Here is a 71613-nt window from a genome sequence, read left to right as displayed (position 1 = left end):
TCGAATGTCACCCTCAAGTCGTCTACTAGAGTTTCGACGTGTTTGGTCTTGACGACCACATCGTCTACGTAAGCCTCTACCGTCTTGCCTATCTGGGTAGCCAGACATGTCTGAATCATGCGCTGATATGTTGCGCCAGCGTTTTTTAGTCCGAAGGGCATTGTGTTGAAGCAGAATGTCCCATATGGAGTAATGAATGTTGTTGCGGCCTTGTCTTTTTCCGCCATCTTGATTTGATGGTATCCGGAGTATGCGTCGAGGAAGCACAATGAATCGTGCCCTGCGGTAGCATCGATGATTTGGTCGATGCGAGGGAGAGGGAAAGGGTCCTTTGGACAGGCCTTGTTAAGGTCTTTGAAATCGACGCAAAGGCGCCAGGATTTGTCCTTTTTTGGTACCATTACCAGGTTGGCTAGCCAGTCTGGATGTTTTATAAATCTGATGAATCCGGCTTCTAAGAGTTTGGCTAGCTCCTCTCCCATTGCCTATCTTTTGGGTTCAGAAAATCGCCGAAGAGCTTGTTTGACTGGCTTGACTCCTTTTAGGATGTTTAGGCTGTGCTCTGCCAGCCTGCGTGGGATTCCTGGCATGTCTGAAGGGTGCCAGGCAAAAATGTCCCAATTTTCCCGAAGGAATTCTCGTAGTGCGGCTTCTACATCAGGATTTAATTGTGCCCCAATGGAGGCCGTCTTCGTGGGGTCCGTTGGATGGACCTGGAATTTGACTATTTCGTCTGCTGGTTTGAAAGAGGTGGACTTGGACCTCTTATCGAGTATCACATCGTCCCTATCCACCGTGGAGCGCAGCGCAGTGAGTTTCTCTGCCGCTAGGGCTTCCGATAATGCCTCTAGGGCCAGTGCGGCTGTCTTATTTTCAGCGCGGAGTGCTATATCTGGATCACTGGCGAGAGTGATTATTCCATTGGGCCCGGGCATTTTGAGCTTCATGTACCCGTAATGGGGTATAGCTTGGAAGATTGTGAATGCCTCTCGCCCTAACAAGGCGTGATATCCGCTGCCGAATGGGGCCACTTGAAATGTGACCTCTTCGGACCTGTAATTGTCCGGCGAGCCGAACACTACATCTAGTGTGATTTTTCCTGTGCAGCGTACTTCTCGACTAGGGATTATTCCCCTGAAGGTTGTGCTGCTTCGCTCAATGCGGCTCCAGTCAATTTCCATTTTTGAAGGGTTTCCTCATAGATGAGGTTTAATCCGCTGCCGCCATCCATGAGTACCTTGGTAAGACGAAAGTCGTCCACTATCAGACTGAGGACCAATGCGGCTGGTGCTCGAGCTGTTCGGAATTTAGGTGCATCGCCGGCATTGAAGGTGATAGCTGTGTCGCTCCATGGATTCGTTGTTGCTACTTGGTAGACTTCGGCGAGGCTGCGATTGTTCGCTTCCGCATGTTATTTGATGCAAAAGTCTCGAAGACTGTTAATACCGTACTGGTACTGTTGGTCTGGTTGTCCGGGGCTAGAAAGCCTTCGCCACTTTTGGCCACCTGTCGTAGTATCCAACATGCTCGAAGGCTATGTGTTGGAGTGGCGCCCTCCGTACTGTGGATTTTGCAGGGTCCGTTGAGCCATCCCTCTAGTACGGTTCCCTGCCCTTTAGGGGGTTTTTGCTTTTTGGTTTTTAATCCAGGTGCTTGAGTACGCACCCTTTTATTTCGGACTTGGGTTGTATTCAGGGCCGGATTGTCCCAAAACTTGGTTTCGGTTTTCCAGACACTCTCCATCGCACAGTATTTTTGTACAATGGTCGCTAGGTCGGCGAAGCGTGTAACTTCGCGATGACTTATGGCGTTTATGATTCCCTTGTCTGTGCAATTGTTGCAAAAAATTGAAATCGCGCTTTCTTCACGGCAGTCCTTTATCATGTTCATAACCAAGAGGAATCTGGCCCAGTAATGATGTACTGTTTCATTGGGCTCTTGCCGTATTTGAGATAGATCGCTTATGTTTGGGTGGGCGGGTGGAATTAAGTTCGGAACCCCGCCCGATCTGAGGCTCAAAGACCAAGAAGTTTCCAAATTTGGAAGCTTGGTTTGTTGGATGCCTTCCAACAAATCTGGTCCGATGCCTGACTTTAGGTTCAGTATTTGATTGACGTCCGTCTCTCCGCGGGAATCCGGCATGGACGGATCGGGAATCCGGACATAGCCGGTTTTTAACATAGAAGAAGAGTCGCCGTATTGTTCCTCTACCACAACAACGTGGTGGGTAGCCTGGGGAGAGTTAATTTCTCTCAGATCGGTTTTAAGACCAATCTGATCGTAGTCTGTAGCGACTCCCGGGGCGGCGATACGATCCAAGAGCTCGTTTACGGAGGAGAGCTCAATCGGATCTAGTTGCTCGGTGAATTCCGAGCTGACGTGAAGATCGCTTTTGATGACCTGAGAGGTCATCGTCGGAGCGGTGTCCGAACAGGCGGTCATAAGAAAACCACCTAGCCAGATAGTTTGGCCGGCGGCCAAAGCTCCCTTGACGACGTGCCGTCTTTAAAGACGGGAAAAGGCATCCTTCCTGATTGCGACGGCACAGAGGAACTCTCAATGAAAGCACCAATGTCGGTGTCAAAACCGGCGGATCTCGGGTAGGGGGTCCCGAACTGTGCGTCTAGGCGGATGGTAACAGGAGACAAGGGACACGATGTTTTACCCAGGTTCGGGCCCTCTTGATGGAGGTAAAACCCTACGTCCTGCTTGATTAATATTGATGATGTGTGTTACAAGAGTAGATCTACCACGAGATCAAGGAGGCTAAACCCTAGAAGCTAGCCTATGGTATGATTGTTGTTCGTCCTACGGACTAAAGCCATCCGGTTTATATAGACACCGGAGAGGGCTAGGATTACACAGAGTCGGTTACAATGGTAGGAGATCTACATATCCATATCGCCAAGCTTGCCTTCCATGCCAAGGAAAGTCCCATCCGGACACGGGACGAAGTCTTCAATCTTGTATCTTCATAGTCTTGGAGTCCGGCCCATGATGATAGTTCGGCTATCCGGACACCCCCTAGTCCAGGACTCCCTCACTCCCACTTGCACTAGAGTCAATAATCTAGTTCACATCGCCATGTGATTTAACACCAATATTCACATCTGCATGTGATTAATACCCATAGTTCACATCATCATGTGATCAACACCCAAAGGGCTTACTAGAGTCAATAATCTAGTTCACATCGCTATGTGATTAACACCCAAAGAGTACTAAGGTATGATCATGTTTTGCTTGTGAGAGAAGTTTCGTCAACGGATCTGTCATATTCAGAGCCGTATGTATTTTTGCAAAATATTCTATGTCCACAATGCTCTGCATGGAGCTACTCTAGCTAATTGCTCCCACTTTCAATATGTATCCAGATTGAGACTTAGAGTCATCTGGATTGGTGTAAAATCTTGCACCGATGTAACTCTTTACGACGGGCTCTTTTATCACCTCCATAATCGAGAAATATTTCCTTAGTCCTCACTAAGGATATTCTTGACCGCTGTCTAGTGATCTACTCTTAGATCAAAATTGTATTCCTTTGCCAAACTTAGAGCAAGGTATACAATAGGTCTAGTACACAGCATAGCATATTTTATAGAACCTATGACTGAGGCATAGGGAATGACTGTTCATTCTTTTCTATTTTCTGCCATGGTCGGGTTTTTAGTCTTACTCAACTTCATACCTTTGCATCACAGGCAAGAACTCCTTCTTTGACTGTTCCATTTTGAACTATTTCAAAAATTTATCAAGGTATGTACTCATTGAAAAATCTTATCAAGTGTCTTGATCTATCTATATAGATCTTTACGCTCAATGTGTAAGCAGCTTCACCGAGGTCTTGCTTTGAAAAACTCTTATTCAAGTATTCTTTCATGCTATCCAGAATTTCCATATCATTTCCAATTAACAATATGTCATCCACATATAATATTAGAAATCCTACAGAGCTCCCACTCACTTTCTTGTAAATACAGGCTTCTTCAAAAGTCTGTATAAAACCATATGCTTTGATCAACTCATCAAAGCGTATATTCCAACTCCGAGATGCTTGCACCAGTCCATAGATGGATCGCTGGAGCTTGCATAATTTGTTAGCACCTTTAGGATTGACAAAACCTTCTGGTTGCATCATATACAACTCTTCTTTAAGAAAACCATTAAGGAATGCAGTTTTGTTTATCCATTTGCCAGATTTCATAAAATGCGGCAATTGCTAACATGATTCAGACAGACTTAAGCATAGATACGAGTGAAAAACTCTCATCATAGTCAACACCTTGAATTTGTCGAAAACCTTTTGCGACAATTCTAGCTTTGTAGATAGTAACACTATCAGCGTCCGTCTTCCTCTTGAAGATCCATTTAATCTCAATGTCTCTCCGATCATTGGGCAAGTCAATCAAAGTCCATACTTTGTTTTCATACATGGATCTTATCTCAGATCTCATGGCCTCAAACCATTTTGCGGAATCTGGGCTCATCATCGCCTTCCTCATAGTTTGTAGGTTCATCATGGTCTAGTAACATGATTTCCAGAATAAGATTACCGTACCACTCTGGTGCGGATCTTAATCTGGAAGATCTACAAAGTTTGGTAGTAACTTGATCTGAAGCTTCATGATCATTATCATTAGCTTCCTCACTAATTGGTGTAGGAATCACTAGAACTGATTTCTGTGATGAACTACTTTCCAATTCGGAAGAAGGTACAATTACCTTATCAAGTTCTACTTTCCTCCCACTCACTTCTTTCGAGAGAAACTCCTTCTCTAGAAAGGATCCATTCTTATCAACAAAGATTTTGCTTTCGGATCTGTGATAGAAGGTGTACCCAATAGTTTCCGTTGGGTATTCTATGAAGACGCACTTCTCCGATTTGGGTTCTAGCTTATCAGGTTGAAACTTTTTTTCACATAAGCATCGCAGCCCGAAACTTTAAGAAACGACAACTTTGGTTTCTTGCCAAACCACAGTTCATAAGGCATCATCTCAACGGATTTTGATGGTGCCCTATTTAAAGTGAATGCAGCTGTCTCTAATGCATAACCCCAAAACGATAGCGGTAAATCGGTAAGAGACATCATAGATCGCACCATACCCAATAAAGTGCGGTTACGACGTTCGGACACACCATTACGTTGTGGTGTTCCATGTGGCGTGAACTGTGAAACTATTCCACATTGTTTAAAATGAAGGCCAAACTCGTAGCTCAAATATTCATCTCTACAATCAGATCATAGAAACTTTATTTTCTTGTTACGATGATTTTTCCACTTCACTCTGAAATTCTTTGAACCTTTCAACTATTTCAGACTTATGTTTCATCAATTAGATATATCCATATTTGCTCAAATCATCTTGTGAAGGTCAGAAAATAACGATACTTGCCACAAGCATCAATACTCATTGGATCGCATACATCGTTATGTATTATTTCCAATAAGTCAGTAGCTTGTTCCATTGTTCCGGAGAACGGAGTTTTTAGTCATCTTGCCCAAAATGCACGGTTCGCAAGCATCAAATGATTCATAACCAAGTGATTCTGAAAATCCATCTTTATGGAGCTTCTTCATGCGCTTTACACCGATATGACCCAAACGGCAGTGCCACAAATAAGTCGCACTATCATTATTAACTTTGCATCTTTTGGCATCAATATTATGAATATGTGTATCACTACGATCGAGCTCCAACAAACTATTTTCATTGGGTGTATGACCATTGAAGGTTTTATTCATGTAAATAGAACAACAATTATTCTCTGACTTTAAATGAATAACCATGTTGCAATAAACATGATCAAATCATATTCATGCTCAACGCAAACGCCAAATAACATTTATTTAGGTTTAACAATAATCCCGAAAGTATAGGGAGTGTGCAATGATGATCATATCAATCTTGGAACTACTTCCAACACACATCGTCACTTCACCCTCAACTAGTCTCTGTTTATTCCGTAACTCCTGTTTCGAGTTACTAATATTTAGCAACCGAACAAGTATCAAATACTCAGGGGCTACTATAAACACTAGTAAAGTACACATCAATAACATGTATATCAAATATACCCTTGTTCACTTTGCCATCCTTCTTATCCACCAAATATTCAGGGTATTTCCGTTTCCAGTGACCATTTCCTTTGAAGTGTAAGCACTTAGTTTCGGGCTTTGGTTCAGCTTTGGGCTTCTTCATGGGAGTGACAACTTGCTTGTCATTCTACTTGAAGTTCCCCTTTCTTTCCCTTTGCCCTTTTTCTTGAAACTAGTGATCTTGTTAATCATCAACACTTGATGCTCTTTTCTTGATTTCTACCTGTCGTCGATTTCAACATCACGAAGAGCTCGGGAATCGCTTTCGTCATCCCTTGCATACTATAGTTCATCACAAAGTTCTACTAACTTGGTGATGGTGACTAGAGAATTCTGTCTATCACTATCTTATCTGGAAGATTAACTCCCACTTGATTCAAGCGATTGTAGTACCCAGAAAATCTGAGCACATGCTCACTAGTTGAGCGATTCTCCTCCATCTTTTAGCTATAGAACTTGTTGGAGACTTCATATCTCTCAAGTCGGGTATTTGCTTGAAATATTAACTTCAATTCCTGGAACATCTCATATGGTCCATGACGTTCAAAACATCTTTGAAGTCCCGATTCTAAGCCATAAAGCATGGTGCACAAAACTATCAAGTAGTCATCATATTGAGCTAGCCAAACGTTCATAACGTCTACATCTGCTCCTGCAATAGGTCTGTCATCTAGCGGTGCATCAAGGACATAATTCTTCTGTGCAGCAATGAGGATAAACTTCAGATCACGGATCCAATCCACATCATTGCTACTAACATCTTTCAACACAATTTTCTCTAGGAACATATCATAATAAACATATGAAAGCAACAACACAAGCTATTGATTTACAAAATACTACCAGAACTAAGTTCATGATAAATTTAAGTTCAATTAATCATATTACTTAAGAACTCCCACTTAGATAGACATCCCTCTAGTCCTCTAAGTGATTACGTGATCCATATCAACTACACCATGTCCGATCGTCACATAAGATGGAGTAGTTTCAACGGTGAACATAAATATGTTGAGCATATCTACTATATGATTCACGCTCGACCTTTCGGTCTCCGTGTTCCGAGGCCATATCTGTTATATGCTAGGCTCGTCAAGTTTAACCTGAGTATTCCGCGTGCGCAACTGTTTTGCACCCGTTGTATTTGAATGTAGAGCCTATCACACCCGATCATCACGTGGTGTCTCAGCACGAAGAACTTTCGCAACGGTGCATACTCAGGGAGAACACTTCTTGATGATTTTAGTGAGAGATCATCTTAAAATGCTACCGTCAATCAAAGTAAGATAAGATACATAAAGGATAAACATCACATGCAATCAATATAAGTGATATGATATGGCCATCATCATCTTGTGCTTGTGATCTCCATCTCCGAAGCACCATCGTGATCACCATCGTCACCGGTGCGACACCTTGATCTCCATCGTAGCATCATTGTCGTTACGCCATCTATTTCTTCTACGACGATCGCTACCGCTTAGTGATAAAGTAAAGCAATTACAGGGCGTTTGCATTTCATACAATAAAGCGACAACCATATGGCTCCTGCCAGTTGCCAATAACTTCGGTTACAAAACATGATCATCTCATACAATAAAATATAGCATCACGTCTTGACCATATCACATCACAACATGCCCTGCAAAAACAAGTTAGACGTCCTCTACTTTGTTGTTGCAAATTTTACGTCGCTGCTATGGGCTTAGCAAGAACCATTCTTACCTACGCATCAAAACCACAACGATAGTTCATCAAGTTAGTGTTGTTTTAACCTTCGCAAGGACCGGGCGTAGCCACAGTCGATTCAGCTAAAGTGAGAGAGACAGACACCCGCCAGCCACCTTTAAGCACGGGTGCTCGTAACGGTGAAACCAGTCTCGCGTAAGCGTACGCGTAATGTCGGTCCGGGCCGCTTCATCTCACAATACCGCTGAATCGAAGTATGACATGCTGGTAAGCAGTATGACTTGTATCGCCCATAACTCACTTGTGTTCTACTCGTGCATATGACATCTACGCATAAAACCAGGCTCTGATACCACTGTTGGGGAACGTAGTAATTTCAAAAAAATTCCTACGCACACGCAAGATCATGGTGATGCATAGCAACGAGAGGGGAGTGTATTGTCCATGTACCCTCGTAGACCGTAAGCGGAAGCGTTATGACAACGCGGTTGATGTAGTCGTACATCTTCACGATCCGACCGATCCAAGTACCGAACGTACGGCACCTCCGAGTTCAGCACACGTTCAGCTCGATGACAATCCCCGGACTCCGATCCAGCAAGGTGTCGGGGATGAGTTCCGTCAACACGACGGCGTGGTGGCGATGATGATGTTCTACCGGCGCAGGGCTTCGCCTAAACTCCGCGACGATATGACCGAGGTGGAATATGGTGGAGGGGGGCACCGCACACGGCTAAGGAATGATCACGTAGATCAACTTGTGTGTCATGGGGTGCCCCCCTGCCCCCGTATATAAAGGAGCAAGGGGGAGGGGGTGGCCGGCCAAGGGAGGGCGCGCCAGGGAGGAGTCCTACTCCCACCGGGAGTAGGACTCCCTCCTTTCCTAGTCCAACTAGGAGAGGGGAAGGAAGGGAAGGAGAAGGAGAAGGAAGGAGAGGGAGGAAAAGGAGGAAAGGGGGGCCGGCCCCCTAGTCCAATTCGGTTTGGGCTTAGGGGGTTCGCGTGCCCTGCCTCCTCTCTTCCACCACTTGGCCCATGAGGCCCATTGCTTCTTCCTCGTATTCCCGTAACTCCCCGGTACCCCCGAAAATACGCGAATCACTCGGAACCTTTCCGAACTCCAAATATAGTCATTCAATATATCGATCTTTACGTCTCGGCCATTTCGAGACTCCTCGTCATGTCCCCGATCTCATCCAGGACTCCGAACTCCTTCGGTACATCATAAACTCATAATATAACTATCATCGAAACCTTAAGCGTGCGGACCCTACGGGTTCGAGAACTATGTAGACATGACCTAGAACTATTCTTGGTCAATAACCAATAGCGGAACCTGGATGCCCATATTGGCTCCTACATATTCTACAAAGATCTTTATCGGTCAAACCGCATAACAACATACGTTGTTCCCTTTGTCATCGGTATGTTACTTGCCCGAGATTCGATCGTCGGTATCCAGTACCTAGTTCAATCTCGTTACCGGCAAGTCTCTTTACTCGTTACATAATGCATCATCCCGCAACTAACTCATTAGTCACATTGCTTGCAAGGCTTATAGTGATGTGCATTACTGAGAGGGCCCAGAGATACCTCTCCGACAATCGGAGTGAAAAAACCTAATCTCGAAATACGCCAACCCAACATGTACCTTTGGAGACAGCTGTAGTACTCCTTTATAATCACCCAGTTACGTTGTGACGTTTGGTAGTACCCAAAGTGTTCCTCCGGTAAACGGGAGTTGCATAATCTCATAGTTACAGGAACATGTATAAGTCATGAAGAAAGCAATAGCAACATACTAAACGATCAAGTGCTAGGCTAACGGAATGGGTCATGTCAATCACATCATTCTCCTAATGGTGTGATCCCATTAATCAAATGACAACACATGTCTATGGTTAGGAAACATAACCATCTTTGATTAATGAGCTAGTCAAGTAGAGGCATACTAGTGACTATATGTTTTGTCTATGTATTCACACATGTATCATGTTTCCGGTTAATACAATTCTAGCATGAATAATAAACATTTATCATGAAATAAGGAAATAAATAATAACTTTATTATTGCCTCTAGGGCATATTTCCTTCACTAGTGTCTTCGCATCTCTACAAAACTCGATCAAGGTTGCTCAAACAATCATCAAAAGAGGATCGATAGACGGAGAAGTCATCCATGAATACCTCACAAATCTTTTCAAAAAAATCAGAAAATATAGCCATCATGCATCTTTGAAAGGTAGCAGGTGCATTACATAAACCAAAAGGCATGTCTATAAGCAAAGGTACCAAAAGGGCAAGTAAAAGTAGTTTTTGATTGATCCCCCGCTGAAACAGGTATCTGAGAGAAGTCAGAATAACCATCTAGAAAGCAAAAATGTGTGTGTTTGGATAGCCTTTCTAGCATTTGATCAAGAAAAGGTAAAGGGTAATGATCTTTCTTAGTGGCTTTATTTAACTTACGGAAATCAATTACCATCCTATAACCTGTAATAATTCTTTGTGGGATCAATTCATCTTTATCATTAGGAACAACGGTAATACCTCCCTTTTTAGGGACACAATGGACAGGGATTACCCATTCACTATCAGGAACGGGATAAATAATACCTACCTCAAGCAGTTTTAGTATCTCCTTTCTTACCACTTCCTTCATTTTGGGATTTAAGCGTCTTTGAGGATCTCTAACTGGTTTGGCATCTTTTTCCACTGAGATTTTGTGTTGACATAATGTGGGACTAATGCCCTTAAGATCATCCAGAGTATTTCCAATAGCAGCTCGGTGCTTCTTCAGAGTTTTCAATAATCTTTCTTCTTCTTTCTCTAAAAGGCTAGCACTAATAATAACAGGATATATTTCTTTTTCATCAAGATAAGCATACTTAAGATTATCAGGTAATGGTTTGAGTTCAAACACGGGATCACCCTTGGGTGGAGGGGGGTCCCCAAGAATTTCAACGGGAAGGTTATGTTTCAGCATAGGTTCTTGTTTAAGGAACACTTCATCTATTTCTTCCCTTTCCTTCATAAACATATCATTTTCATGGTCTAGCAAATATTGTTCTAATGGATCAGTTGGAGGGACAGGAATGGAAGCAAAACCAATAATTTCATCCTTACTAGATGGTTCCTCTTCATGGTGTTGTCTATGAAATTTAGAAAAGTTGAACTCATGATACATATCACCTAGACCAATAGTAACTACATCCTTTTCACAATCTATCCTTGCATTAACGGTGTTCAAGAAGTGTCTACCAAATATAATGGGACAAAGTTATCTTGTGGGGAGCCAAGAACAAGAAAATCAGCAGGATATTTGGTTTTCCCACACAAGACTTCAACATCTCTAACAATTCCCATTGGTGAAATAGTATCTCTATTGGCAAGTTTAATTGTGACATCAATATCTTCTAACTCAGCAGGTGCAATATCATGCTTAATTTCTTTGTATAAGTCAATAGGTATCGCACTAGCACTAGCACCCATATCACACAAGCCATGATAACAATGATCTCCTATTTTAACAGATATAACAGGCATACCTACCACAGGTCTATGTTTATCTTTAGCACAAGGTTTGGCAATTCTAGCGGTTTCATCACAGAAATAAATAACATGCCCATCAATATTATCAGACAAGAGATCTTTAACAATAGCAACATTAGGTTCAACTTTGATTTGCTCAGGAGGTGTATAAGTTCTAACATTGCTCTAACGAACAATAGTCGAAGCTTTAGCATGATCTTTTATCCTAACAGGAAAAGGAGGTTTTTCAACATAAGCAGTAGGAATAATAGGATCACTATATGTAATAGTCTTCTCTTCGACTGTAATATGTGCAACTACTTTCACTTCAACAGGAGGATTATATTTAAACCACTTCTCTTTTGGGAGATCAACGTGAGTAGCAAAAGTTTCACAAAAAGTAGCTACTATCTCAGAGTCAAGTCCATACTTAGAGCTAAATCCAAGGAAAGCATCGGTATCCATAAAAGATTTAACACAATCAAACTTAGGTGTCATACCTGACTCCTTACCATCGTCGGACCGCCAATCTTCAGAGTTGCATTTAATTCTTTCCAATAAGTCCCATTTGAAATCAATAGTCTTCAGCATATAGGAACCAGCACAGGAAGTATCAAGCAGGTTGCGATTATCAAGAGAAAGCCGAGCATAAAAATTCTGAATAATCATTTCCCGAGAGAGCTCATGATTGGGGCATGAATACAACATTGACTTAAGCCTCCCCCAAGCTTGAGCGATGCTTTCTCCTTCGTGAGGCCAGAAATTATATATGTAATTACGATCACAATGAACAAGATGCATAGGATAGAACTTCGGGTGAAATTCCAACTTCAATCGCTTATAATTCCAATATCTTGTATCATCACATAGCCTATACCATGTTATTGCATCTCCCTTCAAAGATAAAGGGAAGACCTTCCTTTTGACAACATCATCGGGAATACCTGCAAGCTTAAATAATCCACAAACTTCATCCACAAAGATGAGGTGTAAGTCGGGATGCAATGGTCCGTCTCCTGCAAAAGGATTAGCTAGCAGTTTTTCTATCATACCCGAAGGAATCTCAAAGTGAATATTTTCATAAGGTTCTGTAGGTTGAGGAGCATCTCTTTGCTCCTCTGGTTGGGGTGAAGATATCCCAAACAAGCCCTTCAAAGGATTAGTTTCCATAGTGACAAGTAACAGAAAATTTCAGCACACTATATAAATGTTTCCTTACCAAGTTCCACTCACCAAGAGCGCTACGCGTCCCCGGCAACGGCGCCAGAAAAGAGTCTTGATGACCCACAAGTATAGGGGATCTATCATAGTCCTTTCGGTAAGTAAGAGTGTCGAACCCAACGAGGAGCAGAAGGAAATGATAAGCGGTTTTCAGTAAGGTTTTCTCTACAAGCACTGAAATAGTATGTGATAGATAGTTTTGTGATAAGATAAATAGTAACGAGCAAAACTAAATAAAGTAAATAAAGTGCAGCAAGGTGGCCCAATCCTTTATGTAGCAAAGGATAAGCCTGGACAAATTCTAATAATGAAGAAGGAGATCCCGAGGACACATTGGGAATTATCTTCAAGCTAGTTTTCATCACGTTCATAAGATTCACGTTCGGTACTTTGATAATTTGATATGTGGGTGGACCGGCACTTGGGTACTGCCCTAACATGGACAAGCATCCCACTTATGATTAACCCCTATTGCAAGCATCCGCAACTACAAAATGGAGTATTAAGGTAAACCTAACCACGGCATTAAACATATGGGTCCATCTCAAACCCTAACGAAGCAACGCATAAACTAGGGTTTAAGCTTCTGTCACTCTAGCAAACCATCATCTACTTATTACTTCCCTATGCCTTCCTCTAGGCCCAAATAATGGTGGAGTGTCATGTAGTCGACGTTCACATAACACCACTGGAGGAGAGACAACATACATCTCATCAAAATATCGAACGAATACCAAATTCACATGACTACTAATAGCAAGACTTTACCCATGTCCTCAGGAACAAACGTAACTACTCACAAAGCATATTCATGTTCATAATCAGAGGGGTAATAATATGGATAAAGGATCTGAACATATGATCTTTCACCAAGTAAACCAAATAGCATCAACTAGAAGGAGTAATCAACACTACTAGCAACCCACAGGTACCAATTTGTGGTTTTGATACAAGATTGGATACAAGAGATGAACTAGGGTTTTGAGATGAGATGGTGCTGGTGAAGATGTTGATGGAGATTGACCCCCTCCCGATGAGAGGATCATTGGTGATGACGTTGGTGATGATTTCCCCCTCCTGGAGGGAAGTGTCCCTGGCAGAACAGCTCCGCTAGAGCCCTAGATTGATTCCGCCAAGGTTCCGCCTCATGGCGGCGGAGTTTCATCCCGTAAGCTTGCCCACGATTTTTTCCAGGGGAAAACCCTTCATATAGCAGAAGATGGATGCCGGAGGCCCACCAGGGAGCCCAGGAGATAGGGGGCGCGCCCCTGTCTCCTGGACAGGGTGTGGGCCCCCTGGCCTATTTCTTTTTCCCAAAAATTCTTATTAAATCTAAAAAGTTGTTTCGTGGAGTCTCAGGTCTTTTGGAGTTGTGCAGAATAGGTTTCCAACGTTTGCTCCTTTTCCAGCCAGAATTCCAGCTGCCGGCATTCCCCCTCTTCATGGTAAACCTTGTAAAATAAGGGAGAATAGCCATAATTATTGAGATATAATGTGTAATAACAGCTCATAATGCAATAAATATTGACATAAAAGCATGATGCAAAATGGACGTATCAGGCTACAGGCATTATATTATTATTGAAGAACTATTTTCAAATTCTCTGTTTTGAGCTAACCGGATTGACCCGGCGTCACCAATCATTACGACCCTGTGTCTGCAACCTGGCATCATCAATAATCATGAACCGGCGTTGGCAACAATCATGAACCGGCGTTGGCAACAATCATGACCCGGAATTATCAGTTTTTATAACCGGACAAAGGTGGTAATCATAAACCGACAAGTTTTACATCTTCAAGCTGGCTGGATATCAGTTGAATATTTCAGAGATTAATATTTTTGTCAAGTCAGAGCATTGAAGGCCAATTCAAATGGATTCTTTATTTACAAAATATCTTCTGCAAGCAAATCGATTATGAAACTGGTCTATTAACTCGGATTTTTTAGGAGGAAGAAATGACAAGGATTTAAGGATGATCAAGTGCCGGTTTACAAGAATATTTAAACCGGAGCACAACCCGACAAATTTGTTCTTGTGTTTATGTTGCAGATCAGTTTAACATGGATGAATCCAAATTAAACTGGGGGCTAATGTCGGGGATATACCCCGCGGTATAAACCGCCAGATGTATGACCCGGCTAGAGTTTGGCGATTCACCGGCGACCCACTTGGACCTGGCGGTTTAAGATTCATTGGTAATCCGGCAGGCGGGTCAGAGGAGCGACAAGACCCGGTGGCCCAACGGGCGGTTTATGGAAGGACGGATCACGCTATGGTGGGCCGGTTTATGAGGAAAGCACAAGGAATATTTTTCTACAAAGGAAGCAAGACTAGGACTCCACTTGTAATAGAGTAATCCTAATCCTACTAGGACTAGTCATGTAACCCGCCCCTTCAACATATATAAGGAGGGGCAGGGCTCCCAAAAGAGGGACAGGCAAGAAACAATCTCTAGGGCTAGACACAAAGAGCCGGTTTACGGCGACTCCCTCGTGATGATAATGAGACCTAGCCACAAACAGCATGTAGGGCTATTACCGGATGATGTTTCCCGGGGCCCGAAGCTGTCTAAATCCTTGTCTTGTGTGTTGATCCGCCATGCGTCTCTCGTCCCACTCAACCCCTCTCAAGCTACCACATAGATGTGTTGGCCTCGCGACTAAGTCTTGACACTAAGGACATCTGTCGTGACAAAACCACGACAGATACAGAGGGATTGCCATTTCTCCCAACCTGCTGATAAACCGGCTCAAAGCCGCAATCCAACCTGCCAGACGTTGAACATCATTGATACACGCCGGTTTAGCGAGGGACGTAATAGCTTTAATCTTTTCCGGATTAGCCTCAATACCCATGTTAGATACCAGAAACCCTAGGAGCTTGCCTGCCGGAACACCAAAGACACACTTAGCCGGATTGAGCATCATTTTATAAACTCTCAGATTATCAAAGGTTTCTTGCAAATCAGTGATGAGTGTCTCTGCTTTCCTGGACTTCACCACAATATCATCCACATAGGCATGAACATTGCGCCCAATCTGATTATGAAGACAATTCTGCACACAGCGCTGATAGGTTGCCTGGGCACTCTTGAGCCCAAAGGGCATAGACACATAACAGAAGGCTCCAAAGGGAGTGATGAAAGTTGTCTTCTCCTAGTCCTTAACTGCCATCTTGATCTGATGATAGCCAGAATAAGCATCCAAAAAACTCAAACGCTCACAACCCGCTGTAGCGTCAATGATTTGATCAATACGAGGGAGGGCAAAGGGATCAGCTGGGCAAGCTTTATTCAAATCTGTGTAAGCCACACACATCCACCAAGTGCCATTTTTCTTAAGTACCAGCAATGGATTAGCCAACCACTCTGGGTGAAACACTTCCACAATAAACCCTGCTGCCAACAGCTGGGCTACCTCTTCACCAATGGCCTTGCGCTGCTCTTCATTAAAACGGCGAAGAAACTGTTTGACCGGTTTAAACTTCGGATCAATATTAAGAGTGTGCTCAGCGAGTCTCCTCGGTACACCTGGCATGTCAGAAGGTTTCCATGCAAAGATGTCCCCGTTCTCATGGATGAACTCGATGAGCGCGCTTTCCTATTTTGGATCCAAGTTGGCGCTGATGCTTAACTGCTTGGATGAATCGCCAGGAACAAAATCCACCAATTTAGTCTCATCAGCTGATTTAAACTACAAAGCCGGATCATGCTCTGTAGTTGTCTTCTTTAGAGAAGTCATGTCTGGCGGATCAACATTGTCCTTATAAAACTTCAACTCCTCCATTGCACAAACCGACTCAGCATAAGCCGCATCACCTTCCTCACACTCCAGTGCAATCTTGCGGCTACTGTGAACCGTGATGGTTCCCTTATGACCCGGCATCTTGAGCTGCAGATAAACATAACACGGCCTTGCCATGAATTTGGCATAAACCGGCCATCCAAACAAGGCATGGTACGGACTTCTGATTTTAACCACTTAAAATGTCACCGTCTCCGATCTTGAATCATGATCATCACCAAAAACCACCTCCAGAGCTATCTTACCAACTGAGTAAGCCAATTTACCGGGCACCACACCGTGAAAAACGGTGTTTGACGGTCTAAGGTTCTTATCTGTCAACCCCATACGTCGGAAGGTTTCATAATACAAGATATTGATACTGCTCCCTCCGTCCATGAGTACCTTTTTTGTGACCTTGTCCATGAGTACCTTGGTGAACTTATAACCTCCAACCTGCGGTGCAACCACCAGAGCTAGGTGGCCCGAATTGTCAACCCGGGGCAGATGATCTTCCCGACTCCATACAATAGGCTGCTCAGACCAGTGTAGATAACGGGGCACTGTCGGCTCAACAGAGTTTACTGCCCTTTTATGGAGCTTCTGATCGCGCTTGCACAAACTAGTAGTGAAGACATGATACTGCCCACCGTTTAACTGCTTCGGGTTGCTCTGATAACCCGACTGCTGCTGATTCCCCTGATTATTCTGCTGATTGTGACCACCTTGGTTGTTCTAATTACCCTGATTATTCTGAAATACCACCGGAATCCGGCCCGTGAAATCCTGGACCGGAACCACCGGACGGGCCCCTAATCATACCGGAAAAGATCAGAGTTTTTGAATTCCCTCATGATGTGACAATCCTTTCAGAGGTGCGTGGCCGGAACCTCCTTTGTCCCGTGCTTTGGGCAAGGCTGGTTTAACAAGCATTCCAGATTCATACCTCCACCGCGCTGGGGCGGTTTACCCTTACGGCGCTGCATATTTCCCTGTATGTTGGTGTTAGCCACAAAATCTGAATTGTATGCTTTACGCTTACCATTGTTCCCGTGGCTCGCCTGGTTATGCTGTCCTTCCGTACCGGCATTCTTCTTTCCCTTCTCCTGCTTTTCCTCATCAGATTCGGGGTCTTTGGTATTATCAGAATCAGCATACTTAACCAGAGCCGCCATGAGTGTTCCCATATCATTGCAGTGATGTTTGAGCCGTCCCAACTTCATCTTCAGTGACTTAAACCGGCAGTTGCCCTCCAAAGTCATGATTGCCGTATCTGGATTGATACGGCCTGATGAGTGCAAGATTTCTGAAACCTGGCGCACCCAATGAGTTGTTGGCTCATTTTCTCCTTGGACACAAGCCGCCAGATCCACAATAGACATGGGTTGCTTCACGTATCCTCGAAGTTTGCTATAAACTTGGCCTTCAACTCATCCCATGAACTGATCAAGTTAACAGGCAGGCTCTTCAGCCAAGTACGAGCCGTTCCTTCTAACATCATGGTGAAGTATTTTGCACATGCCGCTTCATCTACATCTAGCATCCCCATTGCCATCTCATAACTTTCAACCCACGCCTCGAGGGGTTGATCGGCGCTATAATTAGGCACCTTCCGCGGACCCTTGAAATCTTTTGGCAACCGCACATTACGCAGAGCTGGTGTGAGGCACGGTACTCCCCAAGAGCTAAAGGCCAAACCGCGTTCAACTGATGCCGCTGGCTGAACCGGAGCGGGTTGATTCTGGTATTGCGCTGCCAACTGTGCTGCTAACGCTGCTTCGCGTCGTGCTCTGCCGTTGTCCACCACATCCTGAGCATTCAAACCGCCGTGCGCCGGATTAGGCCCTCGAGGGGCATCACGATGCCACGCACTACTTGACACGGCCGGTTCGTCCATGTGCCTGATATAACTCTTGCTCGGACGGGGGGTTGAATGTATTCTGTCTCGGCTGTAGGAGTAAGCCTGCCGCTGCACAACAGCGGTTTGAAGAAGATCCCTGACCCATCGTATCTCAACCGCTGCTAGTGAGTCACCCTCCATCGGAATAGCTGCCAAGCGCGATGTTGCAGCAATCATGTTCTCCAAAGGGCTAGAGAAGTGACTTGGTGGCGTTGTTACGTATTGCGGCGGGTTGTCCATCCGTCGAGGCGGGTTTGTCAGACGTGGCTGATCCGGCGCTGCCCCAGGTGCCTCGGTCCGGTTTGCTGCTGCCAGATTACTGGGCCGGCTCCTGGCGTATTGAAGACATTCATACCCTCGTAAACCGGTGGCAGACGAGACCGGTACTTCCTTCTCATTACTTCGTTTGATGCGTTCTGATCCAACATAAGCCGGTAATTCTGCGCCTGGATCTACTGTGATTGGGCATCTAAAGCAGCACGCTCTTCAGCCATCCTGGTCTCCTCAGCTGCCAGGTCTGCATTGGCCTGAGTTATCTGATCCTTTAGTTTTGCAACATCCGCATTGCGCTGATCTTGGGTCTCTGGGGTGACCATTGTGGTCATCAATGTTGTTAAAGTGTCCAGCAAACCGGCAAGAAGTTGAGCCAGCCGGCGCGCCGAGCCTCCTGCCGCGGTTGCCGATCCGATGATCATTGCTGTTGTAGATGAAGATTGCACGGTGGGCTGCGTACCGGCCATGAAGACTGCAACCCGGTTTGGCAGTTCAAAGGGGCCCAGAATACTGTTGCCATCGGAATATCCCCCAACCCGGCCATCTTGCAATTGGTATAGCGACTCGGTTTCGCCAGTGGATGATTCGCCATCTGAGTAGATGGCCATCTCACCCTCGGACACCGGTTCAGATTCCGCACCATGGATGAACCCTATGAACGCACGCTTCACGGCAGGCTGAACCCGGGCAGGACTTGCAAGCTGAGACGTTTCGACGAGGTCGGTGGAGATGTCCGGCTCAGGGCTCGGTTCGCCGATCTTGCCGATGAAAACGTGAATTCCGCCAAAGGGGACCCGGTACCCGTACTCAATTGAGCTGGCCTCGGGGCCCCAGCCTGCGTCGTCGGTGTAGAGCTTGCCGCGACGACTCTTGGTCATCCGGCCAATCGCGTAGCCTTGAGTCCTTCAAAGTTGCCCTTTAAGAAATTGAAACCGTCGTGCGATATCCCCATGGTGGGTGCCAATTATCATGGAATTAACATGTCAGATGTCCTAGCAGAAGGACTTAGTCATGGAGCCATCGCAACGAGATTAGCTTAAAGGGGTTAAACCGGACAAGGGACACAAGAGTTTTATACTAGTTCGGCCCCTTACGATGAAGGTAAAAGCCTACGTCTAGTTGTGATGGAATTACTGGGGTTTCGATGACCAGGGAGCGAATACACTTTGCCTGAGTCTCGAGTTGTTATCTCTTGTTCCTGAACCGCCGCCGGGTCGTCCCTTTATATACACAGGTTGACGCCCGGCCGGTTTACAGAGTCCCGAGGCCAGCTTATACAAGTGTCCGGCTCGGTCTCTTCCTTTCCCTAACTTACAATACAAGTTATACAACTATGGTGGTTTACAACTATGGGCCCTAATCCGCCTATGGGCTCTGGGCCTCTAAGCTTTACTGGTAGAGCGCCATCTTCTTTTATCTTCATGGGCTTCAATACGGATGAGCGTGAACCGGCCCCTCTTGGGCGGTTTACACTCAGTAGTTATATCATCAACAGTTATGTTATGGATGAAGAAACTGCTAGAGACTTTATTGCTTGCAATGATAGATCGGATCTTAAGAAGTTATTAGCTAAGCTTAAAGAAAAGTCTCTGAATGCTAGAATGAAATATGAACCTGCTTTTGCTACTTCACCTATCTTTGTTACTGATAAGGATTATGATTTCTCTGTCGATCCTGAGATAATTACTTTGGTTGAATTTGATCCTTTTTATGGCTATAAATCTGAAACTGGTGTGGCACATCTTACTAAATTGAATGATATAGCCACCCTATTCACTAATGATGAGAAAACTCGCTACTATTATATCCTTAAGTTATTTCCTTTCTCATTAAAGGGCGATGCTAAAACATGGTTTAATTCTCTTGATCCTGGTTGTGTGTGTAGTCCCCAGGATATGATTTATTACTTATCTGCTAAATATTTCCCCGCTCATAAGAAGCAAGCTGCTTTAAGGGAAATATATAATTTTGTGCAAATTGAAGAAGAGAGTCTCCCACAAGCTTGGGGGAGGCTTATCCAATTACTTAATGCTTTGCCTGATCATCCTCTCAAGAAAAATGAAATACTTCATATCTTCTATAATGGACTAACCGATGCTTCCACAGACCACCTGGATAGTTGTGCTGGTTGTGTTTTCAGCGAAAGAACAATTGATCAAGCTGAATTGTTATTGAATAATATGTTGACTAATGAAAACAATTGGTACTTCCTGAACCAACTCCTAAGACAACTCTGAAGAAAAGAGGTGTTCTATTTCTCGGTCCTGAAGATATGCAAGAGGCAAAGAAATCTATGAAAGAAAAGGGTATTAAAGCTGAAGATGTTAAGAATTTACCTCTATTGAAGAAATACATGGCCTTGATATACCACCTATTTAAGAAATACATGGTCTTGATAACCCGACACAGGTAGTAAAGGTAAATTCACTAGCCAATGCTTGGATGAGTTTGATGACTTTATGGCTAGACAAGAAAACTTCAATGCTTATGTTGGTAGACAATTAAAAAGTAATGCTTATATGATTGGACACTTGAGTGATTATATGTCTAGAGTTAAGGGTGAACTTAAACTTATTAGTAAACATGCTTCTATGGTTACCACTCAAGTAGAACAAGTGCTTAAGGCTCAAAATGATTTGCTTGATGAATTAAATACTAAGAGAAATGATGATGTTGTTAGAGTTATGAATAGAGGTCGTAAAATGACTCCATAACCTTTGTATCCTGAGGTCTAGCCTAAGAGAATTGAGCAAGATTCTCAAAGAAATAGTGTTGATGCACCTAGTCCTTCTAATAGGAAGAAAAAGAAGAATGATAGGACTTTGCATGCTTCTAGTGAACCTGTTGTAGACACACCTGAGAATCCCAATGATATTTCTATTTCTGATGCTGAAACACAATCTGGTGATGAACATGAACCTAGTGATAATGTTAATAATGATGTTCATGTCGATGCTCAACCTAGAAATAATAATGATGTACAGGTTGAACCTGTTGTTGATCTTGATAACCACAATCAAAGAATCAACGTTATGATAAGAGAGACTTCGTTGCTAGGAAGCACGGTAAAGAAAGAGAACCATGGGTTCAGGAACCCATGCTTTTTTCTCCTAAACCATCCAAGAAAAAGGATGCTGAGGATTTTGAGCGCTTTGCTGAAATGATTAAACCTATCTTTTTGCGTATGCGTTTGACTGGTATGCTTAAAGTGAATCCTTATGCTAAGTACATGAAAGATATTGTTACAAATAAAAGAAAGATGCCGGAAGCTGAAATTTCCACCACGCTTGCTAATTATACTTTTAAGGGTGGAATACCAAAGAAACTTGGTGATCCAGGAGTACCAACTATACCTTGCTCCATTAAAAGAAACTATGTTGAAACTGCTTTATGTGATCTTGGAGCCGGTGTTAGTGTTATGCCTCTCTCTTTATATCGTAGACTTGAATTGAATAAGTTGACACCTATTGAAATATCTTTGCAAATGGTCGATAAATCAACCGCTATACCTGTCGGTATTTGTGAGGATGTGCCTATTGTGGTTGCAAACATTACTATTTTAGCGGATTTTGTTATTCTTGATATTCTCGAGGACGATAGTATGTCGATTATCCTTGGTAGACCCTTTTTGAATACTGCAGGGGCTGTTATTGATTGCAACAAAGGCAATGTCACCTTTCATGTTAATGGTAATGAGCATACGGTACACTTTCCGAGGAAACAACCTCAAGTTCACAGTATCAATTCTATTGGAAAAATTCCATCGATTATTATTGGAGGTTTTGAATTTCCTCTTCTTACTGTCAAGAAGAAATATGATATTCTTATTATTGGGGATGTGCATATCCCCGTTGAGGTAACCTAGTGCTATTCGAAGATTCTCCGACTTCATGCGAATCGGAATGAGTTTGTTAACAAGACTTGATCAACCTTGTCAGTGGATTCCTTTTGATGAGCATGAGATGGATGAAGTTAGAAAGCACAACTCTCTGTACCCTCCTTTTACTTTCTATTATTTAGATTAAATAAAGAAAAAATAGTATTTATTGTCTGTTATCTGATTTATCCATGCAGTAAAAAATACCCCGAAAATAAAAGTTCTCCAAATGCCCTGAAAATGAAATATGATTTTTTCTAGAATGTTTAAGAATATTTGGCACTGAGAACACAGCAGGGGGCAAGCACCTGGCCACGAGGGTCCATGGCGCGCCCACCCCCCTAGGGCGCGCCCCCTGCCTCGTGGGCCCCTGGTGGCCCCCCTCCACTTATTCCTACACCCACACACTTCTTCTTCCTCCCAAAAAAACCACCAACCAGCTCAAGCACGAGTTCTAGCTCATCTTGCTGCCATTTTCGATCTCCTTGCTCAAAGCTCCACTCACAAAACTGCTTTGGGGGATTGTTCTTTGGTATGTCTCCTCCAATGGTCCAATTAGTTTTTGTTCTAATACTGTATTCATTGCAAATTTTTGCTGCTAAGGTGACCCTGTTCTTGAGCTTTCATGTCAAATTTATTTGGTCCCAAGTAGTTCAAATGCATGATATAGTCTCTAGGCACTTGTGGGAGTAGTTGCTATCAATTTCGTTGAGTTTGGTTCACTTTTATTTTGAGTTACTAAAAATTTCAGAAAATTTCAGAGAATGATAAAGAGATTTTTGAGAGGCTCTTCGAGCCAAAGCTCGAAGGATAAACAAAAGGAGGAGAATAAAAAGCCCAAATACAATCTCCCTCGTACCGTGGAGGTTCGGCCGTGTGAATGGCCTTGTGATGAATTCTTGAGAGCAGCTGGGATTCATGATGATTTTTATCATTTGGCTGAGAATGCAGGACTCACCGACTTCCTCCACGACCAGCTCGATCAGTATCTCCTACTCACTAATACTTTCGTGCAAAAAAATTACTTTCGTGCTAAGAAGTCACCACCTTCAGTGGAGTTTCATTTATATGATGAGGTTAGGGAGATGTTACTATGTGATTTTTGTGCGGTTTGCAAGATACCCTTCGAGGGCAACATAGAGGAACCACATCGTAGTGATGTGGGTGGATTTATTGATATGATTACTGTAGGGAAACAAGGAAGGTTTCTGATGCAAGAATTACTAGCATACACTTTCCTGTTCTATGTTACTTTGCAATATTTGCTAGTAGATGCTTAATTGGTCGCAGAAACTGTGGAAACCTTAGTGCGCCTGATATTGTTATTTTGTGCCATGCTTTGTTTCGCGATAATACTGTTAGTTTAGGCGCTATTATTGCTAAACGATTAAGCCTAAACTGTACAAAGGGCCCCATCTTCGGAGGCATCTTTGCTTCACGCCTTGCTAAACACTTTAGGATACCTATTAGGCATTATGAGAAAGAGGAAAAGTTGCTGCCTACTATTTTTCTGGATTATAAGAGTATGGTAACACATGAATTTATTGTTAAAAATGATGAGAATATGCTTAAGTATAATTTGAGATTTAATAAAACTCAAAGTGAGACTATTATCTTGCCTGCACCCCCTTTGTTTGACTTATCTGCATGCACGTACCTCATCTTGTCGAAGGCCGTTTACGCACACCAGAGCCAGACATCAGCTCCAGAGCCTGAGTCGGAACCACCACTTGACCCTTATCGACAGTCCTTTTATCAGTGGGATCCGGAGGGGATCGCCAGCCAGTGGCAATCAGATGATACTCCTCAGTACACCGGAGAGAGTAGCTCTTATCCATGGGCATAGACCAACTTAGGCCAAAAGCCTAAGCTTGAGGGAGTATGTATTCCTCACCGACATTACATTCATGTTCACACACTCATGCTAGTTGTCGGTGCTCATACTTTTTCATTGTACTATCCATGCTAGTTTATTTCATTTTCTTGCTTTCTTCTTGTGTGTCTGAATAACCTTAAGAAAAACCAAAACAATTAGTTGTAGCTTTTAGCTAGTTTACTTTCCATGCCTGTAGTAGTAGTAATTAAAAGAAAACTCAAAAAGATTTCTCGTTCTTCTTTTGCTTGTTGGGGCTTTCCCGTGTAAATAGTTTTATTTTTTTTCTTTGGGGGTCGAGAGGAGAAGACCATGATGAAAACGTTGAATAGCTCTCATATGCATTGTTGTTGATTTAACCAAGAGCCCATATTACCTTGTCTTCTCCCTTGAATTGAATGCTTGCAGATTCCAGCTTACTCCAATGCACGTGCACTATTATTATTATCCACACCGTTCGGTCGTGCAAGTGAAAGGCAATAATGACGATATATGATGAAATGATTGAGATGAGAGAAGCTGGTATGAACTCGACCTATCTTGTTATTGTAGATATGATTAGTTCATTGTTCCTAATTCAGCCTATTATGAATAAACATGTTTGCAATGATAATTAGAGATTATAGTTGCTTATGCCAGGCTTAATTATCTAGGAGTTTATAATGGTTTACCTTGTATGCCAACATGCTATTAAAATAGTTGTGATGTGGTATGATAGGGTGGTATCCTCCTTTGAATGATTCAAGTGACTTGACTTGGCACATGTTCACGCATGTAGTTGAAACAAAATCAACATAGCCTTCACGATATTTATGTTCATGGTGGATTATATCCTACTCATGCTTGCATTCAGTGTTGATTAATTTTAATGCATGTTCATGACTGTTGTTGCTCTCTAGTTGGTCGCTTCCCAGTCTCTTTATAGCCTTCACTTGTACTATGCGGGAATACTGTTTGTGCATCTAAATCCATAAACCCCAAAGTTATGCCTTATGAGTCCACCATACCTTCCTATATGCGGTATCTACCTGCCGTTCCAAGTAAATTTGTATGTGCCAAACTCCAAACCTTCAAATGAAATTCTGTTTTGTATGCTCGAACAGCTCATGTATCAACTAGGGTTGACTATATCTTCCATGTTTGGCAGGTTATTCTCAAGAGGAGTGGACTCCGCTCCTCACTCACGAGAAAATGGCTGGTCACTGGGATGCCCAGTCCAATGCTCAAATCAAATCAAAATAATTGCAAACAAACCTCCCCCCAGGATTGTTGTTAGTTGGAGGCACCCGTTGTTTCGGGCAAGCCATGGATTGATGCTTGTTGGTGGTGGGGGAGTATAAACTTTACCATTCTGTTTGGGAACCGCCTATAATGTGTGTGGCATGGAAGATATCGAGATCTCTTGGTTGTTATGTTGACAATGAAAGTATACTGCTCAAAATATTATTTATCTCTATTTTAAAATCGAGCTCTGGCACCTCTACAAATCCTTGTTTCCCTCTGCGAAGGGCCTATCTATTTACTTTTATGTTGAGTCATCATCCTCTTATTAAAAAGCACCGGTTGGAGAGCACCGCTGTCATTTGAATGCATTCCTATTAATTTATATTGAGTATGACTATGACTGGATCTCTTTTACCATCAATTACAATGTTTAGTCAGTCCTTGATCTTGAGAGGTGCTCTGCATTTATGTTTTGCGGTCTCAGAAAGGGCTAGCGAGATACCATCTTGTTATATCATATTATGATTGTTTTGAGAAAGTGTTTTCATCTGAGATTTATTATTATTGCTCGCAAGTTGATTATGCCATTGATATGAGTAACATGAGACCTAAGTGTTATTGTGAATATGGTTAGTTCATAATCTTCGCTGAAAATTTGAATGTTGGCTTTACATATTTACAACAAGAAGAACAAAAAGAGTTTGTAAAAGTTTTTCTTTATCACTTTCGTTTGTCAGCTGAATTGCTTGAGGACAAGCAAAGGTTTAAGCTTGGGGGAGTTGATATGTCTCCATCGTATCTACTTTTCCAAACACTTTTGCCCTTGTTTTGGAGTCTAGCTTGCATGATTTGAATGGAACTAACCCGGACTAACACTGTTTTCAGTAGAACTGCCATGGTGTTATTTTTGTGCAGAAATAAAAGTTCTCGGAATGACCCGAAAATCCACGAAGCAACTTTTTGGAATTAATAAAAAATACTGGCGAAAGAATCAACGTCAGGGGGCCCACACCCTGTCCACGAGGGTGGGGGCGCCCCCCTCCCCCTAGGGCGCGCCCCTGCCTCGTGGGCCCCCTGGAGCTCCACCGACCTCAACTCCAACTCCATATATTCATGTTCGGGGAGAAAAAAATCAGAGAGAAGGATTCATTGCGTTTTACGATACGGAGCCGCCGCCAAGCCCTAATCTCTCTTGGGAGGGCTGGTCTGGAGTCCGTTCAACGCTCCGGAGAAGGGAATCCGTCGTCGTCGTCATCATCAACCTTCCTTCATCACCAATTTCATGATGATCACCGCCGTGCGTGAGTAATTCCATCATAGGCTTGCTGGACGGTGATGGGTTGGATGAGATTTACCATGTAATCGAGTTAGTTTTGTTAGGGTTTGATCCCTAGAATCCATTATGTTCTGAGATTGATGTTGCTATGACTTTGCTATGTTTAATGCTTGTCACTTTGGCTCCCCTTGTGTCGAATCAATAAATTTGGGTTGAATACTCTACCCTCGAAAACTGTTGCGATCCCCTATACTTGTGGGTTATCATGAGCGAAGCGTAGCTTTATCATCGTTTGCTCCAAGAAGACCCAATCCACACGATCATAAACTTTCGCTAGATCCACCTTGTAAGCACAATAGTTGTTTTCTTGCTTTTTCTCATGTTGCATGAAATGGAGGCACTCAAACGCCAAGAGGGCATTATCCGTTATCATTCGACCGGGTACAAATGCACTTTGTTGCGGAGATATGATTTCATCCAAGATGGGTCTCAGCCTATTTACCAGGCATTTTGCAACAATTTTGTATATGACGTTACAGAGGCTTATTGGCCTGAAATCAGAGACACGGGTTGGATCATCTACTTTTGGAATAAGAACAATTATCGTATCATTTACCCCCTCTAGCATTACTCCTGTACGGAAAAATTCCTTGACTGCATATATCACTTCCTCCTTTAAAACCGGCTAGTTCCTCTGAAAGAAACGAGCTGGGAATCCATCACTACCCGGAGCCTTAAGCGGCCCGATTTGGAAAAGGCTATCAGATATTTCCTTATCAGTGAAATCCGCGCACAAACTTAAGTTAATTTCATCAGTTACCTTCGGCTGTACTAGCTGTACAAGAGGAGCCTGAATGAGTGCATTGTCGCAAGTAAAAAGGTTCTAGAAAAATGCATGAACCAGACCGCCCATCTCTTCTTTTTTCTCAACTCTAGCGCCTGAACCATCAACAAGGAATTTGACTTTATTTTTTCTCGCTCTCCACACTGCCTGCTGATGAAAAAACTTTGCATTGCGATCACCTTCCCGCAGCCAATCAATACGTGATCGTTGCAGCCACATGAGTTCTTCCTTGTACATGAGATCATTCATGTGGTCTTGTACTGCCCGTATTTCATTGCGGTCAGCATTCATACACAGCAACTCCTCCAGCCTTGTTCTGGACTTCTCAAGTTCACGCACCACACATCCGAACCTGGATTTGCTCCATACATGTAGCTCGGCCATCAGCTCACGTAAGCCTCTGCGTATATCACCCAGGTGTATCTTAGATCCTGCATTAGCCCATGCATTCTTAACTCTCTCAGGCAGGCTATTGTCAGTCTCCCACATGATCTCATATCGTCTCTGGTTTGGCTTGAAATTCAGCTTTTCTTCTTTTGTGCACTGTAACACCACTGGGCAACGATCGGAGCAAGGGCTGACACGGTGTACGACCTGTGCCTCTGAGAAGATGTCCCGCCAACGGTTATCCGCCACCGCCCGATCAAGGTGGACTTTAACATTCCGACGCCCAGCTTGCTTATTGTCATAGGTGAAAGGCATGCCTGAAAAGCCCAAATCTGACAACTCACATAACTCCAATGTGTCTCTGAAGGCCAACATCTGTCTTTCTCCACGTTGTGTTACAGAGAGGTGTTCAAAAGACCACATGGCTTCATTGAAGTCACCAATCACACACCACGGTAATGTAGACCTTGTTTTTAAGTTTTGCAATTTTTCCAACATCAAAGGACGGTTTTTCACCCTTGGCTCACCGTACACACAAGTTAAATGCCAAAGTGGATCATTATCCGACACACGGACGTACGCATCAATGTATTATCTATCAGTTATTTCTTGAACATCGACAAAGATTTGATCACTCCAAAAGAGAGCTAGGCCCCCACTCAGGCCATTGCTATCACAACCTGCAAAACCCCTTAGACCCAGTCTACCTCTTAAACGACGCACTTTCGCAGCTTTAACTCGAGTTTCACACAAAAAGACCAAATGTGCTCTGGCGGTTCTCGCAAGTCCCACCAACTCATGAACTGTCATTTTGTTGGTCGCGCCCCGACAGTTCCAACTTAGACAATTCATTGCTCCTGACGGGGCGCCACACTCGGCCCCGTCAGGTCACCGGCAGCCCTTGGGCCGGTTGCTTCCTGCTTAAAAGACTGGTCCTCTGCCCCGGCGGATGAGCACCCATCCGCCACCACCTTGCCCCTCTTCTGATTACCACCTACCATAACCTCCTGAAAGATAACAAGTGCCTCGTCTTGCTCGTGTCGGTCCTCGCTTTGCTCCTTTTCTACCACTGTATGCTTGATCAGAACCGAGTCAGCTACATTTATCTCTGTATCTAGGCTGCTTAAGAAGGCAGCCATATTTACCAAGTACCTTGACTGCTGCAGATCAGCCATGCGTTCTTTGTACAGTGGCCCTCTCGCTGGTACATCGACATTAGACACAGGGGCCTTTGACGCAGCCAGACTCTGATTGGCATTGACGGCAGCAAGTACGCCAGGGATCACAGCTGCGTGTTCCACGAATTCCCCATCAACCGGCTTCGGGCGGGCAGCATCCACAAGGGGGGCCCCATGATCGCCCCCACCGGCTTCCGGGTTGGCCGCAGACAGCACCCAGCTCGATCTCCTCCGGCAGCACCGAAAGTGCCATCGCCTCCACTCCCTTCATATCCACAGATCTGTACTCAGGAGACAGTGATCGATCTGGTGGGTCGCAAGCCTTCAGATGAGATTGTGCCATTAGTCTAGGATTCCTTGAGAAAGCCCCCAACTCTCCTTCCCCTTCCTTGGAGTGGTTTGTGCCTATATTGGGCTGCAGTGGCGGATCCAGGATTTGAAGTTACCCGGGGCGGACTTATAAAGGAAACGAAAAATTGAAACCACGATGCAATCAAAGAATACAATCAACAAAATTAACTGACCAAGTAGTATGCCTGCTTGAACTAATTTGAACACAACAAAAAGATTATATAAACTCTAACTCTGGCTTCTGCTTTATCCCTCTCTAATCTTCATGTCCAATAGGTACCTAAAACATGTGAAAAGACATATCAATATTAAGATAAGTATTTTAGCACACTCTTCAATTTGTTTTTCTAGGCCCGGGCAGGTTAATTGTCTGCTTGATTAAATCTTTGAGGAACATTGGCTTGCAAATTGTTTGTATCAGTTTCTTATTAACTTATAATGGACTTAATACGCCAGGAATATTTATTAGCTTGTAATTATCAGAATCATGGAAGGTTCTCTGTAAAATTTCCCTTCGATTTTTGAGGTAATTTTCCCTTAGATTGGGGGCATGGGGAGCATGGGAGAGAAGGGCTCCCGATCGATAGGCTGCGTACAGAAAATAAATGGGCTCTTCTCATTTTCTACTGGGCCTGACTGATTGGCCCATCTGACCTTAGCGAATCGTTTTCTTTCCTCAATCATCTTCCTCTTGACCCCGTCACCGACGGAACATACAGGCAGAGCTTTCTCTCCCCTCCCATGGTGGCCACTGGCCTGGCCAAAGCAGTAGGAGTGAGCTAGATACCAAAAATATACCCGGGGCGGCCGCCCCTACACGACCCCACGCTGGCGCCGCCCCTGTTACCAAATTATGTCAAGCTTTTTCCGAAATGGGATCCCTAAGTGACATGATATGTGGCTAGTGATAAGGCTTCAAGTGCCAAATGCAAGGTCAACTTGGAAAAGGTTTTGCCGGCCTAAGGATCTTGGATGCCTTAATAAAATTGTTAACTTACAAAAACTTGCCACCACACTTTGAATACGATGGCTTCCGTTTGCGCGGACAGACGATGCCAAGTCTTGGATTGGCCTTGGCGACCCCTTCAACGACAAAGGCAAACACATGTTCGTAGCGGCCACCTCGGTCACCATTGGCAGGAGGCAAGGTACTAGAACTCCCCGTGGCTTGAGGGTATTCGAGTAAAGGACTTGGCCCCCAACATATTTTCTATTTCATTCAAGACGTCTAAATCGATGAGAGAGGTCTTGCACAATGACAGATGGGTGGAGCGGATTGACATGCGGCATGGCCTTATTGTGCGACATCAAGGAGTTTTGGGTTGTGTGTGAAAAAAAAACACAACCCAAAAACGAAAACCTTGCTCCTCAGGCGAGGCGAGTGAATGTAAGAGCATCTCCAACAGGCGTCCAACGCGCGGCGCGCTAAAAGCTGATTTGCGGCGCGCCCATCGTCAGGTTTGACGCGGCGCGCAGCGCTGGCTCTAGCAGCCACGCTAAAATGTAGCGCGCGCGCAGCTCTAGCAGTGCGTTAAAATGCAGCGCGCGAGCAGCCGCGCATCCACATTTGTTGCATTTTATCTCACAACACATTCACAAAACAAAGACATGGCATATAATTTTTAAATCACAACCAAGTTTAGATGAATGGTTCAATTTATTACAACTCATCAAACAAATAGTATTTTGAGAAATACAGCAAATAATTCAATAATACAACATCAAACGCACAAATCATGATGCTCTTCGACGGTCATTTCAAGCCCACCACTCCTCAATGAGATCCTTCTTGAATTCATTATGCGTTGCGGACGTCGAATGGCATGATAGGAGGCAACAAAACAGGCCACCCTTTCAGCCCTCCGCCGCACTCGCACGGATTATAGTGCTTTTTTTTTGTCCGTGGAATTGTCCATGCCATGCCTTTGGACAATTCTTCCAACTCCAATGCATGCAATCTATTGAGCCAAGCATACCTGGGAACCCGCGAGCTTTGTTCATCTCCAATAGCCTTGAGACATCTTCAGTATTGGGAGTTCTCAAGTACTCCGGGCCAAACACTTGCACAATTCCAACTGCGAAGCGCTTGACACACATGATGACTTGGCTCTCACCCATGACCAAGTGGTCATCAACTAGATCCGCCGGAATACCGTATGCCAACATACGCAAAGCGGCTGTCACCTTCTGAAAGGTGCTATGCCCGAGCTCTCCGACGGCATTCCTCCTCTGCTGAAAAAACCGGTCATGGCTCGCTAGTTTCTCTGCAATGCGTCTGAACAACTCGGTGCTCATCCTAAACCGGCGACGAAAGTACGACTTGGGGTATGTGGGATTCTCCACCAAATAGTGCCTCATCAATCTGTTGTGGGCATCAATCCTATCCCTCCAAATTTTCTGCCGACCCATAACCGAATCACCGTGCTTCGATTTTTTATTGGTGTGCATAGCTAGGATCATTGCAAGATCCTCCTCCTCTTCCGTATCAAATTCTTCTTCGAAAGAATCATATGACAAACCCATCTAAATTGTTCAAAACTAGGCTATAAACAACATGCACCAAATTTCATGCAAAAATGTGGAAGTTGGAATCAATACATACCTTGCGGGCCTTTTATCGAACACCTTGCGGGCGCCAAAGCGGGGATGGGCGGCCGGGCGCTGTTCTTTGGAGACGGCCGCGCGCGATGGGAGGAAGCCGTGGCCGCGTGGGAAGAGACCAGGGAAGCGCCGGAACGGCCACCAGAAAAATGGGGTGACGTGGGCAGCCGCGGCGGCACGGCTGGATGGGAGATGAAGGTGCACGCGAGCGCTCGAGAGTCTAGCGCGCAGGAATGGGCGCAGCAAATAAGCGGTGCGCGATAGCGTTTCCGCCCGCGCGCTGAATTACATATGCCGCGCACGCGATGGCGTTTCCGCCCGCGCCCTGAATTACATATGCCGCGCGCGCAGTTTTGCTCGTCCGCTGAAGCGCCGGAAACGGTAGCGCGCGCTAAAACCATTGTTCATGAAATCGATAACTGGTAGTTGCTCAGTCGACTTGGAAGTAGTGATTAATCGGTGAATCGGCCTATTAACTGGATTAATCGGTTGACCATTAATCGATAGATTAAATAGGAATTGCCGACATATATCTATTTTTTAATGTATATGCTACTGTTTGGTTGAAACCTAACTATTGAGGAGCAGGAGGGGGATGGGAAGGGGTTACGGGGCAAAATTTTGGGCTTTGTTTGCTCACAAGTTAATGGGTCAGCAGCGATTAATCGACCTAACAACTGATTAATAGGCCTGACAAGTTAACATGACGAATAAGTGCTATTCAATTCGGTCACCCTACGAGTAGCGATTAACTGACCCGTTAACTGATTAATCGGCCGAATTCTTGAACAGTGGCTAAAACCACTAATTTTTCCACGCGGCAGGCTGTTGGAGATGCTCTAAGGCTTTTATGGAAAGCTTGCCAAGCGGGTATGCTAGATAGATACTACATCAACCACCAAATTATCTCAGTTCATCCAAGTACGGCTGCTCCGGAACCAAAGATTTCATAGCACGGAGGCCAAATATGACAAGCCGCTAATCTTCTGGCGTGATAAATCACAGGTTACTAGTAGAAGGCAAACGTTGTTTATCACATACTAATTCAACATTGTCGGGACAACATCCAGAAACAGTCTCACCATCTTAGGAACAACCCTTGGTCATGTCAGGGTCTTTGAAAAGCAGCATGTAGCATATATACACAACACACATCACCGGTCAAATTCGGAGTAAAAAGCTAAGCTCTCTCCCGGCGCAAGTGTTCGCCTCCACGATGGGGCGCTCGCTCGACCGCCCTTTCAGGCCGCCTTGGCGAAGCCGACCCGCAGCTTGCCATAGTCGAAGACGGTGTGGTAGGGGCCCATGAAGACGTCTCCCAGGATCCTGCAGTTGAGAGATATGTATGTATCAGCGCCAGAAGCAGAGATGTCAAGCGTCAACAAGGTAACCGGAGAACTTTTATGTAGCATGGATCCTCGGTAGGATTCGGTCAGGTGCAAGATAACTGATATGTGCTGGAACGAGAATCAGGAGCGCGTAGATAGATTACCAGAGAGGACCGCGGGGAGGGGGGATGTCCATGGCTGTGAATCCACTGATGCACTGGGCAGCGGCTCCTTCACCAACCTTCAGGATATACTGCACAATTGAAGAAAACAAAATCAAACACAAGGCCAAAAGCTAAGCAAGTAGCCTAACTAATTTGGTGTGCAACAGTTAGAAACATAAGAAGAAAAAACAGATGATCGGTACTCGAGGGAACAAATAGAAGAGGGAAATCATGGAGAAGAAATCGCACCTCTTCTGGTTTCAGCGCAAACTTCTTGCCGCCAATGGTGAACTCAATGTCAGGCATGGATCCGAGGCTGGCACAGTCCACGGCTGATTCTCCCATGGGGCTCGGGAGACGGTTGCACAGCTGCAAAATTTATACAGTTATAAGCAGAGTGCCACCACAGAAGTACAGAACAAACTTCACCAAAGGTCACTGAGCTCACCTGGTTAACGTAATCCAGTATGAGATCCTGGGTCTTGTTCTGTGCAAGTTGGTTCTGCATCCACACAACAGCCATCTCACAGGCACTGCACATGGGATCGGTACGGAGGCCATTTGATTTCACAGGCTCATCATCAACCACGCTCCGAATTCCAGCACTGTGTTCACATAGATAAACAAGGGAGAAATGAGCCATGGAAGTAAGAAGAACAATGCAAGCCGCATTAACAGCATAATGAAAGAATGCCTTGGGACTGGTCCACTTATTCAGTCGACTGTAACGAACTTTGGCACAGTAGTTAATCAATACTTGTATTTAGTAACAACTAACATCAAAACTAGCTGATAGTCAAATAGTAGATACTCTGTTTCATAAATTCAGAAATGGAATTTGCAGTTCTCACCTAACACCACGAGTCCCATCAAAGGTGCACAGACCAACCTGGGAGCAGATCTTTTTGGGCTGTGTCTGTTAACATGAAACCAGAGCAGGTTTAGTCCCTATCCTTTAAGAGATAATATAATTCATCAAACAGCTACCGAAATAGTAAACAGGCTATATGGGAACATACAAACCTCTGCTAGCAACAGGTCGAGGATCTGTTGTCCATACTGAGAAACAATTGTTTTGCACTCTTGGCTGACTACCCCAGCCGCACCAATCTTCTCGTTAATTTCAGTAATGATGGCCTACATTGGTGAACAGGAACGTGTCAAATTTCCTCAGTGGAACTCAACATGGAGCAAAGAAGAGAAAACCAGTGATAAACAGTGTGATCCAGATTGACTCTTGCACAAGATTAACAACAAACCATCCTAGTGTAAGCTTTACTTCTTAAAATTAAGCTTGGAATCTCAAAGATTTCTGAAATTGACCCTTCCATGTACTCCCTCCGTCCGGAAATACGTGTCATCAAAATGAATAAAAGAGGATGTATCTAGATGTATATTAGTTCTAGATACATCCCTTTTTATCCGTTTTGATGACAAGTATTTTCGGACGGAGGGAGTATCTGACTAATGTAAGCTAAAAGTTTGTCAATGATACTAATGGAATCAAGCAAAATGTTCTTCCAATATTGTGATTTGTAGTAAAAATGTGCAGGTGCTATATCATCACATTTCTTAAGCACATAGCCTGTGTCTAGCCTACAAATCTGGAAGATTGTACAGAAATAGTGTGAATTTGATCATTACTAAGATAATTGCCCCAAAATAATAAATCAATTTGATAAAAATGTTGCAATATTTAGTAGCTAATGCCATACAAAACTGCAATTTCAACTGAAAAAGTGGATGTCACTCGCCACTCTGAAGATAAACATTGATTTGAAGATCACAACATACCGTGGGGCCAGCAAGCAGTGAAGTTCCAGAATCAGCAATTGCGGCACAACCGCCAGCACAGAATCCTGAGAATGACTTAGGTGTGAACACACGTAAGATAATTCAGATTTAACCGCATTAAGATTTTAACATCAAGATAACCGTTCAGTACCTGTGGACTTCCCTCCAACCAGGACATCACCCATGTCAAACTGCAGCAAGCAAGTGCGCGTTTATAAGCTAGACGATCAAATAGTACTTAAATTAAATTACACAAGAACAAGACTAACCTGCCAATATCCCTTCTGGGTGACTGGGACATATGTGTGCTCACCCACGTAGTGTTTGGGATCCATTCCTCCAAAAATAATCTCACCACCCTCTCCTTCATCATCAGCATGTCGGTTCAACCAGAACGAGAAAACAGGATCACTGATGAGACCTTGCTCTACCATATTATACCTGCAATGTTTATGTATCATTAGGGATCATGAATATGCTACAATCTGTAAGAGTGTGCAAGGCTATTTGTTGTTTGTATGAGAGAAACAGAACAAGTAAATGCACGAACAAACTGTCGGATAGTTCCACATACATGAAGTCATGAACTCAAATACTTAAGTAATACATACTTGTTCTGTTAGAAGCAAAGCTACCATGACCGATGCAGCAAACATGAACACACAACAAAAAGTCCAGCGGAGTATCATTTAAACTGCAACAACTAAATGAAGGGAGGATGCTATTTTCTTCATCAGGTCAATATTTAGGATACAGTCAATCCTGCATGTATGCTATGTTCTGCACATATGAACTACTATAAAAGCCAATGTTTTGGCAGCTACCAGTGAAAGAATTGTAATAGCACTGTACGGCTGAAGGAACTATATGCAAATAACATAATTGTTCTTGCAGCAATTCAATATGCAAAACGGTGAATAAAGACAATCCTAATGGTCAGATTGTCTTACCACACAGGAACTGCTTTGCCAACAGATATTTCCTTAAACCCAAGCCCAAGAATACCATCGAACTTTGCAACCAAGAAAGTAACACCTGGCTCCTTTGTAGCCTCAATGAACTCCTAATATCGTAACCAAACAAGATATTAACAAGAAAATCTGATGTGCTGCATAGTGCATACAAATCAGAGACAATGAACGTATCAACTCAGAAATATGAAGAGGCACAAACCTGATCTTTCACAACAAGATCACCCACTGTAACACTATCCTCGCTGAAATATCCAGCAATTGAACCAGTGCCGTACTGAATGGCAGCAGGCTTTCCTGGTGAGACAACAAGAGAAAACAACATTGTCACAAAAGAACAAGGCCACCTAACAGAGAGATGAATTTTCCAATGCAAAAGAACGGGAAAAATGAGCAAAAAAAGATTGGAAGGTTTGATAGCACAAAAAAAGAAGACTGAACATGAACCGTTTCTTATATATAGAACAAAAAACTGAAAAACTTAACATGATCATTTCCTGCATAACATGTGACTGAGGTTGCAACTTGCGAATGCTATTTAATATGCTCAACAAAGACAGCTACTGTTGCAACATCTCCATCACTATATCCGACTACATCAATGGGCACTACATCAACATCAGTCATTTTGCATCATCCTTTTCAAGGATGTTGCACCTAACATGAACTGAACATCATCACGCTCAGCCATGAACGGTCTACAATAGTTCATGAATACACATCTGACCTCCATAGAAAAAAAATTAGGAAGCAACCTCAGCACATAACTCTTCAATTTTGGCTTAACAGACGGGAAGACAGGAATTTCTCAAGACTACCCGGAACTAGGCACTACCTGGATAAGCCAAGACACTACATGGTACCTGAAACTATGACACATGGGGTAAGCTACAGCACTACCTGGACTGGCATATTTCAAATCAAATGTAAGAATGACTGCAGCACATACAACTAGCATGCTACGGTTGGTGGGCGATGGGGAAAATGCATGTGAAGCGCACAAATCACAGAGGGGTGTGTGCAACTACCACACTATCTTTGACAGCAAGCAAAAACAGACAGGTACAGAGCATGTCTATCAACTACAGCAGTACAAAGCACAAGCACTAGCATGGTGGTGAGAGAAGCTTCCAGGCGCTAACCATTCTTCTTGTAGGTGCTGGACGCCCCGGCCTTGTAGCGTGCGTGGAGGTAGCACGCAATCTGCACCAGCAAAGCACCCAAAAACAAAGTCAAACCCCCTGCATCACAGACAGCCAAACCCTCCTAATAATCCTAAAAAACAAAAACGGCGTCACAGACGCACCGAGAAGTAGCACTTGGCGGAGGGCACCCAGAGGTTGGAGCTGCCGGTGTCGAAGATGACGGTGAACTTCTGCGGCGGGGTGCCGACGCCGATCTCCCCGAAGTACTGCGCGTTCATGTAGTTCTTGAGGGACACGATGTCGCCCTCCTCCTCGGAGCGCAGGGTGTTGGCGGCGCCGCCGCCGAGGAGGGGCCCCTCCTCGCGGTCGGAGAGGCTCTTGGCGACGCGGCTGTTCCGGTCGATGGCGTGCTTCTTCAGCGCGATCCGCACCAGGCCCTCCGCCTCCGACGCCGGGAGGAGGGCCTGCAGCAGCACGGCCGCGAGGAGCAGCACGGCGAGCCCGCGGGTTCCCATGGTCGCGATCTGCGGCGAATCGGAGGGGTTAGTCGAATGGGAGAGGGTAAATCCTAGTGGTGGGGAAAGTAGCGGAGCATGCTCCTAACTACTAGTACTAGTTGACTGACAGTAGTACCGCAACTGAATCGAGTAGAAACGCCACTGGAGGGGAAATTTATGCGCGGAAACCTCACAAAAACTACCAAATCGAGGGCTCGGAGCGACTGAGAGGGGAACGATCGAAATCGAAAAAATTCCAGAGGAATCGGAGGCAGATAACGCCGCGGAGCACGCGAGAAGCAGCCTAGAATCGAGGCAAAAACGCGAGCAGAAACGAAATCTAACCGCCGGTACCGAGCGCAATCCAGACCAAAACCGCCGCCCAAAGAGACAAAAAATAAATCGGCGAGAAGGCCAGATCGAGTCCTCGAACTCGCACCCGGAAAGGGAGCGGATCCATACCAAAAACCCAGTGACCCGCACACGAGAATCACCACCGCCTCCCGCACTCTCACGCGCACTAGAAAGCAGTCAGTCGAGCGGAGTCCACGAGAAGCGCACTGCGGAGAGGGGGGAGGAGAGGGGGGAGAGCTCACCAGAAACCGGAGGAGGATGGAGGAGAGAGAGGAGGGGAGCGGAGCAAAGCCGAGCCGAGTGACGTGTGCCGCACCACGGACCCGGTGCGGGCCGTATATATAAAGCGGTTCGGGCCGTCGGGAGGCGCGGCGCGCTCGGCCGGGCCGTCGGATGGCTGGTCGGTGCGTGGAGCGCCGTGGGATGAGGATGGGCACGCGAAAGCGAAACTGCTAGCTTTACCCCGCGAAATGGTGCGTGCGTGAGGGAGGTGAGCACTGAGGACGCGGGTACGTGGCGCGCGGTGAGGCTTTCTTGTTGCGGGTGATCCCTGAATTCTGCATTTCTTTTTCTTTTTGAGGGTTCTGAATTTCCTGATGATAGGGACGGGAAGGGAGCCTGGTGGGTTGCTTTGCGTGGAAGTAAGCAGTTTTGGTTCCATAATTTCTTCTGCAAGGACATTGCATTCGGTAGTAATATATTTTTCTGTTGGAAGTTGCATCTACGTACTATATTTATTGTTTTGCTTGTCTCAATGGTTCACCCGGGTTGACAGTAGTAGCATAGGAGCATCTACAGCCGGACATAGTAAATATGACCCTTTAAACACCTGCAGACGTATCGGGCGTGTCCATTTTAAACCCCTATTTGTTAGTTCGCGCAGTCACACCCCTCATTTTTTTCCTCATATGTCCTGTCACTTTCACGTGATTGGTGAAGATGAAGAGAGAGAAATAAAAGAATGAATAAAGAAAGAGAAAAAGTGGTTCGGGTGGGCCCGTATGCTAAGTGGCGGACTGCCTGGACGCGTTTGCGAGTGCATTTGAGATGGATGTGAGGGTTCGGGGACAGCCCGGACGTATGGGAATGATATAAGGGGTCCGGCTGGGTCACGTTTTTCCTTCTCTTTCCTGCCGGTCACTAACTGGGCGCATCTGCAGGTGTATGAGAGATGGTTTAAGGCATCCGACTATATATGCTCTAAGATCTAGTGGTTGGTGATAAGTTTATCCACACAAAGTCAAGTGATTGCGATCAGAAGAACAATGCAATAATTCTCTCCCTCTGACCAAAATACCATATGGCGCCACAAAGCCCTCCTCATGCATCCCCGTTGATTTCGCCATTGGGGTGAGGGGGCATGGATATTCGTCGTACTAGTGGAACGTTGTAGCCTAGTATGTTAGGTTTTTTTCTAGTGTCGTTTATCCGGGCCGTGAGGCAGCAAGGATGAAGCACCTTCAATTTTGTCCCATCGTGGTGGAGTTGCTCTACTGCCCATGGGAAGTGCTAGGGTTTTGGTCCGCAAAAACCAATATGTTGGGTTGCAAGGGGAGTGGGAGTCGCCAAGCTTGTTGCTTCCATCTCGGCTGACGACGGCGTTGTGGTCTCACTGGTAAGATCAAACGACAACGCTGGCTGGGATACTCGTCTTGCCTTCACCAAGTTCTCTAGGTTGACCTCTTTGTGTCCGAGGTCATTGTACTCTCTCTGGTCTTTTTTTAGTCTGCATATAAGTTTTACTCCAGGTCAAAGTATCTCTACTTTGACAACCAAACTTATAGAAAAAAGTAGTATCAACGTACACAATGCCAAATCAATGTTGTTAGATTCATTATGAAATGTATTTCCATAGGGTATATATATTTGGTATTGAAAATGTCGGTATGTTTTGATATAAATTTGGTACTTGACACAAAAAACTAATACACGGAGTAAAAAGCACCCGGGAAAGAAAGGAAGGTAGAGAGGACAAGCAAAGCATCGAATAATTGACCCATTGATGGATATGGATTAGACTATTTGGATTTTTTTTATGACTCTTATTATTAAGTGGGTAGGTGTACTTTGTTTGAGCAGATAGATAAGGTGGCCAAATCATGCGTGTCATCGCACCTTCCGACACCAAATGAATCAGCTTTTTTCTAAAATAATTTTTTTGGCGATGAACCAAAGAATCAACATTAACTATGTACTCCCTCCGTTTGTCAATTTTGATGACAAGTATTTTCAAACGGAGGGAGTAGTACTTCCTCCGTCCCAAAATTCTTATCTTAGATTTATCTAGATATGAATGTATCAAATCACGTTTTAGTATTAGGTACATCCGTATTTAGACAAATCTAAGACACGAATTTTGGGACGGAGGGAGTAGTAGCCAATTAAAACCATTAAGTTACGCGTGAAGGGCGGCCAACCAGCTATGCCATGTGGCGCAAGCTGGTTAGTCGCGGTGAGAAATCTTTTGCAAGTTTTTTTAGATGAAGGTGTGGATTATGTTTTAAATATATATTTTTAGATGGAGATGGGGACCTTTGGTATTTTTTAAATGGAGGGTTATGCAAAGTGGCACTCGCTGGTAGGCTGGTGTGTTAATTTTTTTTCTTTTTTCTTTTTTTTTAAATGAAGGTGAGGATTTTTTTTTAGATATTTTAGACGGAGGTGAGGACTTTATGTATTTTTTTAAATGAAAACATGCGCACAACTTCCTCTCGATCGCCGCCACAGGGTGGCGTCCCAATCATCACTAGTACTAAAAAAGTAGAAGCAAACCTGACGTTCCTTCTCATTGGATAAAGGCTAGGCGAGAGTCAACTTGTAGGAGTTGATATTCAAATACTCTCTCTGTTCCATGTATCTAGACAAATCTGAGATAATAATTTTGGGACAGAGGGAGTACTCATGTGCGTCCGCCCAACTATACAACTATGATATACAAATTGTGACTCAGAGTGCGGAATATACTTTGTTCCCCTTCGAAGAAAATGCAATAAAGTCGATTATCTGAATGCTCCCTCCGCTATCCCAGTACTTCGACTCAAAGTAGCAGTGCCTCGTGTGAATTTTGCATCGTAGGATGGCTCGTACAGTCCATGCCTATCGCATCACGTGAATAAAAAGCAAACCTTCCCAGTTTACCCCCGATCGACAGGCCGGTCACGATCAAAGCAAAATCCCATCCGTCGCGCTGCCCTCGGCGTCGCCCATTTGTTCGGATGTTGTTTTCTGCTTCTAGGCATCAACACTAATGGGGCTACTCGTATCGCCTTCATCTATTTCTATAGGTTGACCTCTTGGTGTTCTAGATCGTCATCGATGGCGTCTTCTCATGACATCTGATTGCTTATTGGCCCTAGTAGTTACGACAATTTCATAACCCTGCCGTTGTAAAATATAGGCGCGTCATCGAGTTAGGCTCATGGCGCGCCATCGGCCTGCACGAATCGAAGATGATGATGACTTGATGAGACTCTTCGACCCGTTTGCAATTTGTAGAGGTACACCCGAATGTATGCATTTTCTAAAAAAGAAAGAAAGAGAGATACAACGGGATGTATGTATTTTCTGTGGTCACGGCCGTGTCTTTCACGCAGCTGTTAGCGTCCACGGCTTTCACATTCGTTCGTGGGAACGTGATAGCAAAAAAAGGGAAAATGAAATGAGAGAGCAATGGTGCACAATCAGTCACCGTCCGACGGAGATTGATGTTTTGCAATCTGCTCGTAGCTCTACTAGCGTGCACATGAGCAGCTCGTGGAAGTGGGAGCCTCATCGTCCGAGCTAAACGCGAGTCGCTCCTGGCCAGGTGGGCTGCCGGCCCCACCCGCCAGTGATCTGCGGCCTCGGGTGCAGCCGCACCGTTTCGGGCGAGGAGGAGAAGCCACGATGGCGTGTGCGCGGAGTGAGATAGAGATACGTTGCTGCTTCTGCTCCGCGCACCCCGTCGCTCGCTCGCGTGCACGCCAGAATGCGGGGCCCGTCGTGCTCATCCGGTGAGTGACGGTCGACCGTCGCGGTGTGAACCCGGGAAGGAAGGGAAAGGAAGGCAGAGAGGACAAGCAAGGCATCCAATAATTGACCCAGTGGTAGACATGGATTAGACTATTTGGAATTTTTTTTTGGTGTTATTAGTATAAGTGGGTGCAGTACTTTGTTTGAGGAGATAGAAGATAAGGTGGCCAAATCATGCGTGCTCCGGCCTGAATATCTTATCGCACGTTCGCGCACCAAATGAATCAGCAGCTTTTTTAAATATTTTTCGCAATGAACCAAAGAATCGGCATTAACTATGTACTAGCCAATCACCACGTGACACACGTGGTAAACTATCCAAACAATTTCAAAAAAAAAACTATGTACTAGCCAATACTAGTAGAAAAATACAAGCACGATGTTGTAGAAGCCGCGGGCCTCCTCTGGTATTGGATAGAGGCTAGGCGAGAGTCAACTTGTAGGAGCTGATATTCAAATACCCGTACACGTCCCTCCAACTAGTATACAAATATGATATACAAGCTGCGAATCAGAGTGGAATATACTTTGTCCCCTTCGAAGAAAACACAATAACATTGATTATCTGAAAGCTCGCCACGCAAAGTTTTTTAAAAAAAAAATCAATTTCATTTATCCGAATGCTTCGACTCCAAGTACCAGTACCTCATCTGAATTCTGCACCGTAGGATGACTCGTGCAGCCCATGCCTATCACACCACGTGAATAAACAGCAGCTCTTCCCATTTTACCCCGATGGTCGACAGGCCGATCAAGATCAGAGCAAATCCGTCGCGTTGCCCTCCTCGCCGTCCATTTGTTCGGCTGTTGTTTTCTGCTCATCATCGATGAACCACGTAGCCATCGACGACGGTGTACGTACGACAGCAACGCTAGCTTCCACCCCATCTTCTGCGGCGCCTGGGCCGCTGGTGCGACGCCAAAGTGGAATGCCCCGCACGATCCAGAGCAACCAAAAAAAAAATGAGGTTGCAGCAACTGCGTGCATTTTGTTTGGTTAATTAATCTTTCCGCTGCCAAATGGTTAGCACGAGGAAGAAGCATGCGCGCAGCAACTTGTGGAGAGATCAAACAATTGACCAACTTATGTAAATATCTGTTGTGCTTTGTTGGGCAGATAAGGCGGGCAGAAAAATTATCCCTCCCTGCATCTTCTTGTATTATCTTGTCGCACACCGACGATTACTAAAAAATAATATTGACAGTGTCACACACCGACGATTTATCTATGCAACGAGCGCGGATGTGGTGCTACAAAAAACAAACGTTGTTTCCTCTTTTTATTGGATGGAAGCCAGAGAAGTCAACTTGTAGCTAATCCTCTTGTGTTTCTCCTAAAATAGGTTTTGTTGTTGTTGTTGTTGTTGTTGTTTTATTTTTATTTTTATTTTGCGCATTTATTGTTTTTTTTCTAACGGAAAATGATGTTCTTTCATGAAGGGTATCTTTTTTCCTCACTAAAAACATGTTACATACGCACATAATTATTTACACACACGCATACACTATCGCATTATGAACTAACATACACACGTCCTATATGAGCACCTCTGAGAGACTAATCCGACAAAACTCGAAACAGAAGTCACAATGGCCACCTCGTAGTCATGGGGTGCCCAACCAAACAAAGAGGTAATAGCACCCCAGATCCACAAACTTGTACCAAATGTGATGTTTTAGTCCAAACTTGCAAAATGTGACTGAGGACTCCCACAACTTGATATCCTATGTGATGTTTTGGTCCACATCCAATCACAGTGCGACAAGTGGCACTCCTGGCGGACCGGTCAGCGCCTGGCAGTTTTGCACAAACCCCCCTGCCATTCCATTCAATCAACCCGCTGGTGATCTCTCTCGTCCTCTTTTGGTTGCGTCGGTTCCCCTCGAAATTATCCCGTCGATGGATCGATCTAGGTTAGGGTAGGGTACACAACACATCATGGCGGCGCCTGCGGCCGATGTGGTTGCTACGACTACGACCGGCGGCTGATTCGACAGCGCGTTGAACGCCGACGACCCGCGGCCTTGAAGGCCGCCGTCCGCAGCGGCGTCTATGAGCAGTGGCGGAGCCACAGGGGGGGCGAGCGGGGGCCAGACCCCCCCTATCGATCGGCCCCCCTCAACGATGCTCAGCGGGGACTAGCGTTGGATTCACAGGAGGCTACGTTGGATTTTAATCTTTTTGGGCGATGGATACGCTGGACCTAGTCTCACGAGTATTACTTAGTATCCGGCCATTAGCAAACACGTAGGCCTGACCCAAAATCTAGTAGTTTCAAATAGCCCAAGTCCAAAATTTACAGCCCACAGGCCACGTGATCTGCTGGTCTGCATATTACTTATCGATCGGTTGGACCAATACACCGCTTTGTCATCTGTTTGCTCGACTCCATCCTCGATCGTTCCCGCCGCCGCCACGGAGCTAGGGCTTAAGCGATCGGCAGACCTGTCGCACGAGCACCATTGACGACCACTGACGAAGGTGCAGATTCCGCGCGTCTGATACGAGTCTACCAGAACTCCACAAGCTGATCTACTAATTGGCAAACATCTCCTCCTCTCGGCTCTCACATCAAAACTTGTGGATCTATCTAATCTCAACTGAAGGTATGCTACATGGTATAATATATTAATTTTACATTTAGATTATACAAACTACTTCCTCTGTCGTTATGGTCGGAGTCTCAGAGGGAGTACTACTAGTTAGAATCAATTACAAATGGTAAATCTGTTTTTGTAGTAACTAGAAAGCGTGAAGAAGAAGAGACCACCAATAATAAACAATTGAGTCCATTTGTTTAGACCACCCACTTTACTGATGAAAATGCTGAGTAACATGTCTATATTTTACAATCTTTTAAATAGCTTGCTATAGCGTTTAGAAAAAGAGTTGCACTAAAGGACTTTACTTCAAACACATGAACCAACATTTTAAATATCACGCTATAGCATTTAGAAGACATCCGCCTCTAAGAAGCATAGTCCGCTATTTAAAACTATGAAATTTAGGAGTGAAACCACTACAGAGCTTACGTCTGATAGTTTGATGGGCCTGTTGTGCTAAATATACATCTAAGCTAATAAAAAATTGTAGCTATTTTAATGTAATTACAAAACAAATATTATCATTGTTTCTATGATATCGACAATATATTTACGAATTGATAGACGTTGGTGTTGCATTTGTTGCATGTCCATTTTCTTCTTCGCCCCCCCTATGTTCAAATCCTGGCTCCGCCCCTGTCTATGAGACCTGCAAGGGGCAGCTGTACGACGAGGCGCAGCGCCTCCGGCCCTTCATCGCCTCCGGCTCCGATGCCGAGCTCGGCGTGGCGCTCCGCGTGATCTCCCTCGTGCTGGCCGACGCCGCCGCAGCCGTTACCGAGCCGACGCCGCCCTCCGCCTCCGGGGGCTCGGCGGCTCGCGGACGACCCCGACTTGATGCCGCACGGGCGCGACAGCCTCGGTGACAGCATCCACCGCGCCGGTCTCGTCCTGGCCGCGATGCAGCGCTACCCGCCGGAGCGCGGGCGGATGCAAGGCCAGCTACTGGTGGCCAGTTTGCATGCCGTCGGCGAGTGCGCCTCGTACTAGCGGCACTCGGACCGCGTGCGGCCGACCGGTCTTAATCGGCCGGCTTCGGCGTCAGGCGTCGTCGATGGCCTGGCTGCATGCCGTCCAAATACCTTCTTCTTCAGCCATCGTCGATCAATCTATCTCGCATTGTAAGACGACCAGTTCTAGATATTGCATATGCTCCGTCGTGCTGTTCTTGGCACAGTTTAGTTATTATTAGTTTAATGTAAAACTACTTATATATGCAGTATGGTTTATTTAACCAAAACTACTTATATATATTGTGGTATTTGGCAAGGCAGTGAGGATTTAGAGGATGGAGTTTCAGGGAAATTTTGACATCATTTTAGTCCCAATCCCCTCCCTACTTCGTGTCGTCGATGGGTAGGTACCTATTATCTTTGGGAATTTCATAGAGATGTTTCCCCTGCTTGGTTAGCAAATTCGATGGATGACAAAGCAAGTTATGGTCAATAATCAATATGTTCTCTGTTTCATCCTGATTCACACCCCTTCTCTTTTAATAAAAAACACAGAATGCACATCCAATTGTCTTTTTTTTTAAACATCCATCCAATTGTCTTTAGTTAGTTATACAAAATTTCTCATATCCCCTCCTTTGTTTTGGATCGGTATTATATTGTGTTGTTGGTAAGGCAATGAGGATTTAGATGATGTTGTTGCAGAGAAATTGGACATGGGTGGGTCATTTTAGTCGCAATCCCTATTCTGTGTGGACTGGGTATTATTTGTCGGATCATTCAGTATCACTCTCTGATTTTAGTTCCAAAGTGATCATTTATTATATCTGTTGTGCACATGTGTTAAGTTACCAATCTCTAGTGTTATGCTGCTTAACTTTTTTTCCTTTCAGAAAAAGATAAGGAGTCTTCATTAATCAGATACATATATCGCAACCTTCCCTTATACATGATCAACTGTAGTATACTGACCAATAATACACATGCCTCTGCTTTTTTCAGCTAGCAATTAACCAACACACAAATGAAGCTCAATTTCATCGAAGGTCATGTTCAGCTAGCAGAAACTGTGTTTGGCACACATCGGAGGTCATGTACTGCATATGTTCAAATTACAGAACAAGCAAGGAGTATCATCCAGTTGGATGATCCGATGACAGTTTCAATTTCAGTAACTGAAACTGAAATTGGATGATCTGCACCACCACAATGTTGGAGCCAAGAGGCCGGTCGTGCGCCAGCAGCTCAGGCGTTAATGCTCGCCGTGGACGCAGCACTCACCGCAGTAGCGGTACCGTGGCAATCGGGCGTGCGTGGCGTCTCGGCGAGCTCGTAGTGAGATGGTAGTGCTGCTAGTGGCAAGACGGATTGCTTCTTTCACAGGAAGATCTTGTTTGTTCTGTGTTGGGTTGTTTGGCGACGCATTGTTCAGATGCAGTCTTCCTAACGTTATCAATGTAGACTGTGCTGTCATTATTTGGGAGAAACTTGTATCCTCTATTCAGGCGTAGCCTGTTGGTCTTATCATAAGTTCTGGGTTCTGGATTACCGGAATTCTCTACCTGAGCCATATGAACTAGAGGGCTTTTGTTGAGTTTCTGATGCTTTGCTTCGCATTATGCAACATGGCATGTGTCCCAAAAGTTAGTGTACCAGCAGAAAAAAATGTCTACAAAAGATCGTCATTCTCACAAATTATTTGCATGTGTCGATAGGTGTTTTTGGGCATTTGACATGAATGACAAGAAAATGATAAATTATATAGAACGATGGATATTTCAGAGGAAAGCTTTCATAGCTTAGTTGGTTAGAGCACCTGTTTAGTAAGTGTGAGGTCATCAGTTCAACTCTAAATGAAAGCAATTTATTTTGTTTTATAATTATGCTGTTTTGTTCTTCGGTGTAGTGCAGTTTAAATCTGTAAACGACAGGGGGGTTTGTGCAAAACTGCCAGGTGCTGACCGGTCCGCCCAGGAGTGCCACTTGTCACGCTGTGTTTGGATGTGGACCAAAACATCACATAGGGTGTCAAGTTGTAGGAGTCCTCAGTAACATTTTGCAAGTTTTGAACAAAAACATCACATTCTGTGCAAGTTTGTGGATCTGGGATGCTATTACCTCCCAAACAAACATATTTAACTTTCTCGCACAGGGAGTACTTCCTCGGAAAAAGAACTACATTTTCTGTACTAAAAGTATTACTAGTATTCTAAAAAGGTGTTTAATAGAGTTAAAAGGATAACAAAAATCTGCAAAAAACAACTAACTAAACAGATTTAATCTTTATTTTCCCACATCATCTTCCAATCTTTATCGGGCCGTACCTCTGCCACAAAAAGAGGTCTCATTTCGACTCCCCGTTTTGAAATCGCATATTATTTTCTTCGCGCGAACGAGAAATAGGATAGCCCAAACAAGTTCCCCGATACAAACTTCGTATGGCGTGCATGACTTAGCATGACTAAAAAGTAGAATAAGATAAGTGAGGCTAAAAATAGTCGTCAGAATACAGGATGCAAAATTAAGATAACAACATAGGAAAACCTAAAAAAAGAATCTAGGAACAAACACTTGTGCCATGTCTAGGATTAGAATCTAAGCCGACAAACTGCGCAAGAACGAACCTAATCAACTAAGCTATAGACGGTTCACACAACAGGAATTTAACCACTCTACCCTCATCCGGTCACCCCAAATGAGTTCTATTTTTAAGCGTCCAATATGTTATCATCCCAAGAGATAAACGAGAATTCTATCGTGCGTATGGCAAACTAACACCTCCTCTCGACACGCTGATGGGATGTATGAAAACATGCGCTGCAATGTGCACCAGGTGGAGAGACAACGTACGATAGAAAACACATTTGCAATTGTTGTGTGAACCTCTCGGAGATGCTCATAAAGGTAGGGTGTGCACGCATGTGGTCATAAGGGTGAGTGTGTATGCGCGTGTATGAGCTTATGCGTCTGTACTGTGTTTCTAAAAGAAAAGTCAAAAAATCTCATTACTCAAATTCTAAAAATGGCCATAGATTATCTGACTTTGTTCTATCTAGTATATGACGATTCTCAAATTCACAGAATGGTCATACATTGCTTACATTGCTCAACCTCACCCCTACAACCTCTCACTCGCCCGTGTCCATTGGACATCTATTCCCGTAGGTGATGTGGTTGTTGCATCCAGAGCGTTGGCATCTGCGCCAGAGGCTCTCTTCGTCAGAGATTTGTGTTTTCCTCGCTATATTGGACGTTGCTAACCCTGGGTCTAGCAAGATGGTCGCTTGTCTCGTGAAGGACAAGGCCATCAAGGATAAGAAGAGAGGTGGTGTTAGCCCTCCTGGCATCATTTTTAAGTAGAAATCAGACAAGTGTAAAAGCAAGAAGATGACAATATAAGAAAGGCGCCTGCGGTTGCTTGATGGATGACTATTCATATATTGGCCCTGTCATCATGTTATGCTTGTGTCCATTGCCTTTGCTGATGTTTGTTTCTCGAGTTACCATAGTTTGTGGGGGCTCACTTGCGAAGTCAAGTCTCATGCACAGGCGGGTTGTAGGGTAACATGTTGGGGGCGTTTCTCTGTCTATCGATATGGTCTTGTGGCCACATAGTTTGGACTAGTCCGTTTGCATCATGGGGTTGTGGCTTGGTTGTCTTTCGTGACCAAGCTTGTAATGGTTTTCATCTGGTTTTCCACAAAAAAAACTGAATAACTCTTTTCTCCTCAACTGATAGATGCGGGAGCGATTCTCAATTCTCGGATGACATTTTGACATTTGCCCATATAGAAAACTTATGAATATATAGGGTGTAAAAAAACCCTGTGCATATATAAGTTTTGCCAAATATAAACAGATCTTCCCAAACCGAAAGACCTATTCTACCCCCAAGCTCAAATGACCTTGTGATGAACTGTAAATTCAAAAAAAAAAACATATTCAAAAGATTCTAATTTTTTTTGTGGCGAACAATGACAAATTTCTTGGATACTTGCAATAATTTCATCATGAAAGAACGTTCACGGAAGTATGTGGCGATAATAACACAATCATCACTCTAAAATGCTTTTGATTTTGGAGTATCTTTTTTTACTGCGACTTCCACGAATGTTGTTTCATGATGAAATTTCACAAGCGTCCAGAAAATTTGCTAATGTTTTCTATAAAAAAAATCAGAAATTTCTGATTTATTTTTTAATTTTTTCTGAATTTACTGTTCGTCTGAGATTTGAGCTGGGGGTGAGAAACATCGTGTCCCTGCATGCTTTTTCTTAGCCGCCTCTTCGCAAGCCATCTACAATGCGACGTCTCGTCGCTCTCCTCGTCCTTTCTCTAGCCCTTTTGTTTCTACCGCTGCGCGCACTTGGTCGCATTTTCGGCCAAGAGTACCACTGTTGGGAGGTCCACCGAAAGTGGGATGCCCTGAGCGATCCAAGAGCGGTGCCGTCGACTGACCGTGACCGGCGACTTGGTTCCGGCAAAAGATCACAGACGCATTCTCAATGAACGGCGCTGCTTGGCTGGCTTCAGATCAGCCCGATCCCGTCCAGTCCTTTCTTGATCCGTTTTCTCCGGGAAAACAATAAAGGCCGATATCTCTTCAGACACAACATGAATCTGTCAGATTGAAGCGTGGACGACATAACCTCCTCGGCCGGGAAGATGGTCAGTCGGTGCCAGCAAGCAGGAGCTCCGGTCCGCTCCACCGTACGGTACGTGCCACTGCCATGAACGAACATGCACGCATGCACGTTGTTGCTACGCCAAGGGACTGTGCTGGCGGAACGTTTTTCCAGCTCTTGATGATCAGAGCCGGAGCACGTACGTCTTCACCAGCTCGGATCACTTGCTCAGCATCGGTGAGTTGTACTGTACGTCGTCGTTCGTACGCATGTCCTTGTTTTCTCCGGCGGCACGCAACTCACCGACGGCTCACAACCGGCTGCGCTCGATCGGCGCATGCATGCATGCACGCGAATTGATCTGGAAACGTCCCACGCAAGGCTCCAGCAAACGATCGGTCAATCATATGTCCACCTGCGATTGCTTCCTTCAGTGGCGGAGCTAGCCGAAGACCATTGGAGGGGCGAAACAAAGATTTTCAGTGTAATGCTAAAAAAAGTCTAATCTATGATGGTGTTTGTTTTCAGGGACTTACAAAAGTCCCTATAAGTCCCATCTAAATCAAACATGAGGGACTTATAGAGACTTATGAAATAAGAGGAGAGTCTTATAGGGACTTATAGTTGTAATATGGTCTTATAGGGACTTATAAGTCCCAGGAACCAAACAAGTAGGAACTTTTTAGGGACTTGGGACTTATAAGTTGGGACTAAAAAAAGTCCTACGACTTATGAACCAAACAGGGCCTAAGCCTCCCTAAATATTTTTTCTTCAGGAATTGATCAAAGGCTGGGGAGGGGGGGGGGGCACGAGGAGGATTTTTATAGGCTTCACGGGTAGTTAACGTGGAGGATTAGGATCGGTTTTAAGGGGTGTGAAGGGGCCCACCCCTCCTGAAAATCAAGGGGGGGGGGGGCTAGTTTGATTAGATGGAACAACCCCGTATTATTCCCGTAAATGCCGTGAGTCTAGCATTTTCGAAAAGCATCACTCGGTCATGAAAAAAGACCGTTGTGCTAAAAAACTGTCGTTTAGGCAGCTACGCGCAAAAATACTTCCCCAACAGATGATGTACCTGTAAAAGGTGATGTAATTCTTTTCATCATGCCTAAAAAATGCCCCTGCTGCTGCATATTTGCAGCACCCGTGCAGCTGCCACAAAAACTAAACTCGGCCGCTCGCTCGCAGACCCAACCGCCCCGCAGAAGTTTCCCGCCCCCCGTCCGCCTCCCACCCGTCGCCGATTCGCCAGCCGGCCTCACTGCTCCTCCCGTCAAACCCATAGTGGTCCTTGTCGTGGTTCCCGCAGACAGTGGCACCAAGCCAAAGCTGCTGGTTCGCCGTGTAGGTCTTGTGCCGCCACGGGCCGCCGTCGTCGGTGGGGATGCATCCAGCAATGCCGTCGTCGCCAAGGCTCCCCCAAAGTTGCACGCGTCCATCGCCAGCGCCAGAAAGAGGCCGCCACGGGATCCTCCAAATAATGAATTAATGGTACACGGTGCCAATGCAACGTCTCGTATGGGCCGAACAATATGAAGCTCCTGCACACTCTCGTCTTCCAAAATATTCCATAACGTTTTGCTTGGTTTTGCTCTTCCGAGCCTGGTTCTTAGAAATTTTCGGAAGTTGTCGGCCCGGTATTTTCAGGTTTTTGCTTTGTGTTTTGCTTGGGGTTTCTTTTGTTTTTTCCTTTTTGATCTCCCCTTTTTATTTTTGGTACTTTTTGATCTGTTTTCTAGTTTTTTTAAATTCACGAATATTTTCTTGAATTCATGAACTTTTTAAATTTCTTGAAGTTTATCAAATCCATTTTTTCGGAAATCATGATTTTTAAAATCCTCAAACTTTCTAAAAATTCATGAATTTTATATCCATGAATTATTTTCGAATCCACATTTTTTGAATTTAGATTTTTAGCAAAATTCACGAACATTTGCATAATTGTGATAAAATTCAAATCCACAATCATTTAATAAGAATTTTTTTTGATTTCATTCAATTTTTTAGAAAATACTAAAAAGACAAAAAACATTAGCAGTTTTTTTCACACAATGTCTTTTGAGGGAATTTGCCACACAAGTAAATAGCGTTAAAAACGTGCCAGCGTGCCCGGGCCATCCATGGCGAAGCGAGCGGCCGAGTGAGCCGGGGGCGAGATTGGGCCGCCCCCCGTTGGCATGCACGTGAACGCCAACTCCCAAATCGGGGCCTGGTTAAATAAAACTAAAATCACGAGAGTGCAAAAAAGGCCGCCGTTCTTGTACGGGCCGACACCACTGGGCCATGGTAAGGCGATCGTCCCGTTTGTGCGCGAAGGAGGAGATGAGTGGGCATGGGCTGGGCCCCATCGTGCTGCCGCTCGCCGTCCGTTTACGCCCTCCGTCTCTCCCGAAGACGCGATCCCAGTCTATTCCCCAGTCCTCGGCCGAAACCCTCGCGCGTGCCGACCGCCGGCCATCCATGGAGGACGACCGACAGCGGCCACCAGGCGACGGCACCGAAGATATCGATCTCGACCTCGACCTCATCAGCCGCCTCCCGGACGAGCTGCTTGGCACCGTCGTCTCCCTCCTCCCCACCAAGGACGGCGCGCGCACGCAAGCCGTCTCCCGCCGGTGGCGCCCGCTCTGGCGCTCCTCCATGGCGCCGCTCAACCTCGTCGCCGACCGCCACCTCTCCGAAAAGGACTCGCGCACCGCGCTGGTCTCAAGGATCCTCTCCGACCACCCCGGCCCGGCCCGCCGCTTCTTGATCCAGCTCATGTTCCTCCAGAAAATGTTTGCTGTCAGCATGACAACCAAAATGTATACAATGAAGATTCTGGCTCTTGATTCAATTGGCCCTAATCTGGGTGCAGTTATTGATTTTCTAAAGTGCTTTCCCTGCTTGGAGAAGCTCTATGTCACAGTGAGTACTCATATCTGTTGCTACAAATGTCAAATTCAGCAGCGGTTCAGACTTATGATATACAGTAGTGAACTAGTAGTATTTTGTTGCTAATTTGATATCACCTGACGTTATATCGTCTATTTTTTCCTATTCCCAGTCGCATCCCCAAAAGGCTATGAATAATGTGCGGAAGTTTGACCCGCTCGAGCGAATTGAATGCCTTGAACTCCATCTAGAAAAAGTGGTGTTGAAGAATTACAATGCCGACAAGAGTCCAGCAGTCGACTTTGCAAACTTCTTTATTTTGAATGCCAAAGTGCTGGAGAAAATGGAAATCGGAGTTGTTCACGACGGCAGCTACAAATGTATGCATGACAAATGGATGCGTGATCAACATAGGCCGCTTCAGTTGGATAGCAGAGCTTCTCAAAATGCACGGATTGAACTAAAAAAGGATGGAGAGGCGATCCCAGCAAACCACAGGCATACCCATGATTTGTCAATGGCCGATCCCTTTGACAAGTCCTTGTGCGGATGTGTCAAGTGTGTTAGTTATAGCGAAAAGGTGTGGTAGCTCCCGGGACTCCCGGCACCCTTTTATCAGGTCATGCAGTCCCGCTAAGATTCGTGCTGCATCTGACCGGGAGCATGCCATTTACAGCATATCAGGTAACTTTTGTCAGCCCATTTGATTATTTTAATAACGGTGCAGGTATAGGACTGAGCAGCGAGCAGCTCCACAGCGGTTCCCGACAAATGTGGCAGGTCAGGCCACTGTAGTCATGTGACCTCCGATGCCAACTCCCAATGCAGCATCCTCACGTCTCTCTTATTTCTTTTATTTTGCTACTAGAAGATATGGAAGAACATCGTCATTGACTACAGGCTACCCAATACTAGTCTGCTCTTTTTTTTGTTCTCTCTTCCATTACCTCTCTCTACAAGCCTCTCTCTGACTCTGATTTTTTTTTGTCTCACGCACAACGCATCTCTCCCTTCTCTCCCGTAACACCTCTCTCTGAGAGAATAAAGCTTCACACATGCAGACCAGCCAAAGATGTGAAGTGATGGGATGGAACAGAAAATAGCACTCTTTCACGTGCCTACAATGGCTCGGCCTCACATGCGCCAGTCTGCTAATAACAGGGATGGCAACACTACAAATCACAAAGTTGTGCCAGACCAGAGACCAGATCTCGAGGCAAGACAACGGTGAAGATAATGGGGTGTCTAGGCACCCGGGTGTTGAAAAGCCAGTCTCTAGTTATAGTTAGCCTTTTTGATGATGGCGTCACCCTCTTTCCAAAGCAATGGTATTATGCGGCTCCCTTGTTCGTCAGTCTAATGTTCTTGTGAAGCTCTGCAAATGGTCTTCTACTTGATTCGACGATGCAGTGCTTTGTAGTAACTCGGTGTGGGGGAAGACAGGAGTGAGGAGGTGGTGCCTGACCCGTCCAGGATGTTGCTAGTATTGTGTCTTCTGTTTTGTTAACCAAGTGGCCTCGCATCGCATCGCGGCTCACACCTAGAGCCTCCCACTCCCGTCACGGAGCATGTGCTCTCTGGTGCTCGCACCTAGAGTGCTCGACGGAATGCTCGCTGATGATGAGGTGCTCTGCTCAATTACTATCCATTCTCGATGAAACGTGCGAGAAATTCCGGTTATACGTACGTATGAGTCAACAAATAGTTAGCGTCTTCTGCGATTAAAACAAACGTCTACTACTCTATTTATTATACATATGTGATTAAAGCAAATAGGACGAATAAGCAGGCGAAGTGAGCGAGACCAAGGCGGGCCAGATGTGTAAATGCAGATGCATGCATATACATCCATCACAAGCTAGCTACCTCCTGTCATAGTATTATTACCTTCTTTTTCTCCCATCTAGGTCTATCTATCCTCCGCACCACCTAATTAATGAGCAGAGCAAAGCGAAACACATGGCCGAGCTAGCATAGGTAGAGAGCGCTTATGCACTTACATGCTCGGAGCCACAACCTTGTTGCGCCTGCCCGCTGGATCATGAGACTGCTTGGATCGGCGCTCTGTGCGGGATGGTGAGTCGACCTCCTCCTCTTCTTCATCCGACTCACTCTCTTCCTCCTCATCATCATCAGGAGATTGCCAGTCGGCGCTCTCTTCTGCGCTATCCGCTCCCTCCTGGACTTGCTCCTGGGCTTGCTCTCCGTTCGACATCGAATACATCTCGGTATAAACCTGCAAGGCAAGAAGTTAATCAAACATTAGTCAGATTCAAAGACGGTTGCAAGAGAGAATGCAGTACACTCGGTAATAAGGATCATACCTTGTCCGGCTGGTTGTCGGCGTCGAATGGATCGACTCTCCTGGCCCCCCCTGGGGTTATCTTTGTTTCCAGTAATGCTCTTCAGCCAAAGGGCCACCGTATCGTCGGGGACCTCCTCTGGGTGGACTCGAGCGGTGTCATTGGAGCCTGAATACATCCACATCGAGTGATCACGGGCTTGGAGCGGCTGGATGCATCGACTGAGAAACACTTCCAATAAATCCATGCCAGTTATGCCCTGACGGACCAACTGAACTACCCTCTCGACTAACATGTTCGTCTCTACTTTCTCCGCTGCGGTCACAATCAGTGAAGAAGGTGGCTGGACTCGATCTAGGGTAAAGGGACGAAGACCGGTCGACTGACCGGGGGTCAGAATGTCCTGGCAGTAGAACCAGGTCGACTGCCAGCCCCTAACCGACTCAGGAAGTGTCATAGGGGGAAAGGTGCTCCTCTTCCTCATTTGAATCCCTAAACCCCCGCACATCTGAATCACGTGCGTCCTCTTGTCAGTCGGATTTGCCTTCTTCATAGTTTGAGAACAAACTGTGAAAATATGTTTGAAGAGACCCAAGTGCGATCTACAGCCCAAGAAGTTTTCGCACATAGAAACGAATGCAGCAAGATATGTGATGGTGTCACTATAAGAAATATGTCAACTTGTGACCTTTTGTCAGTGACCCTGGAAGAATTGGTCATAGATTTATGACCATTTCAGACCAATTGGTCAAAAGCTGTTCGGGGGGCTCCAAACCCTAAACCATTGCGACCATTTTGGTCAGAAAGGTCGTAATTTCCTTACACGAAATGGTCACAAAGCAAACAGTGCTAGTCCGCTGCCTTATTTCTAGTTGTTAACGACCAATATAGATGGTCATAGCCTTGTAAATTGTGGTGGGTTGCTGATGACTAGGCGCCATCTCATCAGTTTTGCCTATGTGTCATGTCCATGTGGCAGTTTTTGCCCTAGGTTGTGAAGCAACCTATATTTCTGTCATTCCAAAATTCCCAAAAAAATCTCATAAATTCTTTGGGTCATATCTTCATCAAATATGTCAAAAACATTCCTTGCCTAGTTCAAAAATAATTCAAAAATATTCATTTTCCTATTCTATTCAAAGCATCACTTTGTGAAGGAAGTACCACTTTGGCATGTCCAAATGGTATCCATTTTCTACAGTGATTTCCTATGCCCAAATAACCATCCTCCACCAAATGCCAGCTCAATTCATTCATTATTTTGAGCCCAGCTTCAACATTCATATTTATGTCCAGTGTGGTACTTTGTAAAGCAAGTACCACCTAGGCTCCTCCTTTTGAGCTGAAAATTTGTGAAGACGGTCTTCTTAGTAACTGATCATCCTCAGCCAAAACTCACGCCCATTAGCCATGTGCATTTCCCGTACCGCAAATCAAACACTTGGCTGCTTATTCATGTTTGAGCATTGATCGGTCTCCTCGTGAGAATCTTATGTTGTGATTTTCTTCGTAGCACCTACCTGGGGAGTGCCCAACCCACTAGACATGCCTAGGCCGCCCAGAACACATGGCAACGCTACGGTCACGTGGTGACCACGCGACGGGCATGCGAGCTTACGCGCTCTAGAGTTGGGGCCCTCGGCCACCGTCCAAACCTTGATGCCTCGCCATCAAACCAGGTATTTCTGATTAAATAGATACTTATTTACCTAGAAATGATTTTTGGAAAAAATAAAGAGCAAACTATGAGGCAGCTGCAGTTCAAATTTGACCCGTTTCCAACTGAATCGGCGACAATTTGTCTTTTTCACCAGAGGTGGATCAAAACTTTTTTCACCCAACCTTTTTGTCAATTGTGCATTATATATGGCCTAGTATTTTATAAAATTGATTTGGTCCATTTTTTCAACAATTATTTGGTAGTTCCTTCACAAAAAAAACCTCCTTTTGGGCACTCGGAAAATGAAAAATGAATTTTCCGTGCAAAGAAAATGAAAACTTCCTTAGGCAACATTGTTTGGAATTCCAAGATGTACCCTTGTGCACAATATGAGATCATTTGAACAAACTATGCCATGAATATGGCCATAAGATTGATCATTTGGCTTGAAAGCCATTGATCTCCACACGTGATAGCTCGTTTCTGAGAACACTTTTTAAAAATAATTGCTGTATTACAAGTTTGTTATTTTTCCTGGGAACTTGGCCACATATAATGACACAATGCGAAGGTTTCCTAATTTTTTGAATTTTTTTGAATTTTTTATGCCCATTTCAAAATGCGGTCAAAACGGCGGGAATGACCGTTCTTAGCTAGTGGTTGAATCTTGGAATTTTTTTGGTGTTTCTCTAATTAAATAGGTACTTATGTACCTAGAAATGATTTTTGGAAAAAATAAAGAGCAAACTATGAGGCACCTACAGTTCAAATTTGACCCGCTTCCACCTGAATCGGCGGGAATTTGTCTTTTTCATCAGAGGTGGATCAAAACTTTTGACACCCAACCATTTTGTCAATTTTACATTAAATATGGCCTAGTATTTTAGAAAAATGATTTGGTCCAGTTTTGCAACAATTATTTGGGAGGTCCTTCACAAAAAAACCTCCTTTCGGGCACTCGAAAAATGGAAAATGAATTTTTTCGTCCAAAGAAAATGAAAACTTCCTTAGGCAACATTGTTTGCCATTCCAATATGCACCCTTGTGCACAGTATGACATCATTTGAACAAACTATGCCATGAATGTGACCATAGCATTGATCATTTGGCTTGAAAGCCATGAATCTTCACGCATGATAGCTCATTTCTGATAACACTTTTTTAAAACAATTGCCGTATTACAAGTTTGTTATTTTTACTGGAACTTGGCCATATATAATGAAACAATGCGAAGGTTTCCCAATTTTTTGATTTTTTTTGAATTTTTATGCCCGTTTCAAAATGCGGTCAAAACGGCGGGAATGACCGTTCCTAGCTAGTGGTTGAATCTTATTTTTTTGGTGTTTCTCTGATTAAATAGATACTTATGTACCTAGAAATGATTTTTGGAAAAAATAAATAGCAAACTATGAGGCAGTTGTAGTTCAAATTTGACCCGCTTCCAGCTGAATTGACGGAAATTTGTCTTTTTCACAAGAGGTGGATCAAAACTTTTTCCACCCAACCATTTTGTCAATTGTGCATTAAATATGTCCTAGTATTTTAGAAAATTTATTTAGTCCAATTTTGCAACAATTATTTGGGAGGTGTCCTTCACAAAAAACCCTCCTTTTGGGCACTCGAAAAATGGAAAATGGGTTTTTCGTCCAAGAAAAACGAAAACTTCCTTAGGCAACATTGTTTGTCATTCCAAGATGCACAATATGAGATCATTTGAACAAACTATGCCATGAATGTGGCCATAAGATTGATAATTTGGCTTGAAAGCCATTGATCTCCACACGTGATAGCTTGTTTCTGAGAACACTTTTTTAAAATAATTGCCTTATTACAAGTTTATTATTTTTCCTGGGAACTTGGCCACAATCAATGAAACAATGCGAAGGTTTCCCAATTTTTTGATTTTTTTTGAATTTTTATGCCCGTTTCAAAATGCGGTCAAAACGGCGGGAATGATCGTTTCTAGCTAGTGGTTGAATCTTGGAGTTTTTTTGGTGTTTCTCTGATTAAATAGATACTTATGTACCTAGAAATGATTTTTGGAAAAAATAAAGAGCAAACTACGAGGTAGTTACAGTTCAAATTTGACCCGTTTCCAACTGAATCTGCGGAAATTTGCCTTTTTCACGAGAGGTGGATCAAATTTTTTTACACCCAACCATTTGGTCAATTGTGCATTAAATATGTCCTAGTATTTTAGAAAATTGATTTGATACAACTTTGTAACAAATATATGGTAGGTCCTTCACAAAAAAACTACGAGCAAACTATTATTTTTTGTTTAAATGGCTAAAAAATGCTAGAAATATCGGAAATGCATACAAGTTGGTTATCATCCAGAAAATGTTGTATAACTTGAGTGATATTTTTTAGTGGTGCCATTTTTGGAAAAAATTATTGGCAGTTGCTTGACAAATTCCCTCTATTTTTACCACTTAGAAACTATTTTAAATGATACATTTCTTGGACCAATCAGAAGGCAGAACCTTCCTTCCCACGGATCACCCCCTAAGCCGATCTGAGCCGTCCACACCATACAGATCCAACGTCTCCTAAACGCACGCTGGCCAACCAAACCCTAGCATCTTGCAGCACACTCCCCTCCCTCTCCCTCTCCCCGACCCATGCGGCGCCGCCTCCCTCTCCCCGACCCAGATCTCCCTCCCCGACCCAGACCTCCCTCTCCGCCGTCCCAACTCCTACCCCGCCGCCAGCCTCCCCCCAAGCGCCGCTGCTCTTGACCTGCAACGACCAACGACGACGCCCCCCCATTGCTGCCCCCTCCTTCCCCATCCCGCCGCGGCGAGGAGATCCATTCTCGCCACCACCATTGCCCCCGCCCCCTTCTCCCCGATTCAGACCACATCCTCCCACCATAGCTCGCCGCCGGGCCTCCTCCTCCCCTCCTCGCAGATCCAAAGCACAAATCCAAACAGCACACCATTCGCCCGTTGGCTTCCCCCTTCCTTCCCCTCGCGCACGCGACCTCATCATCGTCGTCGGCTCAGAGATCTCACCTTCCCGCCGGTAGCAGCCATGGACGCGGTCGACTCCGTGGTGGACCCCCTCCGCGAGTTCGCCAAGGACAGCGTCCGCCTCGTCAAGCGCTGCCACAAGCCTGACCGCAAGGGTAAGGACCAAAGACTCGCGCCTGCTCGTCCGGATCCTGTTCGTTTTCCTCTTTCGCCAGATCTGACGCTGATTCGGTGCGCAGAGTTCACCAAGGTGGCGGCGCGGACGGCGATCGGGTTCGTCGTCATGGGGTTCGTCGGCTTCTTCGTCAAGCTCATCTTCATCCCCATCAACAACATCATCGTCGGCTCCGGCTAGGTGCGAATGTGTCTCCTCCGATCCCATCTCCCTCTTGTTTGCACGGTTTAGTTAGACTTGGGTCCTGTTGTCTCACGCTGTGATCTGTTGGATCTGCGGTGTGCGTGCACAGTCCTGCGATCTGACCAATATTTAGTAATCTAGATTTTAGTAGATCCTTTTTTCCTCCAAATAGACCTGCCAATTTCTACCTTGTTAGGAGAATTCGGATGAGTCAAGGGTAATCAGCTATGGGGAACTGGGGTCATGCTTAAGTCATTGCCGCTAATTGCCTCCACATGATGAATTGAGGGCATAGGCTGGTTCCTCACCACACAATTTGGGAAAAGAGGAGCTTTTGCAATGTTTCGCTGTTTCTGCACATACCACTAGTTCGCCCAAGTTGGTGTCGATTCAGTGCATCTAAATTGGCACCTACTGAGTAGACAGGTTACATACCAATGTTTGTCCATGGTTCGTGCTATGTGCCGATGTATTCTTCATTCTTTAATGCACCTGTGTTCACGCATGGCCAACTTTATGTATTCACAATATAAAGTTGATATATACACGCATGGCAAGCTTTTGTAAAATAAGAAAGTAGGTAGGAGTCAAAATATTGTAGGACACGTGTTATGCAGTGTTGATCTATACTTTAATGCACCTGTGTTCACGCATGGCTAGCTTTATGTAGCAGTGTCGCGTGTGACCTCAAAAAAGGCTTTGAAAATCCTGATTGAAAATGAAGATGGTACTACTGATTCTCAGACCAGGAACATTGTGTTTCCTGAGCTCTTCCAATCCATTTCTTAGAATCCATGTCGGTGGTGTCTTCTACAATATGTGCATTATTCTATTTACCATGTTCGCTATGGCCGACCAGTCTGTTCTAGCTGTTTCATGTGGTCGTCCGATATGTGTGGTGCCAACTGCCATTTCTTTGCTAGCTGATGTCAATAGTCTTTTGGTTCATACAGCTTAGTGCCTCATATATGAATGCTCTTTCTGGGGTTTTCAATTTCTCTCCCCCCTATCTTTTGCTGACTACACTGATTATATGCCTGTTCTACACCGATGCTCTTTTTTTATGCTGGTCCTATGTCATGGGTGTCAATATCTACTACCTATTTACTGCTTGTTGTGCAAAATCTTTTGGTTATTGTAAATCATTCCCTGTTGTATAAAGTTTGGTTTTAGTCTGTTGCATTTTGTTGGTTCCTATCTTGTCAATGTATACAACAATATGCTTTCTTGGTGGCCATTTGTGCTTCACATTTTTTGGGTATGCTACTTCTCTAATGAGTGGGTGCATCTCTTCTTTGTTTTATCATTCTATATTGTTTTCCTAACCTTTTTGGTATTCTGCTTTCTCCTTGCAGATGGCAAGCACCATTTTGTTGGTTCCTGTCTTGCCAATGTCTACAGCAATGTGTGCGTCCTCTGTCTCATCTGTGGCATTACCGTAGGGCAACTCATAATGGGCCTATCAAGCATACTGACCTTGTGATGATAGATAAAGAGGTTGATTTCAGTGCCATTCTGATAAATATATTTTTAGCCCTATGAATTGAAAAATGAGTGCTTCTTGGTTGTTTCTGTTGTTGGTCCAGAAGATTCTTGGTGCTTTTAGTGCAGTACTATACTATGCTCCTTGGCACTTCTTGCTGTGTTAACTAAATGGTTTAGTCCTGCGCTTCATAGTAGCAGTTTTAACTAAATGTAATGAACTAATTAAGTGCCTTCTTTTATTGTTGGCTAATCCTTTGGTTTTATCGCATGCTACATTCTACTCTCTCCGTTCGTAAATATAAGTCTTTCTAGACATTTCAAATGGGCTACAACATACAGATGTATATGATGATATGCTACCACTCTAATAAGTCCAGGCACTATAAACCCTATGAACTTAATAATGATACTCTGCATGCTATGAGTAAAGTGCTCTATTTTTGAATTTGTGTTATCTTTCTAAAGAACTTGTCCTTTTTTTGAATGTTCTGTTCATAATATATTGGCTCCAGTGTTTTGATTCTTCTCTTCTGATTCATGTAACAGGGCGACGACCGAAAGCATGATGATAGTTCTATTGCTGTCCTAGTGTAGCGAAGGTAGCCTAGTCGACTATGGTCGCGTAGTTAGTCATGCATACAGTTTCATCTGACTGGAGCAGGAGCCCAGTTTGTGCTGATTGTCAATTCTCATTGTGATTGTCCCTATATCTGTGTGACTGATTGTATTTGTATCTGTGTTGTAACTGTGTCATGACAGAAGGAGCCCAGTATATTTGTATGACTGTGATTGATTCTCGCTGTTGTTATTTGAAATATTACTTGTGTTTTCTGTTTGTTCTTATTTAAACATGGTTATTTATTTCTGTCAAATTGTCAAATTGTAATCTGAATAATATGATGCTACCAAAAGGGTCCCACTTTAATAGAACCTGACAACTGGGACCCATCTGACTAGTGGACCCTTCTTTTGGGAAAAAAAGAAAAACTAAATTCGTTTAGACAAAAAGGCCACAACCCAACAATAAAAAGGCTGCAATATTGGGCTTGGCCCATGTACCCAACCAAAAATTGACAGACAAAAAAAACACAAATAGGCTGAATTGTTGGGCTAGGCCCATATAGAAAACCGAATTGGACCGGGCTGAATCTTGTGCCACATCAGCTTGCCACGCTGGATGCCTACGTGGCTTGGGGAGGTTGCTAGTGACCAAAACGCCACAGTAGGAATATTTTGGTCATAAACATCTTTGACCATTCCAGAAAAAGGTCGCTATAGTCAGTTTACGACGGCCAGCTTTTGACCTTCTGTTTTTGGTCACAAAAAGGTCATAAATGGAAATTTGTGACCTTTCAGTGACCAATAGTGGTGGTCATAAGTTGACATATTTCTTGTAGTGTGTTGGGAGAGAAATGGTGAAGCTGAGCACCGAAGAAGTTCAGAAAACCCCAGGAGAAAGGATGCGGGGAAAGAGAGAAACCACGGTCGACATGAGTGGCAAGGAGGACGCACTCACCCGCCCGCGACTGAGGCTCTATCTCGCCCCCCTGCAACCTCGAAGTCCCGTCGGCGATCAAGCCCATGGCGGCCAGATCTTCCAGATCCTCTAGCCGGAGCGTGGATCGGATCCAGTCTCCCTGGATCCAACCAGGCGGCAACCCGAACCTCAGCGACGATCCACGATTCATTTTCTTGCCCTTCTCCGTCGCTGTCGCTTTCTTCCCGCGCTCCAGTGCCGCCGTCTTATCCTTCACCATTGTGGTGGGCTGCGCACGGGCGGAGCGGCGGTGTCGAGGGCGAAAGAGGACGCGGTGGAGAAGCAGAGGAAGAAGAAGGGGAATGGGAGCGCACTGTGCAAATGCATCGACCTCGACGCCTTTTATGGGCCTACTTCCGAGTGGCTGACACATGGGCCCGAGCGATCCTGTCAAATCCCGCAATAGTCGCGCACCGGATACGTGGCGAAAAAGGTGGCGCAAAAATTGAGGCGCTCATGTCTATCCGTCCCGTTTACTGCGGCGCGCTCCGCCTCGCGCGCTTCCCCAAATTTTCGAATCCCGTGAGATCCGGGAACCGCAGCAACCAATCGCGTCGAAGATTTCACACCATATCAACACTCGAAGATTGCCAACACAAATTCACTAGACGACCTCTGAATCGATCAAGGCGACTGAAATGAAGTCAAAGTTTTAGCATGAACCTTGAGCTCAACAAGAATGCCTATGAAGCATAAGAGTTGAGTCAAGGTCAACTTCAACTCTCTTTTCACTCGGACCTCAATCCATTCGGGGGCTAATGACGATGCCATAGACCTAGGGTAGGGTCATGGACCTGACCTATACGCCCTACCCAAGGTCACTACCCTGGAAGCAAGGACATTCAAAGTATAGCAAGGAGTACCGAGTGAAGCCATCGGATGCAATCCACTCGATCAGTCATCTCACTCGGGTACCCCCAATTTCACTCGACCTGGATGAAGTCATTCGACCATACAGGAAATCACTCAGAGTACAGAAGATCTAGAGTCACTCAGGATGACAACGGTCAGGCGTTCACTCCATAGTCTTAAAAATCATTAATAACACTTTATAGCTGGCGTTACCAGTAACGCCCTACCTTAATGTACATTGAACCCCTGTAACGGAGGACGACTGGGGTCCTGGCGCACTCTATATAAGCCACCCCCTCCTCTGGGACAAGGGTTCACATCCCTTGTAACACACACCTATATTCCAATCGACCGCCTCAGGGCACCGAGACGTAGGGCTTTTACCTCTTCCGAGAGGGGCCTGAACTCGTAAACTCGTGTGTACAACCTCGCTGTAGCTAGGGCCTCGCCTCCTTATACATACCCCTACTTTTACTGTCAGACTTAGTACCACGACAAACACTGTTGAGTTTCTTTCAAGAGGAACTCAGCGAGTGTGCAACATTGCCGAGTTTCTTCTTGATGTCTGAGTTCCTTTTGTGTGGCACTAGACAAAGTGTGATGTTTGCCGAGTTCCGAGTTTCTTCTTGATGTCAAGTTCCTTTTGTGTGGCACTGGCAAACTGTGCTGTTTGCCGAGTTCAATTATCAGCAAACTCAGCAGACACCTTACACTGCCGATCTCGCAATCAGTTGAACTCCGTGAAAACTTAGATGAGCATGCATGTCACCAAGAATTATTGGAAACGAACTATACCATAAATGTCTGGCACGTATATTACATAGTGTAGCTAGGCTGGAACCTAGAAAGAGATGTGCTGGCGACTAGAGATAAGATCAAACAACTCATCTAGCGGTTAAAGCAGCTATAATTCCCGACTTGCACGTCACAATGTACTGGCGACAAAACGTTCTACAAGACTGTAGAAAATTAAACCAGACATTGCTAGTAATCGCACACCTTCAAACTATTCCACGAACGCATTGGAAAATTAAACGTTCCAAGGATTCAGTAGTGCTGCAATGCAGTTTCCTACACCTAAATTTGATCCCAGTCAATAGAGCCGTGGTTTTCAAAACTGTAACCAGGTTGCCGTTGCCGTAGACGGTTGCGACCCAGTTTGCTCATCGTGGCAAGGCCTGAAAGCAATGCATCACAATTTCTTAGCACGCATGGGGTCTGAATACTGAAAAGACATTATGTAGCAGTTCAAATTACTAGTGAAATTTTCCTCGAAAAAATTGCTAGTGAAAAGGAAAGGTGTGAAAGCTTGTCAGGAAGTGAAACTAAGCTGTTACCTTGGATGACTTTGTAGAGTGACGACGACCACCTATCAAGCAGAACCTCATACTCGGTGAGCGATTCCTCGATTTCGGTATTGTGCTTCCCTTCAAGGACGCTGTGCAGGGTGATTACTGCATCCTTTGTTTTCCTGAGGATGTTATTTCCCTCGGCAGCCTCCAACGAGAGGAGGTCACTGTGGGATGACGCGAGGCTAGCAGCAAGCGCAAACTGGGCAGCAACAGCCCATCGGTTAGACGCAGCCCATTTCCTCTGAGTATCTTGCAACTCATTTTCTTCCTTCCGCAGCCGTTCTTCACCATTTCCAAGCACAAGAGACTGTTGGATTTTTCACAGAATATTTGAATCAAAAATACATATCAATGTTCGCACTGAAAGTAGGCCAACTATGTATACTACTTGAGCCAAGGAATAGACAATGGATTGCGTGCAGTAGTCCAAGTTAATGACGATAGTCATCATTAGCTCTGTTCTATGCACAAGTGCATAGACAAGATTATAGAAAATAAATATGGTATCATCTGCAGATTACCTTAAGATACTCTGCATTGCTAGGTCCTGTACTCTGAACCATCTTGGAGAAAGCACTTTCCTCGTTGCTCACAAGATTCTCAGGGGTGTCAAATTCCGAAATCTGAAACAAAAAGTATTACCTTAAACTAAGTTTGAGTTGTGTGAGGCAAAGTGGCAAACAGAATAAATCATGCAAGTATGACTGAATATGAAAAAAGAGCAGTATATATATAAACTTCTTCAGGTGAAGTGAACAGATCTACTTGCAGCAATCTATCTCACAGCTTGTAAAATATTAAGTACATAATACACCCTTGAACTCTTGTTAGAACCCTAAAATAATAGTATCTCTACTAGGTGAGAGCAAAGGGAATTAAAAAAAAATAGGATGTACTCCCTCCATATCAAAATATAAGACGTTTTTTGACACTGTCATAGTGTCAAAAAAGGTCTTATATTATGATACAGAGGGAGTAGCATTTAAGATATGCAAGATTTCTCAGTGTGTTCTAACTGTGGTAGTTTGAGTAAAACAGAGCATTTTGCCGTAGTGACTCTGAAATGTCATGAAAGGAGAAGCATACCTCTAACAAGAGGCTCAATACGGTTGGGCCAACGAATTGAGAAGCATCATTGCCAATCTACAAATTGGGAGGGGACATGATTATCAGATTAATACAAAATAATTGTGATTGACTCAAACTAATACAAAAACTGAACTGAAGGACAGATCTTCTAAGATAACAGCCTAGATATTTATGTACACACCTTAAAAAATCCTCCTAGCCAGAACCTTGAAAGTAAGAAAAATAATAAATGTTAGCACAAACCAAATAGCAAGTAGCTGCACCCCGGAATTTTTGAGAAATATAGGTATCATATGTACAAATTTACCTTCCACCAAGGCTACTATGGAGAGCTCGTAGCAGCCAAGGTTTTGGTTTTTGAAGTTCATCATTCCAGCATTTCTGAAATCTGAGACAAGATCCGAATGTTAGATTTGCATGTACAAAAGTACTCATTTCAGTCAAAACAGTTGTGGAGCATACCGGCTATACAATGTTTCAGTCTCATCCCAATTATCTAGTTTCCAAATATCATTATCAATGATGGGCCTACTGTATCCTTGTTGCATTAGAGGAGTCATCCATGAAAAGAATATCCCTATAAAAAAGCATCAAGGCAAGAAAATTTACATTAATAAACTTCTAGAGAGGTCATGAGGGTAGAAAATGTGAGTATCTGACAGTGTGCAATGATTTATATCTACTCACAGGAAAATATATTGGCATGCCTTTCGGGACAAATCTGCTCCCCTCCTGCCAGAGGTTCATAATCAGTATTATCAACAAGCACCTCACTCCTGATTGGAGTATAACCCAGGTAGGGATCCAAGCTAGGCAGATACACCAGCATAAGAATTCCAAATATGCACTGCAGAAAATGCGTTCAGTATATATCAGAGATCGCGGTAGGGCATATTTTGGCTAAGTATGAGTTTTACCGTGATATTTTTGTAAACTATTACACAAGTTTTTTTTTTATTTTTACTATTATTTTCTTGTAAATAACAAATCAAGCAGTATCAAACATAATACATATATTAATGGATCATCTATTGGTCAAAGCTTGAAATTGGGTAGTGAAAATACGCCTTCCATGAAGGAACTGAGAGAGTAGACAACAAAAGAGGCAAACCTGGCATATTATCTCGCTGCAGTATAGGTAGAATATTGAACTGCATAAGCAAAGTAAAGAAGTTAGCCTACATATATAGAGATCTAAACAGGGTAACTCCTTGGGTTACCATCCAATAAGCTTCATTAAGTACTTACTATACCTTGAACTGTAGTAATGCCTCACTGGAAGCACAAGATTGAACATAGCAGCTTCACCAACCAATACATATATGACCACAAACCGGATGTACCATCTTAACTCGGTGATGTAAATTTTTGTCTCCAGCAATAGCATTATAAGCATACAGCACCAGGCAGCAGACTCGATGACCAGTGAAGTAATCTGTACACAGGGAGAGCTTCAAGTAACTAAAAAGGGTAACGGGAACAAGTATTTGGTACAAGTAAAGGTCTGAAAGCAGAGCATATAATATAATGCCACTGACAAACTATTGTCAATGCTTAACTTTAGATAAATGGTTATGCATTCGGCTTTTATCTGCATATTGCAGATGGCACGTAACTAAACCCCATATCATTTTGCAGCAGAAAAAAAATGAATCACATTCCGAGTGACTTGTGAGATGAATACCAAACACAATATATATTCCCTCCAATGCAATCTATTGCTACACAGTTCTCAACAAATATAATTGCCATTTCAGCATACAAATTAAGCAAAGATTTGACAGCGATGATATGAAGCATTCTCACCTCAAATGGAGCAAGGCCAGACTGCCCATCCAAGTTCATGATGGAGGTACCCGTGGCGATCCTGTACAGCGGCTCTGCTATGCAGTGCACAACAAGCAGCCCAAGCAGATAGTTGTAGTACGGCGAGCGTAACTTGTACCTCTGCACCTTGTAGTCTTTCGTCGTCCTCCATGTCCGATAGAAGCAAACGCCAAAAAGTGTGAGGTACGAGATGCACACCACCAGGGTGTCAATGCCGCAGGGTGTGTATGCACCAAACGCGCTTTCGACGGCATGAGACCATGCCCCATCCTTCACTGGCTGACAGTACCACTCCAGTGGTTTGAACCCCATCTCAACGCTTCTCTTAGCAACCCCCCCAGTCCTCGCTCAGTTCTTATCTTCCCCTGAATTCATGAAACGAAAGCAGAGAATTCAGCCAATGACCTGCAATATATCCTACAAACGTGCCCGATTAAAATGCACAGAACCACTACAATAGCGGCGCGATTAGCAGAAAACCACCACTTTAGAAAACGTCGCACTTTCCACTGCACCGTAAACGCTGAGTTGGAAGAAAAAAACTACCACATGGGCATGTTGACCAGGTCTTCTTCTTCCTCCTCCCATCACTCTCTCTCTCTCTCTCTCACTCTCACTCTCTCACACACACACACACACATTACATCAAACACATCGTGTGCGTCCGCGAGCAGAGGCAGCAGATTAGTTCCTCATGCTGTCGCGACAGGAGCAGTAGCAGAGGGAGGGAGATCAAGGAAGCGAGCTGGTCCCGGATCCACCACGGCCATGGCTAGATCAAGGATTCGCTCGGGGCCTCTCCAACCTGGGCCTTCACAGAGGTCGCCATGGAGCTGCTCGGGACGCCGCTGCTCCGACGCCATGGAGCTCCTCCTCCTCCTCCTCAAGAACGCCATGGAGCTGCCCTTGTGGGCGCCGAGGTGGAAGGTAGTCCTGGCGGCGCGCGCACGGACGGGCCCCTCGGGATGGGGGGCTTCCGAGTTCCGGCTGCTCCGGTGACCTGGCGCGGGGAGGGCACCATGGTTCGCGGCAGTGCGACGAAGGTCATGGAGCATGTGAGTAAAATGAACAGGACGCCATGGAGGTGGGGGAGCGCGCCGCTGCACTACGCCGCCACTCTGCTCGCGGATGCACACGAAGTGTTTGATGTAATGTGAGGAAGAGAGTGAGGGGAGAAGGAAGAAGAAGACCTAGTCAACATGTTCCTCAAAAAAAAAAATGTTCATGTGGCTGTTTTTTTTTTCTTCCAACTTAGAATGGCGGGCGGCCCGAGTGGTTAGTGATATCAGCAAAGTGTTTAGCATTAGCCGTCAGTGTATTTTGTCGCTGTCAATTTTCTGATGCTGTGCAAAGTGCTAATTGCACGGCTATTACGGTGATTATGTGTATTTCACTCAACGTGCTCAGACGGTACAACACTCCGAGGAATTCCTGCGAGCCTTTGCAACTTTAAGCACTAACTTAAGGCTTAGAAACGGAACTTTTCTCTGCGCCGAGTTATCTTCGTAACACTGGGTACGCCACTGCCCACCGTCAAAGCCCCACCCTCTCTCGTGCTCCCTCACCGCCGCTTCTGTTGGCACTGTGCCGCGGTAGAGGGGCCGCTGCCAGACAGTGCTGGGGGTGGCTCCTCCCCAAGGTGGCGTTAGCGGCCCTCGATCTCCGCTATGGGCTGCTATGGTCTTGGATCCGGGGTGAAAACCCAAGTTTTGCCAGTGTAGGCGACGACGGTGGGTATGTCGCTGCACCTTCTTGGAGGCATCACCTTTTGGAGACCAAGACCATGGTGGTGCCCACGGGAGCTGCGATTTGTCCTTTCACGGCTCCATCGGTGAGGATGGTGCTAAGCAGAGGCAGCAACCTAGGTTTGCGATGTTGCGATGGCCCCATGAAGTAGGGTTATGGCTTGGCTTGGCTTGGGTGGCAATTTGGTGTCGCACAGGGTGTCATGTCCTTCCGGCGCGGCATGACTTGAATGCGGCGGCGTTGTCCCCGGATATTAGCGTGGGGGTTGTGGTTTGCGAGCGGATGTCCTGTGTAGCGTGGGCTGCAGGATGTCAAGGTCGTGTGGTGATGTGGATCTAGTCGTGTTGGGGATGTGGAGGCGGCGCCCCACAGGGCGGTGTTGGCAGAGCATGAAGGGCACATTGTAACATTGGACGTTGGGGTGGCGGCCCTTGGTACATGCGTTTCTCTAGGTGCCGGTTGCTATGGACGGCACTAGCTAGGCTTTGCGCTGTGTAAAATTTGAATATGTTGTTATTTTACCCGTTAACCATGAAGAAACACTTATGCCCGTCCTTTGCGCTTTTTCAGGAAACCCTGCTATTTCTTGAAATCAACCACAATTCAACTTTTAGTGAGTCGAGGAAAAAAGTTTGGGGTTTCAATTAAAAAAAACTACTATTTTCTGAAATAAATGGCAGTCCAGTTTTAAGTGAGTACAAAAATGTTGCGCTGTTTGCCGAAAGCTCCCAAATATTTGGGATAATAAATCAGTAGTCCAAATCAAATGCTTTAAAAGAATATTCATATCTTTTAAACCCCAACTTCAATTTTAACATGTTATATATGCATTTATACTAGAAAAATGTGTAAAATCTGAATATGATAGTATTTTACCCGTTAACCATGGAGAAACACTTCTGCTGGTCCATCGCGCTTTTTTAGAAACCCCCTGCTATTACTTGAAATCAACCCACGATTTAAGTTTTAGTGAGTCCAGAAAAAATGTTTCGGGTTTTGCA

The 71613-nt window shown here is 44.7% G+C and overlaps 3 protein-coding genes across 5 annotated transcripts; 1 reads left to right on the top strand and 2 right to left on the bottom strand.

Moving 5' to 3' along the window:
• Window positions 1-33117: 33117 nt before the first annotated feature.
• LOC123146520 (phytepsin) lies at window positions 33118-38857 on the bottom strand. 2 transcript variants are annotated; one of them, XM_044566089.1, is made up of 14 exons: window positions 38603-38857; window positions 37671-38033; window positions 37507-37567; window positions 36567-36661; window positions 36344-36456; window positions 35663-35834; window positions 35545-35584; window positions 35394-35458; window positions 34623-34736; window positions 34451-34515; window positions 34048-34204; window positions 33849-33968; window positions 33600-33688; window positions 33118-33433 (listed from the first exon to the last, which is right to left on the bottom strand). In XM_044566089.1, exons 2-14 carry the CDS (start codon window positions 38022-38024, stop codon window positions 33349-33351), a joined length of 1530 nt encoding a protein of 509 aa, XP_044422024.1. In that variant the 5' UTR covers window positions 38025-38033; window positions 38603-38857; the 3' UTR covers window positions 33118-33348. The 2 variants fall into 2 exon arrangements, with proteins under 2 accessions (XP_044422024.1, XP_044422025.1); XM_044566090.1 differs by having other exon boundaries at window positions 38469-38638.
• Window positions 38858-60426: 21569 nt separating this feature from the next.
• Window positions 60427-62227, top strand: LOC123099271 (protein transport protein Sec61 subunit gamma). The gene is made up of 3 exons (XM_044521455.1): window positions 60427-60521; window positions 60606-60721; window positions 62080-62227. The coding sequence occupies exons 1-2, from the start codon at window positions 60428-60430 to the stop codon at window positions 60719-60721; spliced, it is 210 nt and encodes a 69-aa protein (XP_044377390.1). The 5' UTR covers window position 60427; the 3' UTR covers window positions 62080-62227.
• A 3146-nt stretch (window positions 62228-65373) lies between these two features.
• On the bottom strand, window positions 65374-70093 carry LOC123146494 (ABC transporter C family member 2). Of its 2 annotated transcripts, none has more exons than XM_044566087.1 (12): window positions 69413-70093; window positions 68846-69231; window positions 68293-68474; window positions 68151-68190; window positions 67727-67886; window positions 67502-67616; window positions 67347-67427; window positions 67221-67245; window positions 67037-67093; window positions 66472-66573; window positions 65936-66257; window positions 65374-65776 (listed from the first exon to the last, which is right to left on the bottom strand). In XM_044566087.1, exons 2-12 carry the CDS (start codon window positions 69176-69178, stop codon window positions 65676-65678), a joined length of 1518 nt encoding a protein of 505 aa, XP_044422022.1. In that variant the 5' UTR covers window positions 69179-69231; window positions 69413-70093; the 3' UTR covers window positions 65374-65675. The 2 variants fall into 2 exon arrangements, with proteins under 2 accessions (XP_044422022.1, XP_044422023.1); XM_044566088.1 differs by having other exon boundaries at window positions 69672-70093.
• Between the last annotated feature and the right edge of the window lie 1520 nt (window positions 70094-71613).

The sequence above is a fragment of the Triticum aestivum genome, chromosome 1B (assembly GCF_018294505.1).
Source record: "Triticum aestivum cultivar Chinese Spring chromosome 1B, IWGSC CS RefSeq v2.1, whole genome shotgun sequence".
Taxonomy (NCBI): Eukaryota; Viridiplantae; Streptophyta; class Magnoliopsida; order Poales; family Poaceae; genus Triticum; species Triticum aestivum.
Note: the sequence above shows the minus strand (reverse complement) of the source record. Positions and strands in the feature narration are given on the sequence as shown.

Excerpts from the sequence above, each read along its gene's own strand:
- LOC123146520 (XM_044566089.1), bottom strand. The coding sequence starts at position 38,024 with ATGGGAACCCGCGGGCTCGCCGTGCTGCTCCTCGCGGCCGTGCTGCTG. Across the intron at positions 35,835-36,343 it reads GGCAAAGCAGTTCCTGTGTG|GTATAATATGGTAGAGCAAG; the intron begins GTAAGACAATCT and ends TAAACATTGCAG. Across the intron at positions 33,689-33,848 it reads TTGCGCTGAAACCAGAAGAG|TATATCCTGAAGGTTGGTGA; the intron begins GTGCGATTTCTT and ends TCAATTGTGCAG.
- LOC123099271 (XM_044521455.1), top strand. The coding sequence starts at position 60,428 with ATGGACGCGGTCGACTCCGTGGTGGACCCCCTCCGCGAGTTCGCCAAG. Across the intron at positions 60,522-60,605 it reads CCACAAGCCTGACCGCAAGG|AGTTCACCAAGGTGGCGGCG; the intron begins GTAAGGACCAAA and ends TTCGGTGCGCAG.
- LOC123146494 (XM_044566087.1), bottom strand. The coding sequence starts at position 69,178 with ATGGGGTTCAAACCACTGGAGTGGTACTGTCAGCCAGTGAAGGATGGG. Across the intron at positions 68,191-68,292 it reads AGGCATTACTACAGTTCAAG|TTCAATATTCTACCTATACT; the intron begins GTATAGTAAGTA and ends TTGCTTATGCAG. Across the intron at positions 67,617-67,726 it reads GCATGCCAATATATTTTCCT|GGATATTCTTTTCATGGATG; the intron begins GTGAGTAGATAT and ends GCTTTTTTATAG.